Genomic DNA, 68,850 nt, shown 5'->3' with positions numbered 1-68,850 from the left:
ACAGACCTTCACGCTGGGTGATCCTGACTCAACACTGAGCTGCTGTGGAGCGTGGCTGTCAGCCTGGTACCTCTGATGTGCTTCCCAAGGCTCCTCAGATTTTCTTATTTTTTTATGGCCGAGTAGTATTCCATGATATAAATGTACCACAGACTTTTTTATCCACTCATCTTGGGCACTTGGGCTGCTTCCAAGTCTTGGCTATGCTTCCAAGTAGAGCTGCTATGAACATAGGGGTGCATATATTCTTCCAGGTCTTTTTGGGTATATTCTCAGAAGTGGAATTTTGGGGCCATACTGCAGTTCAATTTTTAACTTTTTAAGGAAACTCCATATCTTCCACAATCTGCATTCCCACCAACAGTGCATCGGGATTCCCTTTTCTCTCCTAACTCTTGTCATTTGTGGATTTATTGATGATAGCCATTCTGACTGGTGTGAGGTGATATCTCATTGTGGTTTTATTTGCATCTCTCTGATGATTAGTGATGTTGAACATCTTTTCATATGTCTATTGGCCTCTTTGGAGAAGTATCTATTTAAGTTCTTTGCCAATTTTTAAATTGGATTGTTTTTTGGTGTTGAGTTTTTTTAAGTTATTTATTAATTTTTGGATATAAAACCTTTATCAGGTGTATCAGCAACTATATTCTCCTATTCAGTGGGTTGTCTTTATTTTGGTGATAGTTTCCTTTGCTGTATAAAAACTAGTTTGATGTAGTTCCATTTGTTTATTTTTTTCTTTTGTTTCCTTTGATGAAAGCAATATGTCTGAAAAGAATATTGCTATGAGAAAGGTCTGAGATTTTACTGCCTATGTTTTCTTCAAGGATTTTTATGGCTTTGATCTTACATTTAAGTCTTTAATCCATTTTGCATTTATTCTTGTGTATGGTGTAGGAAGGTGGTCCAGTTTCATTTTTTTACATGTTATTTATCCAATTTCCCCAGCACTGTCTTTACTCTTTTATATGTTCTTGATCCTTTGTCAAAGGTTAATTGACTAAACAGATGTGGGTTTATTTCTGGGTTCTCTATTCTGCTCCATTGAATCTATGTGTCAGTTTTCATGCCAGTATCATTGCTGTTTTGTTTACTCAGGCCTTGTAGTATAGTTTGATTTGAGGTAGGGTGATACATCCAATTTTGTTCTCTTTCTTAAGATTGCTGTGGCTACTTGTTGTCTTTTGTGGTTCCGTATAAATTTTTGGAATATTTGTCTAGTTCTATGAACTAGACCACATGTGTCAAACACAAGGCCCGCGGGCCAAATCCAGCCCGCCAGGCCTTGCAATGTGGCCCGAACCGCACTGTCATCACTGCACTCCGCTGTCAGTTTATGACATTGTCAGTTTATGACTGTTCAGTAAACCATTCGGCCCACGATGTAGGCTGGATTTTAGATTTTGGCCCCTTCCCTGATTGAGTTCGACACCCCTAACATTGGTATTTTGATAGGAATTGTGTTGAATCTATAGCTTTGGGTAGTAAGGATATTTTAATGATGCTAATTCTTCCTATCCATGAGCATGGTATTTGCTTACACTTATTTGTGTCTTCCTCAATTTATTTCTTTAGTATCTTATAATTTTCCAAGTATAGGTCTTTTACCTCCTTGGTTAAATTTATTTGTAGGTACATTATTATTATTATTATTATTATTATTATTTTGACATGCAAGATCTTAATGAGGAAAGTTAAAAATGTTGAAAGGCATTGCCAAAGTGGGGAGATATCTGAGAATCACGGTTAGGAAACATTAATATTACAAAAATGTTAGTGTTCCCCAATGTGATATATAGGTTCAATACAATTCCTAGAACAATATCTACCAGGTATTTATGGAATTTAGACAAACTCGTTCTAACATGAAATTAAATAATACAAGGTTGAAAAGAGGCAAGATACAACTGAAGACAAAGAGGATGTTGGGGGCTTCCCAAAAATATAAGAAGAAAATAAATGCCACTGTAGGTAAGACTGTGCACTATTGATGGTGGTTGGAAGTGTGGAAGCTGGACCAATAGAATGGAAGGCAAAACAGCAGCAGGTCCCCTGTACATGACGAGTGGACATAACAGGCCGGTGGGTAAAAGATGTACTTCTCAATAAATGACATTGGAATAATACTATAAGTTCCAAGTAAACTTAGGACTAAAATGTTGAAGACAAAACATTAAGACTTCAAATGAAAATGTAAAAAATAACTATGACTTCCAGAAAGGAAATACTGATTAAACAAGATACAAACTTAAAATGAAACATTAAAAATAAAAGAATTCTCACCACATTAATATTGGAAACTGGGAATTCACAAATCAGGCTTATTTGCATCACACATACTTCATAGATGAGTAGCTCCACAGTATTTAAGAATAATCTAGGAGAGAGATGATCAAAAGATGTGAGTAGGCATTTCACAAAAAAGGAAATGTAAATGACCAGTGAATATATATTAAAAATTATGCACATCCCCATAGTTACCCAAGAATTGTGAGTTAGAACTGCCTTTGAAATCTCACACATTTTAAAATCACTGGACAAATTTTAAAATATGTGAGATTTTATCGCTTGGCATTCTCAAGGTTACTTGGCAAGGGGCCCCTGGTGCTAACGTGGGAGAAGCACAGGAACAGTGCTATCAAGTTGGAGAATAAACAGTAAGGAGAGAAATGCTGTGGGACTTTTGGCCGTAGAGAGAGGCCTGGAGTCGCTTGAGTCACAGGGGAGCAGCGACTGCATTGTTAAGATGCCAGGATTTCCAGCAGTTTGCCAGGACCTCTGACCAGTGAGGGAGGAGCCGCGTGCCTCTCCCGGAACTGGCACTCGTTACAGTCACAGAAAATGAAGTAAGGCCCAGCTTGGGGGGCAGGGATGAGCAGCAAGGGTCACGCCAGGGTCTGATAGAACACATGAGGCTTGAACTGCGCGCAGCCCTGGCAGTTCCCGAGGAAGACATATCTGAGGCGCATTGGAAGCCTGGCACAGGGGCTGAATCTGGCCCCACTTCTGTGGGTCGCTGCAAGATGGGACAGGCGGTTCCCAGAACCAAACCTGGCTTCTAGGGAAAAGCAGGCAGGTCACAGGCGAGGTCATCCGGCGCTTACAGCCCTGCCAGAGCAGAGCCGGGCCCGCTGGGGCTGGCACAGGGTGAAAGGAATGGCAAGACCTCTGGACAGAGGCCCCTGAGCAGTCTGGTCAGACGGGGGGCAGGGTAGGTGAGGGTGCTGCAGCCCTCAGGGTTGCCGCTCCGTCCGATACGGATTCCGCCTTTAATCCCGGGAAGATTCAGGGAGAGGACTGGGTGCTGATCTGAGCACATTGCTACATTGCACGCCACCGTAGGAAAGAGTGCGCTGTACACTGGTTTATTACCAGCTTGTGTGTCTGCTCTCAGGTTCCTAGCATTTGACCACAGCGGGCACGGATCGCTCAGTTCCAAGAAGGGGCACACACCTCAGGCCGGGTCACCGGAGCACAGATTGTGGGAGAACAGAACCAGAAAGGCACTGCCCAGGAGAGCACACTGCGTGACACCTGGCACTCAGGAAAGACTGGACCTTGGACTGCGCTGGTTCACAAATATTTGCAACTACAAGTGAGCTATGGAGTTGGCTCCTCAGCTCAGTGAGAATTTTCTCTGCCCTTCAGGTTCAGACTGGTGCTGATTATGATTCTTATCACCCAGCGGAAATGCATTCATTGTTTTTTGTTTTTGTTTTTAAAAAAATATATTTTATTGATTTTTTTACAGAGAGGAAGGGAGAGGGATAGAAAGCTAGAAACATCGACGAGAGAAACATCATCCAGCTGCCTCCTGCACATCCCTCACCAGGGATGTGCCCGAAACCAATGTACATGCCCTTGACCGGAATCGAACCTGGGACCTTTCAGTCTGCAGGCCAACACTCTATCCACTGAGCCAAACTGGTTTCGGCCATTCATTGTTTTTAAAAGTCCTATCTATCTCTTATCATTAAACTAACTCCACATAAACACCCAAATTTATTCTTGTTATAAAGGTTGGAGCGATTAGAAGAGTGTAGGGGAAAAGGTCTCCCTGGTCATCCCTCCCGCCCGCGCCTCCCTCTGCCCCCCCACTTCCCTCTACCCCCAGAGGACACTGCCAAGTCCTGGGAGGAGACCTCCCTACGGTTACCTGTTCAGATAAAAGGCGGCAGCTCTGAGGTTCCTGTGGAGGCTTGGCTTTCTAATGCAGAAGCAGATGCGCCATTTTCCCTTCCTGCCTGTGACCACAGCAAAAACAATGGTGATCAAAAGATTAAGCTCTTGAATTTAAAATTTACTTTTGAGAACCAGGTAGAGCCGGATGGAAGAAAGGCCTAGATGAGAAAAGACCTGCCACCAATAACAGATTTGGGAAGGGCTCCGGAAGCAGCCAGTTTTCCTGCCTGGGAGTGGGTGAGAGCCCTGGGCGGAGGAAGGAGAGTGGGGAGTGGGGCTTGCACTCGGGTTCATTACTCTGTTAAGGGGATCAGAGCCACCCCATCTCAGATCTTTTTGGCATAAAGGGCAGCGCAGAGGAGATGTAGTCTCTCATTACAAATTTGAACAAAATGAAGCTATTTCTGACAGTTTCTAAACTGTCTGCTTAATATTCCGTGGAACGGACTGTCCCCTGTGCTGGAGAAGGAACGGCCTTGGCCAGAAAAGAAGGGAAAGCAGGTTTTGGAGAGGCGGTGCTGGGGGCCAGGCACCCCGACAGTCAGGGCTGTTCCTCTGGGGCAACGGTGAGAGCCGGTGACCGGCATGCTCTGAGGCCAGTAGAAAGCCAGCCAGGGCCTCCGTTTAGTCTCGTCCGGAAGCAGTTCTGGGACAAGCACGAGGGAAGCAGTTTATCTTGGAGGCGCAGGAAATGGCAGGATCAGGCGGGGGAAGGAGGGAAGGAGGGAAGGAGGGCAGCTAACACAGGGCACATGACCAGAGCTAGATCCCATGGGAACCCCTGGGGATCAGTGTGGCGCTCTCCCAGCTGAGGGTGAGAGAGCTGCATCCTGGCGTGTGACCCCTCTCCCCCATCCCATCTAGGCTGTGGCGGGGGAAGGGGTTTTGGGGTAGCTCTGTGCTCTTGAGAAGCCTTAGTGGCCTGCGGGGGATGACCGGGGACATGGGCAGCCCTGGGCGGTGGCCCCGCTGTGGCTTCAGGGGAAAAGCCCTGGATGGGCTGGGCCGTAGTCCCTAAGGTCCATGCTGTTTGCCATCAAAGGCGAAGGGTTTTCTGTGGTCACTTTCTCCAGTTGTGTCCACACCTTCAGTCGTTACTGACTGTCCCAGGCTTACCTGGCAGTAAAGGAGCAGGCCTGGCGCACGCACAGGAGGCAGGAGGGTTCGCCAGGCTGCTCACACAGGACTCTGTGTGACTGGCTCTGTGTGGCGGTCGTAGCCGGCAGATGGACGTCTGGCTGAGGTCCGGGTGCCAGCAGGCCTGGTGGTCCCTCTTCTTGGCATGGAGATGCCATCAGCGCCCCGTGATCACATGGTCTCCCCTGCGTGTGCCTGTGTCCCACCCCGTCACGTTGGGTTAGGGCCCATCCTCACTTTAACTTAATTACCTCTTTGAAGCCAGGACCTCTCAGTAACTGGGTACCAGGACCTCAACATGTGCATGTGGGGGGGGGGGCCACAAGGCATTGCACAGCCAGGAACAGGAGGACAAAGAGAAGCCTTCCCCAGCTCCATTTCTTTCCTCCCAACAGCCAAGGGAGAAAGAGCAAACTGAACCCAGGTTTAGGCGTAACTGAGACTACCTGGGAGCTCCAGGATTCCATAGGAACAGTGAGCAATAGCAGAACTGGGACCTGCTTAGAACTGAGCCACAGAGACCACTACACGGAACCAGCACATGGAGCTCGACACACGGAGCCCGTCACACGGAGCCCGTCACACAGAGCCCTCCACATAGAGCCCGTCACACGGAGCCCGTCACACAGAGCCCGTCACACAGAGCCCTCCACACGGAGCCCGTCACACAGAGCCCGTCACACAGAGCCCTCCACACAGAGCCCTCCACACGGAGCCCGTCACACAGAGCCCTCCACACAGAGCCCGTCACACAGAGCCCGTCACACAGAGCCCTCCACACAGAGCCCGTCACACAGAGCCCGTCACACAGAGCCCGTCACACGGAGCCCTCCACACGGAGCCCTCCACACGGAGCCCGTCACACAGAGCCCGTCACACAGAGCCCTCCACACAGAGCCCTACACACAGAGCCCTACACACGGAGCCCTCCACACGGAGCCCGTCACACAGAGCCCTCCACACAGAGCCCGTCACACAGAGCCCTCCACACAGAGCCCGTCACACAGAGCCCGTCACACAGAGCCCTCCACACAGAGCCCTCCACACAGAGCCCGTCACACAGAGCCCTCCACACGGAGCCCTCCACACAGAGCCCGTCACACAGAGCCCTCCACACAGAGCCCTCCACACGGAGCCCTCCACACAGAGCCCGTCACACAGAGCCCTCCACACAGAGCCCTCCACACAGAGCCCGTCACACAGAGCCCTCCACACAGAGCCCGTCACACAGAGCCCATCACACAGAGCCCTCCACACGGAGCCCGTCACACAGAGCTGTCACAGAGCCCGTCACACGGATTTGGTCTTACTTTACCAAGGCTTATTTGCAACCAGAATTCTGGATATAATTTTGGTTTACTTTCTTTTTTTGAAAGTGTTTTGGAAAAGTATAAACAGCTTCATACACGTTTTGAAAATTAACCCCTGTCTTTGGAGGTGGCTGAGAATTCACCTCAGCTGTGAGAAGGAATGTGGACAGGACCCTTTACCGGCCGTTCCCCCACAGCAGCATCTTGAGGGTGGAAGAGCCACAGCCAGGGTTTTGAACTGCGGCCGCCCAGGTGCACGTTTCCTTCTGTCCATCCGTGCACCCGTCCGTCCATCCCCTCCATCCCCACCTTCCTCCCGCTCCCACCACCTGCCTCACAGCAGCAGCACCTTTGTCATCTCATGTCTTTATGTGAATGGACTCCCAGTATGTATGGCTCCTGCAGCCACCGCTCCGACAGGGGAGGCAGTGAGCTTCCTTATTCCAGAGCCCGGCTTCCCCTCTCAGCCCCCGGTTCCCCAGAGGGGCTATTGGAGCGGGAGCTCTGCCCCCTCACCAGCTGGTCCCTGGGAGCGCCCTGCTGGTTGGGGCAGGAGTGCCTCTCACACCGGAGCAGAACTCCGAGATGGGGCGGGGTCACGGGTGGGGGTTGCCGGATTAGCTGTGGGTGGTGGTAACAGTATCTGGGACACTGGGCACTGAGTGACACCCGGGGTGGGGGGATTGGGTGTTTCCATGTGGGGGAGTCTAGGTCTCCACCCACATGTGGGCGGCGTGGGGAGGAGGGTCACCCCCCTGGGAAGGATGAGCATTCTGGCTCCCTACTCCCTTTCTCTGACAGCACGATGGGTGCATGTGCGTGCGTGCGTGTGTGTGTGTGTGTGTGTGTGTGCGTGTGTGTGTGTACACACGAGCACTGCGGGGCTCCGTGGTCTTTTCTGCCTGCTGAGGGTGGAAGTCTAGGCTCCTCAGTGGGCCTTTGCTGGTGAGGGTGGAGTTTGATTTTTGTGGGGTTTGGCTAAAGTAGAGCAGTTCTCCAAAGCTGTTTGTCGGTCTGTCTGGCGAGGCTGTCCGCCTTTCTCCCCCTTTATTCCACGCAGCTGCTGGCGCTGCTGGGTCGCTGGCTTCTTGAGCTCCCAGTCCGAGGCGTATGAGGGAGGGACACCTGGCTCTTTGGGGCCTGAGCCCCAGCCAGGCTGCCGCCTGCCGCCTTTGGACTCTGCATCGTTCTGCTGTGCGTTCGGGAGCGGGAGCTGCGCGCGGCATGGACTCTGTGTTGGAAGCAGAAGTCTGCCCTCCACACATTTTGATGTTGACAAGATTCTTATTGCAAGTTTAAATATAAGCAAGTTTCTGGTCAATACGGCATTTAAACAATAAAACTGCCACATCATCTAAAAAAATATATCCAAGCTTTTATCCATGCCACCATCTGTTACATAATACAAACACGTAGACATTTCGCATTGTTTCTCTTTTTCCCAATTTCATTCTCAACTTGCCCACCAGAACTTTATCCTAAATTTAAACTCCCAGGTTTTCTTGGTTAATCACCATATTATACTTCTGTGCAACAACAAAGTCCATCAATATAGAATTTCGATGGCCATAAGCTCTAAGAATTAAACGATTTTGTTTGTTTGACTTATTGTAGTTAGGTACTGTGTACACAATAGTTAAAAACAGTATAAATTTATTACACATTTTATAAGTAATTGTCAACAATAAAAGTAGGCTTTTCTTGGCAATGAGTCTCTTAATGGAATAGATGGGGATTTTCCAATTTAATGTATCTGGGTGAATAATACTTATTTCTAGAATGAGATAAAATGTAGCATCAGTTGTATTTTGAATTCTCCTTTTATATACATACCAGAGGCTCCGTGCATGAAATAAGTGAACTGGGGGTTGGGGAAGAGTGTATGTGTGTGTGTCCCTCAGCCCAGCCTGCACCCTCTCCAGTCTGGGACATCCCTCTCACAATCCAGGATTGCTGGCTCAATACTGCTCACTTGCCAACCTGCCTGATTGCCCTTAACCGCTTCTGCCTGCCAGCCTTATCACCTCCTAACTACTCCCCTGCCAGCCTGATCAATGCTTAACTGCTCCTCTGCTGGCCCAATCGCCCCCAACTGCCCTCCCCTGCCAGCCCGGTTGCCCCCAACTTCCCTCCCAACTGCCCTCCCCTGCTGGCATGGTCACCCCTAACTGCCTGCCCCTGCCAGCCTGGTTGCCCCCAACTACCCTCCCCTGCAGGCCTGATCCCCCAACTACCTTCTATCCCTGCAGGCCTGGTCCCCCCCCAACTGCTCTCCCTCCCCTGCAGACCCAGTTGCCCCCAACTGCCCTTCCCTGACAGCCTGATCACCTCCAAGTGCCCTCCCCTGCTGGCCTGGTTGCCCCTAACAGCCCATCTCATCTTGTGACCACATGGGGTGGCCATCTTGTTCGAGGGTGTGATGGTCAATTTGCATATTGCCTCTTCATTATATAGGAAACTGTGCACATAAGTAGATAGATGGCAACAGGTGAAATTTTGCCATAACAATTTTGCTTAACTGTTTGAATTGCTGCAGAATTATATTTCCTAAATCATCAAAAATCACCTTAAATCTGCGGTTCTCAACCCTTCGGGGGGGTTGAACGACCCTTTCACAGGGGTCGCCTAAGACCATTGGAAAGCACAGATATTTACCGTATGATTCATAACAGTAGCAAAATTACAGTTATGAAGTAGCAACAAGAATAATTTTATGGTTGGGGGTCACCACAACATGAGGAACTGTATTAAAGTGTTATAGCATTAGGAAGATTGAGAACCACTGTTGTAACTATATGCTCATTTCCGTGTGTTTGAAACATACATGTAGCCGAAACTGGTTTGGCTCAGAGGATAGAGCATCGGTCTGCGGACTGAAGGGTCCCAGGTTCGATTCCGGTCAAGGGCATGTACATTGGTTGAGGGCACATCCCCAGTGGGGGGTGTGCAGGAGGCAGCTGTTCGATGTTTCTCTCTCATCTATGTTTCTAGCTCTCTATCTCTCTCTCTTCCTCTCTGTAAAAAATCAATAAAATATATTTAAAAAACATACATGTAATAATGAATTAAAATTAAGAAGCACAAAAAGAGAGGATGTGTAGTTCATGATTGGGCTTGGAGTAGCCGTTGTACTCTTAAAACGAGGTAAAAAAGGGTTCCCCTTTTAGTGTAATCGGCCCAGCTGAGATTTCTGTTCTGATCAGAATTCTTTCACTCCCATCCTGATGACTGCATGCTGATGTTGTCATACTCTTAAACCAGTTTTGAAACAGATCACAAAATCCCGTTGCTTCTGAGACCTAAAACTTCTTATGATGATTATATTGCTCTCTTTATATTTATTTTAAAAAGCGTTGTCACTCTGGTTATTGGGAGCAAAAGCTGTAGCCATTGCTCCCTCTCAGGTGCCTGGCACTGGCGTTAATTAACACATTGCACCAGTGGTCTTATCGCCAGCTTTACCCCCTTGTTCTGCATTGCACGAGCACAAAACACGTTTTACAAAGCCTCATACTTTAAAAAGATATTAGCTTGTGAGAACGTGTAATAAGTAACTTCAAATGCAATGGGTATTTAATTTAACATGTATATAAAGCACTGTGTAATATGAAAACACAAGAACGCTTGTGATCCTCCAGCCATGTATTAAGTGACCAGTTTCTTCTGAAGGTTATTTTTTATTCTTTCCTGAAACCCAGACCCTGAGTTGAAAATATTAAACCCTCATGCTACCGTTATCGCTAAGAAAAGTAGTTTTTTCCCCACTAGGTAGTCGATTCCCACCTGACCACTAGATGGCACCAAAGGCTAGATCTTTCACCCTGTGAGGCAAAGCCGGGCCCTCTGAGGGAGCTGGAGCTGCCATCCCAGAGGCGCTGCCTGGCATGTCTTATGCCTCGGGAATGCTAAAACCCGGCAAAAGAACCTTTGCCCTGCGCTGAAGCAGCCTTTTTGCAAAGATAACCAGGAAGCAAGGATTGTGACCAGACTGAGGACCGTGGACTGAACATTTAAAATATCGCTCAGAATAACAGCACCCTTAGAAATGCCTTCCTTCTGTGGATGTAATTGTCCCCCTTTCCTTAGTAAATACCGCCGCCGTTGTCCCGAATCGGAACATGTTTGGGCTTCAGCCTGAGTCCCAGCATCACGAATAGCTTCTCACTGATCTCACCTGCATGCTGTTGCCTCTCACTTTGAAGGCCTTTATTTCTTTATTTTCAGGCTAGCCTTATTAAGTGAAGGCGGCCAGAAGTAATTAGGTGCATTCGGCATGCTTTATACATCTTAAATTAGCCCTGACCGGTTTGGCTCAGTGGATAGAGGGTCGGCCTATGGACTGAAAGGTCCCAGGTTCAATTCCTGTCAAGGGCATGTACCTTGGTTGCGTGTGGGCACATCCTCAGTGGGGGGTGTGCAGGAGGCAACTGATCAATGTTTCTTCTCTCATTTGATGTTTCTAACTCTCTATCCTGCTCCCTTCCTCTCTGTAAAAAAGCAATAAAATATATTTTAAAAAATTTAACCTGCGTCTGACAAGTAAAACACACACGCTTTCCTTTCTTAATTTTGTGCAGGTAAAAATATGTTTCAAGAAATGAAAAAGCCTGCTCCTGTTCACATTCCGAGCTGGACATTAACGCACTCAAGAAGGAGATTTTGTCTCGGGGTTAAGATACCCGGAAGCGGGGGAGCTGGGAGGAATCCCAGTCACGCTTCACAGGCTGGTTGGCCTGGGCAGCTGTCCGTGCCCTCACCGTCTGCCACGTGTGTCTGCCTTCCGCGTAACGACTGGTAAGTCTGCGAAAGTGTGGTACACGGGAGACCCCACTCCTCTCTCCGATGCCGCTGTGACTGCGACTGGCGCCACAGAGCCATCCAACCTTTTCCAGGCAGACGCTTTCTGCCTTGCTCACACGCCCGCCTGAAGGCCTTGCTGCGAGCTGCCATCCACTCGGGGCTCCTGAGGGAAAGAGCGGAAAAGGGCCCCCTCGGAAGCCTGGGAAGACTGCCTGGTCATTGCAGCGCGTGGACCCCTGAGAACAGACTTCCCCGGCAAAGCTCTGGGACCTCAGGGCTTCAGGGCAGAGGCAGATGGACCCACTGGCATCTGTCAGCGGAACAAGAAATAAGACCGGGTGAAACTGCCATCCAATGCTTCCTCATGACAATTTGTTCTGGAATATTGTTTTAAATGTTCTGTTTTCTGATGAATGTACGAGAAAACTAATTTTCTTCTTGACTTGTCTACCTATACCCCTCAACTTTAGCCTATGCTTGTGGAAATAGAAACCAAATGTTCTTTTCCAATGGGAATAAAGAATTCAAGAAAAAAAATACCCTACAATAAACCTTAATATAGATTACAAAGTATAAATACGAGGAGAAATTGCAGACGATGATGACCCTGTTAACTGGAATTCTGAGAAACGCTTCTGCAGTTTTTAAGCCTAGAAAATCTGTTATCCCTTATTAAAAGACACCAAGTGAAATGTTGCTTTTTAGAACTACCACACATCTACAATCAATCACAGCTTTGCAGATGGTGTCACTGGTGGGAGGGATGATGATTCTATAGAAAAGCTGACGTATAGCTTTCCTGCGAATACTCCGCAAGGCGCTTTGGCAGGTTGCTGTGTGTCCTATGGCGATGTGCTGGTGTGCAAGGGTTCAGCAGTCCCATCTCCAAACCGGGGCCATGGTCATGCCAGGAAGGTCACCTTTAAAGCAAACTCTCATTCGATTGGGTATGAGACGTCAGTGTCTAAGAGAAAGGACTGAGTTCATACATGGGAACAAGACCTACAGAGTTCTCGCCCGCTAGCTCGGGGTGCGGCCCCACAGGACGGGTGGGGAAGGGTGCCCCTGAGCAGCCGGGGCCACTGGGCAGCTGGGGCTTCACACAGGCAGAGCGCTGCAAGCAGGCTGCAGAGGTGAGCTGAGGCAGCGCTCGCAGAACAGTGAGCGGGTGAGTGGCAATAGAAGTCTTTCTGGTTATGACAGAAGTGATTAAGACTAGGACCATGGAAAGGGTGGGATGTCACCATTTGCAACAGTGGGTGGACCCTGAGAACATTATGCTGGTGAAATAAGCCTGTCAGGGAGAGTGAGAGCTACGTGATTCTCTCAGGCGGGCTGTAAATCTGAAGCTCCTGAACACAAATGGCAGCGTAGTGTTCTCCAGAGGGAGGGGGTGGGGCTGAAGGGAATCCTGATATATGGTGAGGGGAGAAGGCCTGACCTGTGACAGAGAAGCCCACCCCGACACTTATGTGACATATTCCTCAATGTCATCCCAATACATTTAATAAGAAAAGGGGAAAAAGAAAACTTTTATAATAAAAATTGGAAAAAATGAAATTATGACCTATGGGCTAAATCCTTCCAGACAGATGTGAACTCTCCAGCCTTAATGTCAGAAGACCTTCGTTTCGATAACCACACAACGTGTTTACGTCTCAATCCTAAAATAGCCAAGAAAAAGAGACTATGCAAGTAATGGTACTGAATTAGAGCATTTCTGAAACAGTCTTAATTGGTCAGTTCTGTACGTTAGGGGCGGGAACTGTGTAGGGACAATGTTCCTAGAATTATCAATAAGGCAGAGCTGTGCTTGCTTGAAAGTTTCATGCCACACGTGAACGTTTTCTCATTATCCTGCCTGATCGAAGTCTGGGTGTCCAGGGATGGCGCAGATTGGCTGGCCGGCTCCACGCGGGGCTGGCTGGCTTCCAGAGAGCCGATAAGGGGCTGGCAGCAAAGGCGGTAACGCCAAGGCCAAGGCCGTGCTTTTATGACCCTGGAGTGAGCAAACATGTTGAATCTCTAAGGCAGCACACTGTATTGCAAATACTCTGTGCTGAAGTCTCTTGTGTTCTTCCTGGGTAGTCGGTTTTGACACTTTGAAAACAAGTAAATCCCTCTCAGAATTAGGCTTTCAGGGTGGAAATGCTGCAGCTCATCAGGAACCGATCGGGGCCTGATAGAGCCACGCTGCCCAGCTGTTCCCCTCTGTCAGGACGGGGCTTCTGGGTAACCAGCCCCCACGGCTCCCAAGCCACTTCTGCTCTGGGAACTTCACCTTTTCGACCGCTGCTTCCCCAAAAGCCGGTTGCTTCTTGGTTACGTTGGTGGCCAGTGATTGCAGAAGGAGCTGCTTCCTCCCGTCACGGGGTTTTGGGCTGACTCTCAGGTGGATGGATCTGATGGTGTTTGTGCGCTCGCTTCAACAGGGCGAGGGAAAGGGAGTTCCCCCCACAACACACACACACACACACACACACACACGCACCGTGGGAGGCAAGGCCTGTGAGGTAGGGCGTTTGCAGTATTCTGAAGATACACAGGTCTGACAGGCAGCCAGGCAGCCGGGGTCCGTCCAGGGTGTGCGAGCCGCCCTGAATACAGCGTGGCTCACGGGCCGCGTCAGTGTGCCTAGAGCCCAGTTAGTCCAGACTCACCAGAAAGAACAAAATGACTGTCTTTGTGTTAAGCCACAAAGTTTAGGGTGGTTTGCTGCACAGCAATAGGTAACTGAAACGTATATGGCGCATTTTTGTGTGTATCTGGCATCTTCCCTCAACATTATTTCTGTAAGTTTTGTCCATGCTGTTGTATCATCACCCGTTGGTTAAAATGGATTGCTAATATCGTATTCAATCGCATGAATATTCTACACTTTATTTATCCACTTACTGTTGTGAAGGAAAAGAGCCACATGCTGACCTGACAAGCTCAGGGGAGGCCTGCGTGGCAGTCTTGCAAACTCAGAGACCTAAAATCACAAAAGATGGTTTTAAAATTAAATATCTAACTATAAACAGGTAATAGTGGGTAGTCATGCCCTTGACTGATATTTCACCTGACAAAGTATATTTTATTGATATTTTACAGAGAGGAAGAGAGAGAGATAGGGAGCTAGAAACATCGATGAGAGAGAAACATCTACCAGTTGCCTCCTGCACACCCCCTACCGGAGATGTGCCCGCAACCAAACAGGAATCGAACCGGGGCCTTTCAGTCCGCAGGCCGACGTTCTACCACTGAGCCAAACCAGTTTTGGTGACAAAGATCAACTTAGATCTTCTTTACTGAGCCCATTTGCCTTCCTGACTCTAAGATAACACATCTATGAGATGTCTGGGTAACTTGTAACTTCCCTTTTTCTGGAGCCCATGGTGGGCGCAGGGACAGATGCCTCAAATTCCTTCGTTATCATGTTAATTCTTCCTGCATTCACCTAAGTACGCTTCCGTCATTTTACTTTTTATCCAACCCCAGGGGTTTCCCACTGCTATGCTTTCTTCCGCCTCCTTAATCCATCACCAATGAATTTCATGTAACCCACCTATGTCCCTCCTTTGAGTGCAGTGTATAAATAGAAATGTAATCAGCCATTCTTCAGAGCATCATCTCAATCCATTGAGGTTCTGCTTCCCGGCATATGTCAACAGTTTGGCTCAAATAAACTCACAAAAATTCTCTACAGGTTTCAATGGATTTTCGTTAACACTGTTGAGGAATTATTTTGTTAAACCATTTGACAGTAGTTTTGGACACTATGCCATTGCACCCCTAAATAGTTTGCCAGGTGTGTTTTAAGAGCAGGGACCTTTCTCCTATATAACCACAATACCACAATCATCCCTACGATACTTAAAATTGATTCAATATGATAAAATATAGACATCATATTCCTACTTTCCTGATTGTCCCAATAATGCCTAATTGTACATGTTTGTTTTCTAAGCTGCTAAATTTTGGCGTCATTTGCTGCACAGCAGCCGCTAGCTAGAGCTCTGGGCCTGCTTCTCCATGAAAGGGGTTCGGGGACGTGGTGGTTCACAGCTTCTGTCTCTCTTCATTTGTCTCCACTTCATATCTCAGGCTCCAGGTCCCCCCCCCCCGCCGGAGGCCTTGCCTGCGCCTAAGAGGTTACTATTTCTACAACTTCCCAACTTCATCCTCAGACCCCTTGTCTGTATCTTGCTGGGAAAAAGGTGTCCTTTAGAATTGCTATCGTGGCTTTTGAAAGTTTTTCACTTTTATCTTGAGTTTGGATGGGAAGCTTTTGCTGTAGTCTTTCTCTTGGGGGATGCTCTCTAGCGCCGTCGGAAGCAGCCAGCCTGTGGCGGCCTGGCAGAAACCTCAGCAGACTCCCCCAGCCGTGGTCTGGCCCCCATCCTGAAAGCTTGTAGCATGTGGCCTTGCACGTGAGGTCACTCCGACTGCAGTGATGGGCCCGCTGTCCGCTCTGGTCCGCGCGGAGCCCCTGTCTTTCCTCAGCACCCCTGACACGGTGGTCCTGTTTCACCGAGAGCCATGGGCTGGCTGGTTTGGGGTCAGCTTGGCACTGGATGCTTTGGGTACTGGTCTCCATGTTGCTGTGAAGGTCTTTTTCGGATGAGATTAATATTCAAATCACTAGAATTGAGTAAGGTGGCTTCCCCCCTGCAATGTGGGCGGTCCTAAAGAGAAAAAGAGAGAGGTGCCCGCGGAGGGGGATCGGCCTCCAGACTGCCTTCCCACTCCACTGCAGCACCAGCTCCCCTCTGGCCTCCAGCCTGCACAGCTGAACTTGCCAGCCTCGCACTGCACAAGCCATGTCCTTAAAGCTCTTTTATTTTTAAAAAATAAATCTTTATTGTTCAAATTATTACAATTGTTCATCCTTCCCCCCCGCCCCCGCCCCCATAGCTCCCCTCCACCCGGTTCCCACCTCACCCCATGCCCTTACTACCCTTCCCCACGGTCCTCATCCATAGGTGTATGAGTTTTGTCCAGTCTCTTCCTGCACCCCCACACTCCTTCCCCCCCAAGGATTACCAGTCCACCCCTTTCTATGCCCCTGATTCTATTATACTCACCAGTTTATTTTGTTCCTCAGATTTTTTATTCACTTAATTTTTAGATTTACTTGTTGATAGGTATGTATTTGTTGTTCATAATTTTTATCTTTACCTTTTTCTTTTTCTTCCTCTTCCTAAAGAATACCTTTCAGCATTTCATATAATCCTGGTTTGGTGGTGATGAGCTCCTTGATGGGTTGCCTCCTGCATGCGCCCGGGCCAGGGCTGGGGATCAAGCCTACAACCAAGGTGCATGCCCTGTCTGGAATCACACCTGGGAGTCTTCAGTCCCCAGTGCTCCAGCCACTGAGCAAAACCAGCTAGGGCATTTTCTATGAATTTTTAACTGGCTTAGTCAGTAAATACTTTAATAATATTTTTCCAGCTATTATAAACTATTTCTAATTTTTTTGTCTTTTTTAAAAATATGTATTTTTATTGATTTCAGAGAGGAAGGGAAAGGGAGAGAGAGAGATAGAAATATCAGTGATGAGAGTGAATCATTGACCAGTTGTCTCCTGCTTGCCCCCTACTGGGGATCGAGTCCACAACCCCGGGTATGTGCCCTTTACCGGAATCGAACCTGAGACCCTTCAGTCTGCAAGGCCGATGCACTGAGCCAAACAGGCTAGGGCAAATTTTTATTGTATTTCTTATTGGTTATTCTGGTGTAGAGAAATGTTATTGATTTTTGTAAGTTGTCTAAAGACCTTGGTTAATTTTTTTGTTATTTTGATGGTTTACTGCTTCTGTTGTTTTTTATTTTTAAGTAGATGATCACTCAATCTTCAAGTAACAATAGTTTTATTCAGTCCTCTTATTTCTCTTCCCTTAATGCATTAGGCTGAACTCTGTGCTATGTTTAACTAGTAACTACAGTGAGCATTCTTTTTTTTTTTTTTTAATATATTTTATTGATTTTTACAGGGAGGAAGAGAGATAAAGAATTAGAAACATCGATGAGAGAGTCATCGATCAGCTGCCTCTTGCACACCCCTTACTGAGGATATGCCCGCAACCAAGGTACATGCCCTTGACCGGAATCGAACCTGGGACCTTTCAGTCCCCAAGCCGACGCTCTATCCACTGAGCCAAACTGGTTTCGGCAACAATGAGCGTTTTTGTCTTGGGCCCTAAGATGTTTCCATTATGCAAACTGCTTGTTGTTGTTTGAATAACAACCTTTACCAAGAGAAGAAACTTTTATTTGATTCCCGGTTCCTTAACTGTTTTTCACAAATCATAAATGGATATTTAACTTTATGAAATATCTTCATTAACTTATTGAGAAAAGCAGATGAGTTTTCTTTTTTAGTCTATGAATACTGTATGGTGAATTATAATAATACTAGTGGCCTGGTGCTATGGTGGGGGGTGTCCGTCAGCCTGGCCTGCACCCTCTCCAATCTGGGACTCCTTGGGGATGTCCAACTGCTGCTTAAGGCCTGATCTCAGAGTTCCTCACAATCCTGGACTGCTGGCTCCTAACTGCTCACCTGCCTGCCTGCTCGATCACCCTAACCACTCTGCCTGCTGGCCTGCTCATCCCCAGCTGTCCCCCACCGGCTTTCCTGCCCCCAACTGCCCATCCCCCCACCAGCCTGCTCACCCCCAACTGCCTCCCTGTCAGCTTGATTGCCCCCAACTGTTGCCCTTGTCAGCCTGCTTGCCCCCAAATACCCCCCCCCCCCTTCCCCCCACTGGCCTGATCACCCCGAACTGCCTTCCCCTCCTGGCCTGATCGCCCCTAACCACCTCTGCCTTGGCCCTGACACCATGGCTTTGTTCCTTTGTCCGGGAGGATGTCTGGAAGGTCACCCAGTCTAATTAGCATATTACCCTTTCATTAGTATAGATATTTTATTGCATTAAAGTATCTTTGCATTCTAAGGACTTTTTACTTGATTGTGATATATTATTATATTTAACACTGTTGATTCAGTTAATAAATTATTATTTATTCTTCCCACCTATGTTCAAAGTGAAACAGCCTATTTTCTGTCCTTGACTTTCCCATACCTCAATTTGGAATCAAGATTGTACTAGCCTCATAACATGAGCTGAGCAGCTTTTGATCTTTTTTCTATCTTCTGATAAAAAACAACAACATAAGACAGGAGTTGCATGTTACTTGAATGTTTGATGTATCCCACCTATTAAACCATCTAGGCATTTAAAAAAAGGCTTACTTTAGACATTTTCATTGATTTTTGTTTTTAGAGGGAGGAGGGGGAAAGAGGAAGGGAAAGAGAGAGAGAAAGAGAGAGAGAGAGAAACGGACATGAGAGAGAAACATTGATCAGTTGGCTTCTGCACATACCGCCTATTGGCCTGGGGATTGAGCTGAAACCTAGGTATGTGTCGTGTCCAGGAAGGGAATCTTTCGGTGTACCATATGATGCTCTAACCAACTGAATCACACCAGCCAGGGCTGAGCATTTTTTTAAAAACATTATTTTTATTAGAGGCTTTGGCAACATTTTCTATTTCTTCAATATTTATTGGCATAGTCAAATTTTGTATTTCTTCTTGCTAATTTTTGTAGCTTAAACTTTTCTAGGAATTTATTCATAGAGATTTTCAAATTTATTAGCATATACTTATTCATAAAACCTTTATGTTTCATATCTCGGGTATAGCTATAGCTATTCTGTATTTTGTTTATTTATTCTTTACACCCCTTTGTTCATGATCAGTCTGCTTCTGAGTCTGAATATCTCAAATATTTTTTTTAAGAAGCAGCTTTGAGTTTTGTGAATCTTTATTACAGTTTTGTTTTCTAGTAAATTGCTTTCTATTCTTATGTTTATAATTTCCTTCGTATTTCTTTAGGTTTGCTCAATTGCTCTTTATCCAGACCTATTAGGAGAATTTCTAGGTTATATATTGGGTCGGCAAGTAAGTAATTGCGGATTTTTAAAAGAAAATCAAAGACAATTTTTTCATGGAACTAAATAACTTTATTCTGTAATGTATTGCCCATTTTGATCAATGACCTTTTGCCATCTTTCAGGCAGCATCATAATCCCACGTTCAAAAAACTTCTGGTTTTTATTAGCAAAAAACTGAATCAGATACGATTTGACATCATCATCATTATTGAAATTTTTACCATTCAAGGAGTTTTGTAAAGATCGAAACAAAAAGTAATCAGATGGTGCAAGGTCAGGACTATATGGTGGATGTGGCAAAACATCCCAACCAAGCTCCATTAATTTTTGCCGAGTGACCAAAGATGTGTGTGGCCTTGCATTGTCATGATGGAATACAACACCTTTTCGATTTGTCAATTCGGGCCGCTTTTCTTCAACTGCATTGTTTAATTTCGTTAGTTGTTCAATGTAGACATCAGAATTGATCGTTCGGTTGGGTGGTAAGAGTTCAAAGTAGACAATTCCTTTGTAATCCCACCAAACTGATAACAAAACCTTCTTTTGATGAATATCAGCTTTTGATGTTGTTTGAGTTGGTTCACCTGGCCTGCTCCACGATCTTTTCCGCTTGATATTGTTGTAAACAACCCATTTTTCATCGCCAGTTATCAGTCGTTTTAAAAATGGATCATTTTCATTACGTTTCTTTAGCAAATCGCAGCTGCTAATGCGTTGCGTTAACTGTGATTCTTTCAGTTCGTGAGGAACCCATGTATCAAGTTTTTGAACATAGCTAAGTTGTTTTAAGTGATTTTCAATGCATGTATGTGATACATGAAGCTTCTCTGCAATCTCACGTGTTGTACTGTGACAGTCTGAATTGATTATTGCTTTGATTAGGGCGTCATCAACTTCAACTGGATGACCAGAGCGTTTTTCATCTTTGAGTGAAAAATCACCAGAACGAAATTTGGCAAACCAATTTTGACACTGCCGTTCTTTTAAGGCTTCGTCACCATAAACAGCACATAACTTTTTATGAGCTTGCGATGCGTTTTCCCTTTGCGGAAATAAAAAAGCAAAATATGACAAAAATGTTCCTTTTGATTTTCCATTTTTCAACGAACGCCAAACGAAAACTACAAAACAGATCAAAAACTTTTTTTACTGATTAACAGCTGAATAGCCAACTATCAAATAACAAAATGTGTTTTACATTTGTACTACGTCTGCAAACTAAAAATTCAACTGAAGCCATATATGTGTGAAACCCGCAATTACTTAGCTGCCGACCCAATATTTTTAACTTTTCTTGTTCTAATAAATGTATTTGAAGCTATATAATTCTTTCTGAGTACTGTTTTAACTGTGTTTAACTAATACTCTGGAATTTAGTGGTTTTTCTCTATGGCACAGTGCATGTTCTATTTCAGTAAATGTTCTGTGATTTGAAACTTTTTAAAATTTTTTATGACTTCATTTCTTAACAAATCTTGTACCAAATTTCACTTCCTTCTTTGCTTTCACTGCCCTGTAGCTCAGCCAGTTGGTTCCTATTGACATGTGCTCGGTAGACCCGTCCCCTGGGGAAAGCTCTGTCCTGGAGCGGTGCTGGCTTCTGGGCATAAATGCTTCCCCATGGCCAGGGTCCGGCTGCCACTGCTTAACAGCTGCCTTTCAAAACCCCCCGTACTTCGCATCTGCCCTCTAGCCAGGGTAAGGCAGTCCGCTTTTTCTTAACACATTGCGCACGGATCACGAGAATTCTCGCTTCATATGACACAGTGTTTTACAAAGTATCATACTTTAAAAAGATATTAGCTTGTAAGAACATGTAACAAATAACTTCAAATGCAATGGGTATTTATTTTTTAAAATTATTATTATTTTAAAATATATTTTATTGATTTTTTACAGAGAGGAAGGGAGAGAGATAGAGAGTTAGAAACGTCAATGAGAGAGAAACATTGGCCAGCTACCTCTTGCATACCTCCTACTGGGGATGTGCCCGCAACCAACGTACATGCCCCTGACCGGAATTGAACCTGGGACCTTTCAGTCTGCAGACCGAAGCTCTACCACTGAGCCAAACCGGTTTTGGCGGGTATTTAATTTTAAAGCATGCCTTTAACATTTATGTAAAATGTTTTTTGTACTTGTTCAATAGAAACTTATCTGGCCATGGGGTAAAGCTAGCAATAAAAGTACTGGCCCACAATGTGTTAAGATATTTATGTTGTATATTAGTCTTACGCTGGGCTTCACTTAGTGTTATTAATACTTATATTAATAACATTAACTCCTTAATAGCACATTTAGTCCATCGACCCTCCTCTCCTGGTGTCTGCCTTTTGTGCAGTACTACGCTGACGCCACTGTCCATGGTCCCTTTTGCTTCACTTATTTCTAAACTTTATTTTCTCTTTGCTCCAATTTCTTCTTTCTTCGTTTTAAATTGTGCCTGGCCCTGTGAGCTGCTCTAAGCCCTTTTAGGAATAAGGCACATGACACAATTGCTGGCTAATAAAGAAAAGGAGAGCTTTCTCCTTTAAGAGGTTAAATCTCTGTGGGGATCCAGGGGGGCCGAAGGCTGGGAGGCTCAGCCCAAACCAGTGCCCGGAGGCTCATGCCTAGAATGAGCAAGTCCCCCTCTCCTGCTCTCGGCTCTGGCTCTGGCTCTCAGTTCCCTTCTCTCCCCCACCCACAGGGTCTCTTTCCTCGCTTCCTCTGGCCACAGCAGGGGTGTCTCCTGGCTCTGCCCTGCAGCTCTCACGGAGGGCAAAGCGGGAGGAAAGGAAAACCAATGACAGCCGGAGGCTGCCTCCCAGAGGCGAGTCCTCTCCATCAGTCCTGTAGTGCTTGCTTTTTGCCTACTCCCCAGTTTCTAGTGGCGATCAGCAGGCGAGGTAGGCCTTCAGCTATTATTTTAAATTTTGAAATAAATTAAATGTCCTGGCTGGGAAGGACTCCAGCTCTAGTGGACGTAGATCCTCCCTCAAGGGCATGGGGCTGCTTTTAGGGTGCTTTGAATTTGTATGTTTGGCCTGAGGTCCAGGAAGCAAAGCAGACAGAAGCTTCCAGAGGGGCCTGCTAGGGTTTCCGTGAACAGCTGTTCACTGCTCACTCCACAGCAAACTGGCATGGAACGCCGAGCTGTGAACTCCGTGGAAGTCACCCAGCACCTTCACTTGGCAGAAGAGGAAAGAGGCTCCCAGCGGACGAATCGGTCCTGTCACTCAGGAAGCGCACGGCAAAGGCCACTCAGGCCCAGAACGCGGCTCCTGAGCACAGTTACTCGGGCTTCTGGTAGCGGGTTCCTGAGTGGCAGCTAACGGGCCTGGCTAATTACCGCGGAGCTTCAGGAGGAGAGGCCACAGGGAGCGCGAGGGGATGGGAAGCTTGGTGTGGCGGTGGAGGAAGGCCCCCTGTGAAATGTCTTGTTTTTAAGGTAAGCATTCATCACGCATGGACCTTTGGAGTAAATGGACGCATTGTGAAAGAATGCTTTTCAGTGCGGTTGCTGGTGCTCTTAGCAAACTCTCATGTGTGCCACTGTCTCATCTCCTCAGTCTTAGCCAGCGATTCCCACCTTCTCCCTCATGAACACATACACTAACTACTGAAACCCTGAGCCACACCGAGGGATAGAGTACATGTTTTCCAATCTGGCAAAAAAAAAAAAAAAAAAAAAAAAAAGGTACAATTTGATTCATTCACACTGGGCGGCTATCATTGTGTTGGCTGCTGTCATTTTTTAATTTGACAATCTAAAGGAAATGAGGCCAGGCATTGCATGTTTTAAAGGTTCTGTGGCACACCGTTGTGCCGCCTCACACCTGCTGAGGATCGCTGGTCTTTTCCCTAAAGCAGTGGTTCTCAACCTTCCTAATGCCGCCGCCCTTTAATTCAGTTCCTCGTGTTGTGGTGACCCCCAACCACAAAACTATTTTCGTTGGTACTTCATAACTGTAATTTTGCTACTGTTAGAAGTTGTAATGTATATACCTGTGTTTTCTGATGGTCTTAGGCGACCCCTGTGAAAGGAAGGGGCCGTGACCCACAGGTTGAGAGCCGCTAGCAGGGTCGCCTAAGACCATTGGAAAACACAGCTATTTACGTTATGATTTATAACAGTAGCAACATTGCAGTTATGAAGTAGCAACGAAAATAGTTTTGTGGTTGGGGGTCACCACAACACGAGGAACTGTCTTAAAGGGCCGCAGCACTAGGAAGGCCCAGAGCCACTGCAAAGGAATGAGTCCCACCTCCTCAGCTTCCACCCTCATCCGCGGCGTCAGAATGAATCGTGTATCTGACATTTAAAACCACCAGACGTGACGGCCTGTGCTGTGGAGGGCTCTTTCTACTTCACCCGCCCTCCTCCTGGGAAAGAGGTTTCAGACCTCGGCGCTAAAGAATGAAAAGGGAGGAGAGAGGGGAGGAGCCCCTCCCCTAAGCTTCACCTCTCTCAGCACCCCCTGCCCACGGACCACGCCCGATCTGACTTCAGAAAGTTTATTACAAAATGAGGAGAGATGTGCGAGGAAGATTCACTCGTCATAGAATTTCGGCAGCTCGTTGCCCAAGATCACGCGATGGTCCACGCCGGCAGCTGTGATGGTGACCAGGTAGATGACACCCCCACTGGAGCCGTCCCTGTTCATGGCCAGAGTGATAGCTGCAGAGGGTTCAAGTGGGGGAGAGAGAGAGAGAGAGAGAAAGGCTTACCTTCAAAAACCACTTCCTTCCCTTCCATCCACAAGCCTACGCCCCCTTCCAACTCCAGGCCCATGTCTAGAGAGGCGAGTTAGTGGTGTGCTAAAACCATCTTAGAACTAAAAAAATAAACAGACACGCCCTTTGCAGTCACCTCCTAATGTCCATGGTCTCACTACTCCTACCAAGATTCATGTCCAGTTGTAAACAGCTTAACAGCAGCTCCCAAATCCTTGACTATTGACAGTGGGCTCTCGTGGGCTGGTCTGAGCCAGCCCCAGCTCGCCCCAGCCCCAGCCCCAGCCCCAGCCCCAGCCCCAGTCCCAGCCCCAGCCCGCCACTGCCCCAGCCCCAGCCCCAGCCCCAGCTCGCCACTGCTTCCTACGCGCCATGTTTCTTAGTTCGCTCTTCTCAGAACAGTCCTGGTTCAGGCCCTTTGTCCTGAAGTCCCGTCTGGCTCAGCATGTGTCCTGCCCCCTTTCACCCTGCAGTGTCCCAGTTTGGATGTTAAGTTAAATGGCCACCGCGTCCTCCGCTTCCTGTTCCCCCGGCCACTCCCTTCCCCTCGGGAAGCCCTGGCGCCTCGCCCTCGCCCGTTACCCTCCGTGGTGAAGCGCCGGCACTCCTCAGGGGACATGCCGCGCTTGTACGCTGCGTCCACATAACCGTAGATGTAGGTGCTGCCGGAGCCACCGATGGCAAAGGGCTGTCGAGTCAGCATTCCTCCCAGGGTTCCATACACCTGGGGGGCGGGGGGGAGGGACACGACCCTCAAGTCAGACCAGAGAAGCATCAATTCTGTTCTTGCCACCAGGACAAGCAGGTGGCCTCCAGGCTCTGCAGCGGAGGCCCGGCATCTCCGATCCCCGTTGGAGGAGACTGGCCTGTGCTTTTGGGCAGTGTCTTGGGAAGTCACTGCTAGAAGGACACGGCCACCAGCTTCCTCTCCAGGGGACTGGGGGACCCCAAGGGAGGGTGTGCTTGGGAGAGACCCACCTGGCCCCCTTCACGTTGGTCCCAGCCGGCTACCATGAGGTGAGCAGACAGTTCCTCCCGGTATTTGTAGCTAATGTTTCTCACCACGTTTGCAGCAGCCAGAACGAGGGGAGGTGCTTCCAGTTCCATCCTGAAGGGGTCAGTGCACTCTCCTGAAGTCCCACCCTCCTGTGCCATCACCACCATCCCTGCCGATGGCCTCCTGAAACCCAGCGCTGCTGCAGGGCAAACTCCACTCCCCGCCCCAGCCTCACACCTCCATGCCCCTCCTCTGCTCGCACCGCCACTCCCCAGTGATCAGCCTGCCCTTGTGGGTGAAGCAGATAAGCCTCGCCTCTGCCCAGTGACCTTGGCTCCCCATGGGTGACCGGATCCACAGGCCACTCATCGTTTTCTTCCTTAGTGTTTACATTAGGACAGGGGCTACAGTTGGCAAACTGCCTTCACAGGTGTGATTCGATTCTCAAAATAACCCTACGGGCGGGCGTGGACACCAGTGTGGAGGGCCCAGGCCGGGCGAAAGCTAATAAAAGCAGCGGCAGTGCTCCCGGAGCAGGGCACTGCAGGGGGCTCGGGGGCAAAGTGTGAGGACCCCAAAGCGTCATACCCATGGAGCTCCAGCTGGTAGGCAGCCATGTCGGCCACGGCCTGGGCGTCGGCGGCCGAGCCGGAGAGAGCGCAGTAGATGCGCTGGTGCAAGGGGGACAGCTTGTCGAACACCCGGTTCACCACGGCCTCCCTGCGGGGAAGGAGGCAGCGGTCAGCAGCGCAGAGGGGCGGGGGTTTTTGAGGTGAATCAGCCGGCGTTTCTCACATTCATTTGACAAGAGGACAGCTACGGACTGCATGAAATTCAATGGTTAGATTAAAGCAGGAAGCAAGAATAATCTCAGCCAGATGAAACACTGCAAGTAATCAAAATCACTTATTTCAGGCTTAGATTTTACAACACAATAAAAATAGTAAGCTAAGAATGATGATACTTTTACAAATTTTTCTTTGCTATTAACCATGTGTTCTATGGAACATAAACTAATGTGGATCTAATCCCATATGTCCATTTTGCATCTGAGGGAACTGGCCAGGAGGGAGAAAGACAAAACTAGTCAGCACGCGATAGGTGAGAAACCAAGATACCTGTGTTTCAGACCCATCTTTTCCATCTCAAATCTCTATCCCTTCCCCCTTCTCAGTCCCTGCTTCCAGGGACAGGCTGGGGCATTCAGGACCCATGAATTCAGAGACCCAAGCACCCACCCAATATCTTATAGCCACCTTCTGAGAGGCAACTCCATTTCTCTGAAGCTCAGTTCACCGGGTTCTTTATGAATGGGTAAAAAACATGTGTATTTGGGGCCATTCGCTTCCTTCCAAAGCATATACCTTCACTGGTACTTACCCTGCGGACACCCGGGAGTCAGAACCCACCACCACGCCCCCATCAAACTCTACCGCCATGATGGTTGTCTGCAGAGAGAGAGGAGGGACTGTCAGAGCAAGAGGAGAGGGAGGGCATGGCTCAGGGGCACCCAGAAATGCAGGCCGGAGCCCACTCCACCCCTCCATTGTGTCTCCTGGCTGATGGGAATGCCACGGTCTGGCCGTGGGCCCGCACAGGCGGGACAGGTGCCGCGGCATCAGCCCTCCTTCTGTGTGGGTTCTTTTCACTGTGAGGAGAGGTGGGGGCGAAGCTCCTAGAGGCAGGAGTTTGGCTCCAGGGAATTGCAGCCTCCATCACAGGTGCTTGGGTGTGCAGGTGCGGGAGACCTGACAGGGCAAGCTCAGGTCTTATTGGGCCAGAATCCTCCACAGGACACTTAGCCAGAAGCCAGCTCTTACGCGGGGAAACATGGGGGGAGGGGTGGTCAGCAAGGCCACGTTTCAAGGAAGGAGGAAAGCAGCAAGGAGCACGAGGTGGTGAGAACAGGTTTCTTTTAGGGATTTCTGAGCAAGAGGTGCAGAGGCATCTGGGACTCGGGGAGAGACCTGCTCCGAGAGGATCTGACCGGAGCGTGCGAGCTGACTTTCCAGCTCCGGAACAGAAACGAAGGAAGAGTGAAGGAGTGAACACGTGGACACGTTTTCTACTTCTGTTGAGTCTGAAAAAGCCTTATAGGTCCCTGGCTCAGATGAGAAACTGAGTCATCGAACAGGCGAGTGACGTGTCCAAGGTCACACAGTGAGTGGCAGACCCCGGACTGAAGCCCAGGCCCAGCTGCCACCCCGTGTGGCTTCTGCTTCCTACTTTCTGGCTGGTCTGGCAGCGAGATTTCTAACCTAGAAGTGGTCTCCGGCTCTTTCTCACCCACTGGCCTGGGGGACCCACCGTGGCTGGCTCCCCCAGGAAGATGGGGCCAGGGCCCAGGGGCAGCACCCCTCCGGGCTTACTCCTCCCAAGCAACGTACCCCCAGCCGCTGGTGGCGCAGTCTGGGACCAGAAGCCAGCCAGTCTTGGGCTGCCACCCTCCACCCCCTACCCCGACCTCGGGCAAAGTCCCCCAGCCCATGCGTGGGAGTGGGCGCGGAGGGGGCTGCGCAGCCCGGGCCACGCAGGAGCCCTCCAGGGGAAGGCTAGGGAGGGGCCCGGGGACCTCGCAGTCAGGGCTGGGACCGTGATTGCCCAGGTGCCAGCCCACCAGAGCCTGAGTGATGAGCTGGCCCTTCTTGATCAGTGCATTCCCCTAGCCCAGGTGCTGTCCACCAGGGCACGTCTCCTCAGCCGCTGCACCCTCTCCAGCCCCTTCCCTGGGTTTAACCAGCCCCCCGCTCCAGCCAGAGTGAAAGCGAAAGCGCCAGAGCAGCTTCCCCTGAACGCTCCCAGCTAGGAGCCAAGCACCCCCTCTCCTCCAGCCTCGCGGCGCAGTCCCTTCGCGGCCCCGCGATCCCTTCGGAGTAGAAACGCTGCGTGTTCCTTGCGGGGACTGGGCGCCGGGACTACGCGCTGCCCTCTCACCCGGTTGGTCTCCGCTCATTCCTTGGTGTTCCAAAGCTCCCAAGCCCCTTCCCCTTTCCCTCCCCGCTAACCCTCCAGCCCAGGCGCCTTACCCCGGTGTGGACTTCCCCGGCCCGGAGGAGGCCCCCGGCAGGTGGTCCTGCCCGCAGCATCCCTGCTTCTGTCGCTCGCCGCCTGCGGCGCCAAATCCCGACTTCAGACTGCGCGCAGCGCGCAGCCCCGCCCCTTCGCCCCGCCCGCCAGGGGGCGCCCGCGTCCACCCCGCGAGGCCGCGCACCCGGCGCTGCGCTAACCTGCGTGGGGCAGATCTGCCCGGAGACAAGTGACCGGAGAGCCCGCCCTGAGCCCGGGGCAGGGAAGTCGCCAGAAATGGGTCCCGCAAGAGGAGGCAGGGGAGGGGAGGGGGCCGGGGTGCGTGATGGAGAAGCGGAGCACGAAGGCTGCGCCCCGCGGCCTCGGATGAGATTCCCACGCCCTCTCCCCAAATAGTCTGGGCTCGCGTGCTGCAAGTGGGCGGACCTAGGCGGCCGCCGCGCTTTCGTTTTCTCTTTCCCCTAAATGGCCCGCTTCTAGGCAAGACCGGGCGGCTCGGCGGGTTCCGGGACTTTCCGGGAGCCCCGCCCGCCCGTCCGCCCTCCGCAGCCGGCGGTCCCGGCGCTCGGGCGCAGACGGGGACGGCACCGGAGCCTCTGCCCGGCCGGGATGGCGGAGAGTCCCAGGCCCGGAGGCAGCGCCCGCGCGGGGGGCCCCGCCTGGCTGGGCGCCGCGCTGCTGCTGCTCGCCGACTGGGCGCTGCTGCGGCCGGCGCTGCCCGGCGTGGCGTCCCTGCTGGTGCCCCCGGCGCTGCCGCTGCTCCGGGTCTGGGTGGGGGGCCTGGCCCGCTGGGCGGCTCTGGGGCTCGGGGCGCGGGGGGTCCTCAGGGCGACCGTCGGCCCCACGCGTGAAGGCGGCGCCCTGGGAGGCCTGGCCGCTCTGCAGCCGCTGGCGGCGGCGCTGGGCTTGGCTCTGCCGGGACTCGCCTTGTTCCGAGCGCTGGTCTCCTGGGGCGCCCCCGGCGGCGCGGACGGCGCGCGGCTGCTGCACTGGGGGAGTCGCCTCGACGCCTTCGCCCTCAGCTACGCGGCGGCTCTGCCCGCGGCCGCCCTGTGGCTCAAGCTCTGGAGCCTTTGGGCGCGAGGAGGCCCCGCGGGCTCTGCGGACCCGGTCCGCCGGCTCCTGTGCTGCCTGGGCGCAGAGGTGCGCCGCCTCCCGCTGGTTCTGGGCCTGCTGGTCCTCTCCTGTTTCGGTAAGGGGCTCCGTAAGGGGTTCGGGGAGAGGGACTGACCCGAGGGGACTGGGTGGGAATCAGGAGGCACGGGCTGTGCGGTGGGTGAGTGGGTTCCGGGGAATGTGGGCCAGGGGAAGGCGACCCAGCTCCGGTCTTCTCCGAGGAGACCACCCCGGACTGGGTGGGAGCCCGGAGTCAGGACAAGAGTGCCCCCCAGGCACTGTTCCCGCCCCCCGCCCGGGGCACCTTCCTCCATCACCGTGGCTGCCTCCTCATCCGGCTCATAAGAGCCTGGCGGCGGGGGGAGGGGGGGGAAAGGGGGAGGGTCGGGCTGAGTCGGGGCAGTTCCAAGGGCTACCGGCTTGGACTAGATACTGTGACCGACCCCCCCCCCCCTCCCTCTTTCCCTCCCTCCCTCCCAGGTGAGATGGCCATTCCGTTCTTCACCGGCCGCCTCACCGACTGGATCCTACAAGACGGACCTGCCTCTGCCTTCATTCGAAACATCGCGCTCATGTCCATCCTCACCATAGCCAGGTCTGGGCCCCAGGAGGGAGGCTGGGAAGGGGGGAGGGGGGCCGAAAAAGAGGGGTTGGGAGTTGGGGCTGCGCTCTGAGGTGCACAACTGCGGGCCCTCCTCTCTGAGCCTGCACACTCCGCTTGTTCTCTAGTGCGACGCTGGAGTTCCTGGGCGACGGCCTGTACAACAGCACCATGGGCCGCGTGCACAGCCGCCTGCAGGGCCAGGTGCTCCGCGCCGTCCTGCGCCAGGAGACGGAGTTTTTCCAACAGAACCAAACAGGTTTCTCATGGAACGCCTTCACTGTAACCACCTGCCAGTGTGCTCCCACCCCTTACCTATCGCCGTGGCCCTCTCGCACACAGACATGGTCATTTCGTATTCTTGGTGTACCCCCAGAGCTGAATATTGCTTTCATACCTTCAGAAAAAAGCCGAGTTTCCCACCCCAGGTTTAACACAAAGTTACCCCTACATGTGTATTTAGAGAGAATTGCAAACCTGGATATTCTGAGACCACAGAGTTTAAGTGTCTCATTTCACAGAGAAGGAACGTGAGGCCTAGGCTCTACATGCTGACACACGCATGGTCACATGTAGAGAGTGATGAACTTGGGCAGAGCCCACCTCCTGATTTCCAATCCAGTGCTCAGTGGGAATCGAACGGGGTGCAGAGAACCAGAACCCTTAGCACGAAGGAGAAATAACACCAGGAGGCTCAGTAAGTAGCAAGGAGACTGAAGCACAGAGACCCATGGAGTCTCACTCGGTTCACATCAACATCACAATCTCCGGGACCGCGTCCAGCAGGACCCTGCGTTTTTCTCATCTCCGTTACGTGCCCAGCGTGAGCCATTCCTGCCCATGTGTGCAGCATGGGGGGTACAAGTTCTCTGTAGTTAAAATGAAGGTTTTGGCCAGACTTTGCTGCTCTAACACATTTTCCCTGCAGTGAGGTCCCAGAACTTCCCTCTATCCCTCCCCTCATTTCCCCCAGCATCCTTAGAACACCACGGTTGACACCTCTCCCTCTGGCACCCGGGCCACTGCTAGACCCTCCCTCCCTCTGAGACCCTCCCTCCCCGCTCTCTTCCCCAACCTCCGGCAGGTGCCATCACATCCCGGGTGACAGAGGACACGGCCACCGTGAGTGAGTCTCTGAGTGAGCAGCTGAGCCTGTTGCTGTGGTACCTGGTGCGGGGGCTGTGTCTCCTGGGGCTCATGCTCTGGGGGTCACCGTTCCTCACCCTGGTCACACTGGCCGCCCTGCCTCTGCTTTTCCTTCTGCCTAAGAAGCTGGGGAAATGGCACCAGGTATGTCCAGGGAGTTGCCTCAACCTACACCGACCCTCCTCTCCTATCTTGGTGGTCTCAGTTTCTCTCGGCTTTCCTCCTGGCCCCTCCATGGTTCTCCATCTTCATGGACTCCCTGCCCATGTAGTCCGGTTCCCAGATTAAGTGGGAGTGCTGATCTTCACCTTCTCTGTATCTTCTCTCCTAACCCCTATCCACAACCTGTCTTTAAAGTTATGATCACCAATCTCGAGAATATGATCCCTACCACCCTCCCAAGTCATTCTCTTCTCTGGATCTCTGCAGTATCCAGAGGGTACATCTGTGTCTCTTTCTCTTCTCTCTTGACCCTCTGCCTCTTCTCACCTTTAATCTCCAACTGGGTCACTTAGGTACAACTGTTCCTACGGTTTCCAACCCTGTGTGACATCTCTTGTCTATGTCTCCACAGATGCTGGCAGCACAGGTGCAGGAATCTCTGGCAAAGTCCAGCCAGGTGGCCATTGAGGTTTTGTCAGCCATGCCTACAGTCAGGAGCTTTGCCAACGAGGAGGGTGAGGCCCAGAAGTTCAGGCAAAAACAGCAGGAAATGAATATACTCAACCAGAAGGATGCCGTGGCCTATGCAGTCGACCTCTGGACCTCCACGGTGAGCACCTGGAGATGAATGCCCATTCCCAGATGCCTTGGCTCCATCCCCTTCCCCTGAACCCTGCTGCACACTCCTCCTTCCCAGACAATGCTTGGTTCAGCGTTCTCATCCTAGCAATCCGAGGCTCAGTCACCCTCCTCGGTGCTCCCTCTTTTTAGGCTAGACGGCTTCCTTTCACTGTGATACACAAAACCTGCCTAATCCTCCTTTTGGGAAGATGCCAGGTCTTCCGGTCCCAGGTCCTTCCTTCACTTCTCAGGACGTGTGTAGGGAGCCCGATTCATGCTGGGACGGTGTGGGTGTGCTAGTGAGAGCCATGAGAGTGCAGAAACCCAGTATAGGGGACAGGGCATCTATGATGTACTTGAAAGAGAACTCGACCAGCAATCGCAAGTTCCTGGCTTGGTGATGCCATTTACTAGCTCTGTGACCATGGCCTAGTACACCTTCTCTGACATGGTTTCCTCGTTTTAAAAAATGAGAGTGATATAATCTTGCTCACAGGGCTCTTGATATGAATGTTAGATTATGTACATTCATGAAAGCCTTTTGTGAAGAGCAAAATGCTCCCCAACAAGGTGATAATGGTGATGGCGATGCGATGACCTCTGGCATGTGTCTGAATAAGACTCCATGTGTCTACATGGTTCATTCTTTCTTTCTACTTACTGAGCCTCCTGCTGTTACAGCGGGGAAGGGACTCTATCTCCTCAATTCCAAGGATTCTGGTTCTTTGCACCCTGTTAGATTTCTCCATGATTCCTTTCTCTGGGGTCCCTCCACAGATCTCGGGGATGCTGCTGAAGGTGGGAATCCTATATGTCGGCGGGCAGCTGGTGACAAGTGGGGCTGTGAGCAGTGGGAATCTTGTCACATTTGTTCTCTACCAGATCCAGTTCACCACGGCTGTTCAGGTGAGGTCCTGGGAGTTTCACTCCCCCTTCTCCCATCCGGTCACCATCCCTGTCATGTTCCTTCCATTCGTTACCTTTCTCACACCACATGACCTGGCAAGCAGATTGGGTGCCCATCCCCCACTCACTGTCCATACCTCCCTTCCAGGTACTACTCTCCACCTACCCCAGGGTGCAGAAGGCTGTGGGCTCCTCAGAGAAAATATTTGAGTACCTGGATCGGATCCCTTGCTGCCCAGCCAGTGGTGTGTTGACTCCTTCGGACCTGGAGGGCCTTGTTCAGTTCCAAGATGTCTCCTTCGCCTACCCCAACCATCCAGATGCCCCAGTGCTGCAGGTGCACCTCCCAGTCCACCACCGTGCTCCCAGCTCTTCCACCCTCTCTCCCTCATTCAACCTGCTTAACCCAGGCACAGGCGGCTCCTTCCTGACCCCCAAAGGCAAGATGTGCATCATCTGTCCCATAAAACCGCCCCCAATCGAAGAGCCAATTTGGGTTTCCAAGGAGAGTGAGAGGGGGCTCTCAGGGAGGAAGAGCTCGCACCCAAAGGAGCTGCTAAAGGAAGATCTGTGCCTCCAGCCTCCGTTTCTCCTCTTCCCCCTTTGTGATTTTGAACGTGGTTGTTGTTTTCTCCTGGCAGCTGACACCACAGTGTGGCATAGTGGTGCTGAGTCTTTGTTCCTGTCTTTGCCTCATCTTCCAGCTCTACTCCTCTGGGACTTACGTCCCTAGTCTGTGCAGTGGGAGGGTAGGGTGACTCTATTTCCCCATTTTCCTCATTTCTTCCCCGGGGTCAGACATCCTGCTGTGTAACAAGCCATGACAGTCTCAAGGTTAGGGTCCCAGCCGCCTCTTATTGTGTGATTGATTCTCTGGCCTCCAGGGGCTGACGTTCACCCTGTGTCCTGGTGAGGTGACGGCGCTGGTGGGGCCCAACGGGTCTGGGAAGAGCACGGTGGCGGCGCTGCTGCAGAACCTGTACCAGCCCACGGCGGGGGCGCTGCTGCTGGACAGGAAGCCCCTTCCCCAGTATGAACACCGCTACCTGCACCAGCAGGTGAGCAAGAAGTGGTCTGGGGGAGGGTGGGGAGCACCAGGTAAGAATATTCTCACTAAGCGTCACTGAGTTCTCGGAAGAAGGATTAGGTTCTAACGGTGAAGGGATGATGGGAGACCCTGCGTGGGTGGAGATGGGGGTGTGGTCAGGAGAGAGGGCATGTAATTTTGCTGTATGATATCAGTGCAGAATTTGAGTCTTTAATAGCTATATGACCATTCCAGTATTCCTTATCCCATGACTCTTCCTCGTATTTTGTCCCAGGTGGCCGCAGTGGGACAGGAGCCACAGTTATTTGGAAGAAGTTTCCGAGAAAATATTGCCTATGGCCTGACCCAGAAGCCAACCCTGGAGGAGGTCACAGCTGCGGCAATGGAGTCTGGAGCCCATGCCTTCATCTCTGAACTCCCTCAGGGCTATGACACAGGTGCTCCATCCACGCGTGTCACCCCAGAAACCCCAATAGTCTTGCCTTTGTTCATCAGTTCTCCCTGCCCCCGACAGCAGTTGAGGTTTTACATGTAGTTCCTATGGCTCCTTCATCCTCACATCCTCAGAGCTCCTTCACCTTCCCAGAACCTTCCCTGTCCAGCTGCGCCCATTATCCCTTGCTCCATGACTCTGTCATATTTTGTACCGGATGGCTGTAGTCCTTGGTGTGTGTGTGTGCATGTGTGTGTATGTGTGTGTGCACATGGGTCCACATGTGGTTATCCAACTGTTACCTTGGCTTCTGTCTCTGCAGAGGTAGGCGAGGCTGGGGGCCAGCTATCAGGGGGTCAGCGACAGGCAGTGGCCTTGGCTCGAGCATTGATCAGGAAACCACGCGTACTCATCCTGGACGATGCTACCAGCGCCCTGGATGCAAACAGCCAATTACGGGTGAGACTATCATCTTCTTCATGCCTGTATCCCACCAATCTCCCTTCCTTCACTCATCCTGTGTTAGTTATACTAACATCATAATCATGCAAACCAGTCCTTGCAATTCTCATCTCCTACTAGCTTCTCCCTAAGATACCTAGAACCAGTTATAAGAGGATCTTCATTCTCTGAAGCCAGACATAAAGAAAAGACTACCCCAATGTCAATATCAATGTTAATTGAGCTCATTCTATTGCCAGGCCTGCTATTAGACCCTTTGCATGTACTGTCTTACTCCTTTTTTCTTTGTGAGTGCTAGTGAGCTGGCCATTGCTAGCCTCTCTGCAGATGATGAAATGGAGGCCCAGAGAGGTCGAAGAGTCTGCTCAATGGCAGTCGTCTGTTGAGCAGCAGAGACTGGACCCAAATTCAAGTCCATCTGACTCGAATTCTCATGTATTTACCATTAAGTTGTACTTCTTTCAAACAGAGCATAAAAATTCCCAGTCCAGAGGGAGAGAGACCAGTGAATACCCTTAGCTCCTCTCTTACTGGCTTCACCATAGGACTGTGGCTTTTATTCCTCTGTTGCTCCTGCACGTGAACGGCCCTGAGCAGGTGAAAGGCTTTAGAGAGAAGCGCCCAGGTGGCCGCGGCCTGGCGAGGTCTGTGGGCTCTGGAGCACAGGCCTCCCTGAGCTGACAGAGTCCCCTCGTTCCAGGTGGAGCAGCTCCTGTACGAGAGTCCCGAGCGACACTCCCGCTCTGTGCTTCTCATCACTCAGCGCCTCAGCTCCGTGGAGCAGGCTGACCACATCCTCTTTCTGGAAGGGGGCACCATCTGCGAGGCGGGGACCCACCAGCAGCTCATGCAGAAGAGGGGACGCTATTGGGCCATGGTGCAGGCTCCTGGCGGGTCAGGTGACCCGGAATGAAAGACTTCTCATGGTTCCCCCCGCCCCCCTTTCCTGCTTGCCATGGGGGAGAATTTGGGAACAGAGAGCTCACAGAGCTGCAGAGTAGACAGGAGTGACTCCTTAAAATGTAACCCCTAGGTGATACTTGAAATTCTGCCATGCGTGATAGCCTCTCTCCTAGCTCCTCTTGAGAAATGCAGATTTCCAGGAAGAAAACCTGGCTTATCACTCGGCTGTGACTGGGTGTACAGCCGGAGTCTGTGTCTCACACTGAAAATGAGAAGTATTTAGAATCTACGTAAAGGAAAGATCAGCTACTTTCCAAAGACAAGCAAAGGCATATATATATATATATATATATGACTTATGAATACCCTGTGGATTGCTTGATATTTAATAATAAAATCGGTGTTTTGTACTGCGTTTCCTCGCATCAAATGGCTCTCCGACTTTTGCAGCGCACTTTTCAGGAGCCGGGTGACTTCTCTAGGACCCTCGTGGTTCACAGCCACAGCGAGCATCCTCTCTCCTAAGTGTTCCACTCCCTCTGGTTGCCCCACGACCTCCCCACGTCCCCATGCCCGCCCCCAAGGATGGACCAGAGTCACTAGCCGCAGCTCTGGGAGCCCGGGCCTCTCTGAGATGGAAGACGGAGGGCGAGCGGCTGCAGGAAGCGCCAGGGCGCGAGCGGAGGAATTCACCGGTCACCACCTCGCAGCCCTGCCCCTGTCCTGTAGGGCTCCGCCGGCACCCAAGTGGCCCTTGGCTGGGAAATCTCAGTGTAGTGGTGAATATCTCCCAATCAGGGAGGGATATGGCCCATTACGTCACCAGTTGCTGGGCAGATTAGGCCAACACAGGTTGCAGAGAGAGGAGGGGTTTAGAGGAGTTGAACTCAGCACTGCCCAGTCAGGCAACAATCACGCGAGGAGGTGCGGGCAGAAGGGCAGTGCTTGTGGGTGGCTGCGGGTTGGGGACCGTTGAACCGGGAGGGGCCCCAGGAAGGACCACGTGGGCAGGTTCAGAGACTGCGCCCTCTCCTTGGTGCTCCTCCCCCACGCGCTGCGCGTTTGTTCTGTTGCCCCAAGACCTGTCCTCAAGACCCAGAGCCCCGCTGCCCCTGTGCCTCCCGCTTCTATAAAATGATGCTCTGTGGACATCCCTCCCCACCCGACGTGACCCCGCTCCGGCCTCTCGCGGAGCTCCAGTGTTCTCGAGGCCACACGAGGCGACTCCCGCCCGCTGCGTATGAGTCCACAGAGGATGCCCGAGCCGCCGTGCCTCCCGGGAGCCCAAGGGTGTCTCCCGGAACCCGTGGCCGAGGGGCTTTCGAAGCCGCTGGTCTTCCCTCCCTCTCTTCCGACAGCCTCGCCCCGTGGCTGCCGCCGTCCTGGCAGCAGGAGCGGAGGAGCCTGTCCCGGCACACACCTGACCCCCATCTTCACCTCCCCACCCCCCTGCCTTCTTCTCGGAAAGGGCCGGGGGATGTGGAAGACATTCTGGTTCCCTCCCCTTCGGGCTGCAGCTTTCGCTTTCACTTCCTCCTGCGCCAGCGGCCGATCCCCGGTGCTGGCCGTCATGGCGCTGCTGGAGGTGTGCGGAGCCCCCGGAGCGCGGCCCGGCGCCTGGGCGCTCCCCCTCTCGGGAGGCCGGCCCGGCTCGGACCCGGGACACTACATTTTCTCCGCGCGGTCTCCGGAGCTCGCCGTCCCGCGGGGAATGCAGGTCAGGGCGGGCGGAGAGCCGGAGGCGGGGCGGGCGGAGGGAGCGGGTCCTCCCGGAGCCGGCCCCGGCCCTGGCGGGGCAACGCGGAGGGGCCCCCGGAGCCGCGGGAGCCGCGGTGGGCCGAGGCCGGGGAGAGGCCACGTGGGCCCGCCGCGCGGGCCTCAGGGTTGGTTCTGAGGGTGAGGAAGAGCAGGTTGGGAGGAGACTGGAGGGGAGGAGGGGCGCCCCTCGAGGGCCAGGCTCCCATCACACAGCCCGAAGCCCCCCTCCCGGCTGCCCGACGGCACAGGCCCTGAGGCGGCTTCGGAAAATCCATGCACCGGACATCAGCCCTCACTGGGTGTGTCCTGGATCAAGGGCACGCAGGCTGGATTTGGGGCCTCCCGTAAAGTGGGGACACCAGTGATAACGTGTTTTGTGAGGGTGACGTGACCTAATAGTGAAAAACCATCGACGCCACCCTTCAGCGCGTGGCTGTGGTCACCTTCTCTTCTTGCTGTTCTTTGTGCTGAGCCACGGGGCGGGCGGTGCGGGCCGCCTCCTTCCTTCCCGGCCGTTTCCTGGTGGAGTCCGCTGTGGACGATCCGGTCACTCGTGGTTGGGGAATCTCTGTACCTCTGGCCTGAAGGCCCTCCAGCCCCCCGCCCCCCAGGGAGCCTCCTGCAGGAGCTTTACGGCCCTCTCCCTGCCTTTCCTCCCGCCCAGCCCCCCGAGTTCCTGCAGGCCCTGCGCGGGGACCGGGAGAATGGCGTTCAGATTGAGATGGCGCACGGCACCACCACGCTGGCCTTCAAGTTCCAGCACGGAGTGATCGTGGCCGTGGATTCCCGGGCCTCGGCGGGGAGTTACATCGGTGAGTGGCCCACCCCCCCAGGCCAGCTCCCGGCCCTGGGCCCTCCTCCCAGCAGGGCCCAGCCTCTGCACCCAAATGGAGGCCGGTGCTGACGTGGGACACCCAGGCATTGCTGTGGGCCATTCCTCCTCTCTCAAACCCGTCTCCTTCCAGCCACCTTAAAGGTGAACAAGGTGATTGAGATCAACCCTTACCTGCTTGGCACCATGTCGGGCTGTGCGGCCGACTGTCAGTACTGGGAGCGTCTGCTGGCCAAGGAGTGCAGGTAGGCGGCCCCTCGTCTGCCCCCTGAGGCTCCCGGTCAGTTCTGGATCCTGGGCCCTGAGATCAGTGCTCCTCACCCTCACCCTGCCCTCTAAGCTCGCTCACCGCCCCCCCCCCCCCCCCAGACTGTACTACCTGCGGAACGGGGAGCGCATCTCCGTCTCAGCAGCCTCCAAACTGCTCTCCAACATGATGTGCCAGTACCGGGGCATGGGCCTCTCCATGGGCAGCATGATCTGCGGCTGGGACAAGAAGGTGGGTGCGCTCATCCTCCATACCCCCCGCTGGTGACGAGAGATCGGTCCCCGCTGGCCCTCCCACTGCCTCCCCTGCAAGGTCCGCGGTCACAGGGCTCTCGCTGCATGTCCACGGCCATTTCTGGGCCCAGGTGGGGACCATGGGTCCGTCCGCCTGTCCCTTTCGCTAGAAGAGCTGATGTCACGTTTGCTCCTCCCCCTCCAAGGTGCTGTGATTGTTACTTAAGTGCTCCCCCGGTAAATTCTTACTCTTTTGTCCACTCTTTACGGGTCGCATTTGAAACCGCGTGTGACCAGCGACTCCCTCTCCGTCTCCAACCCGGGCCCTTGTCGCATCCATTAGGGCCCTGGACTCTACTATGTGGATGAGAATGGGACCCGGCTCTCAGGAAGCATGTTCTCCACGGGCAGCGGGAACTCCTACGCCTACGGGGTCATGGACAGTGGCTACCGGCCGGACCTCAGCCCGGAAGAGGCCTATGACCTGGGCCGCAGGGCTATTGTTCACGCCACCCACCGAGACAGCTATTCTGGAGGCGTCGTCAATAGTAAGGGACCAGCGCTCCCAGCCCTGGGCCGGGAGGGGGTTGACATTGGGGGTGGGGGGGGGGAGGTTTCCAGAGCCAGATGAGGGGTCCTGCAGTCCAGTAGCAAGGGCTGTGGTGTGTGCTGTTGTCACGGCCTTCAGCATACCATCATTACGGGGACTTGCCGGAGCGGAGGGTGACCCCCGGTTCTTTCCCGTGCCCGCAGTGTACCACATGAAGGAAGACGGCTGGGTGAAAGTGGAGAGCACAGACGTCAGCGATCTGATGCACCAGTACCAGGAGGCCAAGCAGTGACGGAGGCGGCGGCTGGGCAGGCCCCCGGAGAGCCCACCTCCTGGGCCTGCGGCAGCTCACCCTCCCGGAGAAAGAGGGCCTGGCCCGAGCCCAGGAGCGGGAGCGGCAGGGGTGGGGCGGGCTGTCCTTTGTGTGCTCTGTGTCGCGCACCCCTCCCCCCCTTCAGCCATCTGGGTGCCCCACTAAGTACAATAAAGGAGACGGTTATAAAGCCTCTGTGTTGTGGCTGTGAGGTGGGGGCGGGGACAGGAAAGAAAGAAAAGCATTTCCTGAGAAGACAGACTCAACCCCCCACTTAAGCAATGGGCCTCGCCCAGTGTTTCTCCCGGCTTTGCTGCCACGTGCGGCTCTCCGGACCCAGGACCCCGCTCATCGTCACCGGTGGACCCGGGGCTGCAGTTTAATTCAGGGTAGGGCCCTAGAACAACCGTTTCTGAACTGACAGCGTGGGATGACAAAGTCCCCCCTCGCGGGGGTGTGGTGGCTGGAAACACGGCGCCACCGACTGAAACAGCACGTGGGCGGGCGATGCTGGGCTGGACTGTAGCGATGGGCCTTGGGGCTCAGCGTCATGGCGGCTGTGCTCCATCGCGGGATGACCGGACCGGGGTTGAAGGGGAAGAGATGAGGAGGACGCCCTCAAGTGGGGGCTATAGGAAAGGTCAGGAGGTTAGAAAAGTGAGAGGCACTGTGATTTCCTGGTCACGCTGGGGCAGCAGGGAGGAATGTGGCCTGTGGCCCGCCACCTCCCAGGGGAGAGCTGTTAAAGGGACACGTTGAAAGTAGGTCGAAGTTGAGCACCAAGCTTTTTCATGAGGGAGAGATCCTTGAAATCCCACACGGACAGGGGTGGAGAAATTGTAGTGATCCCCACTTTAAGTTCCTCCCTCCCCAGGGTTTCCAGTTTGAAGTGACTCACTGGTACTCAGACCAACAAGGTTTCAAAAGGGTCATTGGGGCCGAAACCGGTTTGGCTCAGTGTATAGAGCAGGGGTCCTCAAACTTTTTAAAGTGGGGGCCAGATCACGGTCCCTCAGAGAGCTGGAGGGCCGGACTATATGAACTACTAATTCCTACTGTAACACCTCGGCTGTGCTCACTGCCCAAAAAACCTGGCGGGCCGGATCAGACTCCTCTGCAGGCCACATGTGGCCCGCGGGCCGTAGTTTGAAGACCCCTGGTATAGAGCGTCGGTCTGCGGACTGAAAGGTCCCAGGTTCGATTCCGGTCAAGGGCATGTACATTGGTTGCGGGCACATCCCCGGTGCGGGGTGTGCAGGAGGCAGCTGATGGATGTTTTTAACTCTCTATCCTTCTCCCTTCCTCTCTGTAAAAAATCAATAAAATATATATTTAAGAATAGGGTCATTGGGAATCCCAGCCTCACCTCTAGGACAGCTTGTGTTTGGGAGGTAGCTTCAACCCGAAGAGTCATTTCTGGAATCAGCCAGTGCGCATGCCCATAGATAGGCTCTGGGTCAGGCAGGACCTGCAGGGCCCTGGCCACTGGGTTCTCAGTGAAACCAAGTCCGTCCCTCACGCGCGGAAGCTGAGAGGCTGCTGCCTTCTGTGTGGGAGGCCCTGTGTGCTTCTCGCTCCGGACTTGCTGTTTTTACCCCAAGACCCTCAAACTGGAGCTTGGGCGAAGGAGGAGGGCACTTCTCAAAACGGCTTCAGTTTGGGGGTAGTAAGACATGGAGGCAAGACAATCCGGTGGTTCTCCAAGTATAGGGCTTTTTTTTTTTGAAACTTCGTGACAATTTTAAAAAATTGCAACGGTTCTCTGTTAGAGTAACAGTCGCTAAGGGCGAGAGGCTCCCAGGCCAGCAGGTGCGGCCTGAAGGGGGCCCTGGCGCGGCGTCTGCGGTGTCGCGCGCCCCCCGGTGGCCGCGAGGCGCAGAGCAGTGCCGGGCCAGGAAGTGAAAGCGAAAGGAAAAGCGCGGGGACATCCTGGGGGCTGGGGCTGGGGCTGGAGGCGGGGAGGGCGGACCGAAGGGAAGCCAGGCTGAGGTGCGGGAGCGGGTTTCCGAGCTTAGCCTTCAGCATCTCACCTGGAGACCTCCGGAGCTGCAGGCCGGTGAGTCCGAGCGGGGGGCGCCCGCAGCGCTCCCAGGGACGCTGCCCAGCCTGCTGGCCCCCTGCGCCCCTGCTTCCTGCGCCCCTGGACCCGAGGGTGCCGGGGCGGGCAGGGGTCGCGGGGTTTTTAAGGACGAAGGCCCCGGCCAGGCTCCCAGCTCCCTGGCAGGCTGCTGCCTTTGGTCCGGGGAGGATGCACCGACGGGCGCGCGCACCCGGGAGCTTTCGGGGTCGGTGGGCGGAGTGGGGGTAGGGAGGGGCGGGCTGAGCGGGGACTCCAGCTCCCTAATTCTCGCCCTCCGTCGCGCAGGCACACCATGCTGTTCCCCGACCCGAGGCCCTGGGCCTCCCTGCTGCTGGCGGACTGGGCTGTGCTCCGGCTGCTCCAGGGCACCCTGGACGCTCTGCTCCCCCGGGGGCTGCCGGGGCTGTGGCTGGAGGGGACCCTGCGGCTTGGGGGTCTGTGGTGTCTGCTGAAGCTGGGGGGGCTGCTGGGCCCGGCAGGGACACTGCTGCCCGCGCTCTGCCTGGCGCCCCCTCTGTTCCTCTCCCTGCGGGCGCTGAGCCCGGGGGCCTTGAGTGCGCCCCCAGCCAGCGTGGCTGCAGCCCCCTGGAGCTGGCTGCTGGCGGGGTACGGCGCCGCGGCGCTCAGCGGGGCGGCGTGGGCCGTGCTCAGCCCCCCCGGATTCCCGGGCGGGGAGCAGGGCCCGGAGAAGAGCCACGCCCTCATGTGGCGGCTGCTGAGGCTCTCCAGGCCGGACCTGCCCTTGCTCGCCGCCGCCTTCTTCTTCCTCGTGGTCGCCGTGCTGGGTGAGCCAGGGGGAGGCGCTGGGGACGCGGCGGGAAAGGCCCTGGCACCTGCCCGCCCTGACTCACCCTCCTGGCTGCAGGGGAGATGCTGATCCCCTATTACTCTGGCCGGGTGATCGACATCCTGGGAGGCGATTTTGACCCCGAAGCCTTCGCCAGCGCCATCTTCTTCATGTGTCTCTTCTCCCTGGGGAGGTAGGTGGTGGGCGGTGGGCCCCTGCGCAGTCGCAGCTGGCACTGAAACCGAGGCCTGGGCGCGCTTACGGAGCCGCCTTTCTGCTTCCTGCGTCCGCTCACCCCTCCACTCGCCATTCCTGCCCACCATCCTCAAAGTTCATACATGATACATGATCACAGCGCAGAGAGCGCAGGCGGAGGCTCAGTGCCTCAGCGTTTTCATCTCCACGGAATTCTCCTTCTGCTTAGTCTTCTCCCGCCGCCTCAGGCTTGTCTCCAAAGTCACCCTCTTGTCAGGGCGGGTGTTTCTCCCTCTGACTCTGAAGAGCTTACCCTGCCCCTGTCGCTCTTCTGTCCCCACCTTACTGTCCCCGTCTCATTGCTTTTCCCTCTCAGACACACCCAGGAACCAGCTGCCAGCACCCACTGCCCGCTGAGGGCGGGGGCGAGGACCAGGTGGGCGAGGCACACAGGTGAAGGAGTTGCTCACTCTCCTCACCCTCGCACCCAGCAGCCCCAGAAACCATTATGTCTTCATTCCATTTTTGCTGAAACCGATTTCTCAAAAGTGGTTTTTATTTTTAAACAAACGTAAAAAAAAAACAACCGGTCACCAATTTTCTTAGCTTCTGAAGCACGTGGGCCTGGAACCATCTCTCACTGTGGATCTCTTTCTCCAGTTAGCTTTCATGACCCCCTTTCCTCTTCCCAGGTCACTCTGGAGACTTCCTCCTCTGACCTTACACAGGGGCTCCCCTCCTCACTCAGGCCTTCCATCTTGAAGGACATTCTTCCCCCTGAGCTGACTCAGTTCCTCTCTGTAGGTGACTCCAAGATCCACACCTCCGTGCCCAGCTCCAGCCTTGTAACCCAGGTGCCCCCTTGACCTTTGGCCCGGATAGCCCAGTCTCACCTCCCACTCCACATACCCGGCCGGGGCTCCGGGTGCTTCACCCTCCCTCCTGGGCTTGTTCCCCTTCCTGAGAGCATCAGTCCCCTGGGCTCCAGCATCTGCGTCAGGGATGCCTTCATCATGCTCAGAACCAGCCATGTCGTTTTCTGCTTTCACAGTGTTTCTCTGTGGCTCTCTTCTCTCTGTCCTCACTGTGGTCAAAGTCCAAACCCTCATCATTTTGTGATTGACTATATCCCAACAGCCTCCCAAACCTGGTACTAGATTTGTATGAGAAACCCATATTTTGTAAAACTCATTTCCATGCTTTCACATTTCCCCTCCACATTTTATTGTAAACTAGAGGCTTGGTGCATTAAATTCGCGCACAGGTAGGGTCCCTAGGCCTGGGCAGTGAGCAGAACTGATGGGGATGGGGGGAGGTTTCTGGCTGCTGGCCAGGGCCTCCTTTCATTCTTTGCCACCCCCTGGTGGTCAACATGCATCATAGCGAACAGTCAAACCAGTGGGTGGAACTCCTGGAGAACAAATTGCATTTTTTCCTTTTATTATTTAGGATATCTGGTTGGTCCAAGAGGAGTTGTCCAACTCCAGGGCCTGTAGAGTGGGGAACAACAAGATAGGGCCAGGGGCTTGGGAGGGCGGTTCCCTCAGAGAAGTCAGAACCAGGGCGAGGAGGAAGGACTTTGGGTGGGGGGAAAGGAGACTGAGCCAGAGGGGAAGCCTGGAGGGATAGCCGGGGGAGGCCAGGCAGTCACAGCTGATCTCTATTTACAACATCTCCTCACTTCTGTTGTGTTCTTCCCTTGCTTGTGGCATCAATACTGGTGAATTTGTAGGAGTTAGGATTTGGTTCTGCAGTATTGCTCACTATGCCTTTTTTTTTCTTTTTCTTTTTTTTCCTTCCTGTCCTCTGCTTATTTCTGCCCCTCTTGCCACTGTCCTTGTCTGGTTCATTTCCCTCCTGCCTGTCCTGGTATACTTCCCCCAACTTTGCATTTCTTGTCATTCTGTGCTTTCTCCTTTGTTTCCCTCACTCATTTCCTCCCTCCTTCTCGGTCCCCTTCCCCGTCCCATCCCTCCTGACCCCACAGCTCGCTGTCCGCTGGCTGCCGAGGAGGCTGCTTCCTCTTCACCATGTCCAGGATCAACTTGCGGGTCCGAGAGCAGCTCTTCTCCTCCCTTCTGCACCAGGACCTGAGTTTCTTCCAGGAGACTAAGACAGGTGGGGCCTGGAGTCCAGGAGACTAAGACCACTGGGGCCTGGAGGGCTTTCCCTCCACTGCACACAGCCTGCCCCCTGGCCTGCACGTGGAGGAGGGGCTCAGAGGAGGGGCTGTGTCAGGGGGAGGGGCAGGGGCAGTTGCTGGGTCTACATTGCACGGGGCTCCCTCACCTGCTCTGTCCTACCAGGGGAGCTGAACTCACGGCTGAACTCGGATACCAAACTGATGAGCTCCTGGCTTCCTCTTAATGCCAACGTGCTCCTGCGGAGCCTGGTGAAAGTGCTGGGACTGTACAGCTTCATGCTCAACCTGTCGCCTCGACTCACCCTCCTGTCTCTGTTCGAGATGCCTCTCACAATGGCGGCTGAAAAGGTGTACAATGGCCGCCATCAGGTATGAGTGGCGGTTAGGGAAGAGCCAGTCCTAGAGGTCTCTCCTCAGCCCTCAGGGCAGCAGTTCTGACAGCTTCAGAAGGTCCACGACCCCTGGGACTATATGTGCGTGTGTGTGCTTGTGTGTGTGTGTGTGGGGGGGGAAGAGAGAGAGAGAGAGAGAGAGAGAGAGTGAGTGTGTGTGGGGGGAGGTGGAGGAGAGAGAGCAGGATGGAGGGAAGGCACATTTTTCTGAGGAGAGGGTAATTTCCATCAGGTTCTCAGCGGAGTGTGCACGAAACTTCCCCACAAAAGATTAAAACTGCCGCCTTGAGGGTTTAGGCAGAGCTTTCCCCTTGTAATCAGCAGGAGTGTGGAGCAGGTAGAGTGTGTGGTCATGTTAGCCCCATCTCTCTCTTCTACAAAAATTGTGGGAAATGTGTGTAACATAGAAAATTACCCTTTCTCACCATTTTAAAATGCCATTTCAGCCCTAGCCAGTTTGGCTCAGTGGATAGAGCGTGAGCCTGCAGACTGAAGGGTCCCAAGTTCGATTCGATTCTGGCCAAGGGCACATGCCTGGGTTGTGGGCTCGATCCCCAGTAGGGAGTGTGCAGGAGGCAGCTGGTCAATGATTCTCTCTCATCATTGATGTTTCTATCTCTCTCTCCTTCTCCCTTCCTCTCTGAAACCAATATAGAAATATGTTTTTTAAAAATGCCATTTCGGTGGCATTAAACACATTCACACTGTTGTACCACCGTTACCAGAAAGGGGACCTGGCCCCGAGCAGGTCTGCTCGAGACTGGCCAGCAGTGTATGGGTTCTTGACTTCATGCAGGAAACGTTTTACAATGTGAGTCCAGGTCGCTGTGAGGGAACGTCTATTAGAGCTGCGGGCATAAAACACGAAGGGCCTAGCCTAGAAGAAGCTACAGGAGAGCCCCGGCTGGGCCGCCCTAGCTCTCAGGGAGTCAGAGACAAGGGGGCCTTAGGGGCAGTTCAGGGTTAGCTGCCCATTGCTCCCTGGTTGCAAGCCTTGTGGGGTCCTTTAGGGTTTAGGAGATGCACGCCTGTGGGGGCTGGGAGAGGGGAGAAGTGGGGGAAGAAGAGAGAAAGGTTATGGCCGGCTGCTCCCCAGAGGGAGAGCCCACCTGGGTCCTTTGTCTTGAGGCTTTATCTTCTCACAGGAAGGAATCTTAGGGGAGGTCTCCGGTTTTTGGGGGGTGTGTTCAACAGAATACTCATCAGTTTTCTAGGTGGGCTCCCTCAGGGCCATGGTCTCCACCAACTGGTCAGTGTCAGGGCAGGGAGTCATCAGGCATCGCAGCTGGTCCTGGCTTTGCCCACCTGGTGCTGTCTTTGTGAGCCTGAGGCTGAAACACAGCTGAGGCCTAGATGCTGTCTCTAGGGAGGAGACCTTCTGCATCTGCTGTACATTGCTCTGCAGTGTGTCCAGCTCCCTGCCTCAGTTTCCCCATCCCACTTGACCTGGCTTACTGGTCTGTCTCACAACCATCACCACTGTGCTCTGCAGAGCTCTTTTCAAGTGAAAACTCCAGCCCATTAAACAATAAATCCCCATCCTCCCTCCCCCTGGCCCTGGCAGCCACCATGTGCTTTCTGTCTGTGGGTTTGATTATGTAAGTATCCTATCAGTGGGTTCATACAGTGTTTGTCTTTTTGTGACTGGCTTACTTCACTTAGCACAATGTCCTCAGGGTTCATCCATGTGGTAGCATGTGTCAGAATTTTTCTCCTTTTTTTAAAAAAAATATTTTTATTGATTTCAGAAAAGAAGGAAGAGGGAGAGAGAGAAACATCAACGATGCGAGAGAATCATGGATCTGGCTGCCTGTCGCACACCCCACATGGGGATTAAGTCTGCAACCCGGGCATGTGCCCTGACCAGGAATGGAATAGTGATCTCCCGGTTCATAGGTCAGTGCTCAACCACTGAGCCAAGCTGGCCGGGAGGTCTTTCTCCTTTAAGGCTCAGTAATATTCCATCGGTGCAGACAGCAGTCTGTTTATCCAGCCATCTGTCGATGGACACTGGGGTTGTTTCCACCCTTTGGCTATTGTGAATAGTGTTGCTAGGAACACAAGTGTATAAATGTCTGTTTGCATCCTTGCTTCCAGTTCTCCTGGGCGTATACTCAGAGGTAGAATGTGGATTGCATGGTAACCTTATGTTTAATGTTTTGAAGAGCCCAGCCACTGCACTATGTTACGTTCTCACCAGCAATGCACGGGGGTTCAGTTTCTCCACATCCTGGCCAACACTTGTTATCTTCTGTGTTTTATAAAATTACATTCCTTGCACTTATTTATCTTATTATTGGAATTTTGACCACTTTCATCCAATTTTTCTGCCCTCTACACCAGCCTTTGGTAACCACAAATCTGATCTTTTTTCTTTGAACTTGGTGGGTTTTTTTTTAGATTCCATTTATAAATGAGCTCATACAGTTTTTGTCTTTGCCCTCTCTGACATCTCACCTAGCATAATGTTGCCAAGGCCCATGTTATGACAAAAAGGTAGATTTCCTTTTTTAATGGTAGAATAACATGCATTTATATATTTACTTAAAAAGTAATAACTATCAATGGCTGTGAGGTGATTTTTCACTGGTTTTGATTTGCATTTTCCTAATGATTAGTGTCATTGAGCACATGCTTATTGGCCATTTTTATATCTTTTTTTGAGAAATGTCTATTGAAGTCCTTTGTTCATTTTAAAAGTGGGTTGTTTTTAAGTTGTTGAGTTGTAGGAGTTCTCTGTATATTCTGTGTTCTATCCTTTCATGAGCGATAAGCAAATGTTCTCTCCAGTTCTGTGCATTTCTTTCCCACTCTATTGATAGCGTCCTTCGTTGCACAAAAGTTTTTCATCTTGATGAAGTCCAATTTTTCTATTTTTTATTTTGTTATCTGTGCATCTGGTGTCATATCCAAGAAACCATTGCCAGATCCTGTGTCCTGAGCTTTCCCTGTGTTTTCTTCTAAGAGTTTTATAATTTTAGCTCTTAGGTATTGGTCTTTGGTCCATTAAAAAATAAAGTTTTTTAAAAAAATTGATTTCAGAGGAGAAGGGAGAGAGAGAGAGAAAGAGAGAGAGAAAAAACATAAACGATGAGAGAGAATCATTGGTTGGCAGCCTCCTGCAGGCTCCCTACTGAGGATGGAGCCTGCAATCAGGCATGTGCCCTGACCTGTATTGAACATGACCTCCTGGTTCATAGATCAGCAGTCAGCCACTGAGCCACGCCAGGGCACCAGGGGTCGGTCTTCGGTCTGTGGTCCATGTTAAGTTACATCTCCACCTTCTGTGAAGTAGCCGTGGCTCCTAGGGAAACGACCCCACCTCTCTTGTTCAGACGTGTGTGTGTGTGTGTGTGTGTGTGTGCTCAAGTGAAGGGAAATAGTGTGCCCTACACTCACCAGCGCGAGAGTGGGTGCTCCCTTGTCCCCTCCCTCCTCACGCATTTCCTCCGGGAAATGTAAGGGAGAGGGAAGAAGAGGGCTGTGCTCCTAGGTAGACGGGGAAGTCGGGGCTGGGATGCTGCCTTCTGCCTGCGAACTCCTGCATGTCCTCCGCGTTCCCAGGCGGTGCTTCTGGAGATCCAGGACGCGGTGGCCCAGGCGGGGCAGGTGGTGCGGGAGGCAGTTGGAGGGCTGAAGACCGTGCGCAGCTTTGGGGCTGAGGAGCACGAGGCCTGTCGCTACGAGGAGGCCCTGGAACGGTGCCGGAAGCTGTGGTGGCAGCGAGACCTGGAGAGGGCCCTCTACCTGCTCTTCCGGAGGGTGAGCGGGGGTGCCTGGGGGCGGGGCTGGGTGTGGTGGTGGTAGGGAGGGGGCGCCCAGGGCGGGGCTGGGTGGGAGGGAATGGGAGGGGTCTCTCAGCGCCGCCTCTCTCCTCCCTCCAGATGCTGCACTTGGCCATGCAGGTGCTGATGCTGAGCTGCGGGCTGCGGCAGATCCTGGCGGGGGACCTCACGCGGGGCGGGCTGCTCTCCTTCCTGCTGTTCCAGGAGGACGTGGGCCACCACGTGCAGGTGCGTCAGCAGCGCGCATGCTCTCTCCGTCCCTCTGTGTTCTCTCTGGCCTCTGGGCCTTGGGATTTATTGGTTCTCCTTAAAAATACAAAACAAAATCCCAGCTCATTGTGATATGAAGAATTTAAAACATACCCTCCCCTCCCCACGGACAGACTTTAATGACCCGCATGTACCCATCACACGCTTCAGCAAGGGTCAGTTCATGCCCACCTTGTTCTCTCTCTCTCTCTCTCTCTCTCTCTCTCTCTCTCTCTCTCTCTTCTCTCTGAAATATATATATATATATATATATATATATATATATATATATATAATCTCCACAAAGCCATTATCACACCTGAAAAATTAACAATGATTCCTAAAATTCACCAAATACGGTAGTCAGTGCTCAGTCTGCACTTGTGTCATACATGTAGTGGGTGTACCCGTACATTCTCTCTCTCTCTCTCTCTCTCTCTCTCTCTCTCTCTCTCTCTCTCTCTCTCGGAGCTGTGGTGCATCAGCCCCGGGCTGCAAAGCAGTGACTCTGCCATCCCATCACGTCCCCACTGCTTGGTGCCCAGCCGTGTGGTGTGACTAGAAAAGGCAGAAGGAGCGTTTAGCTCTTTGCCTGGACTGAGCGGGTTTCAGAAACAGCTCGTCACTTCATCCTGGCTTCATTTTGTGAATTCCCCAGACGTTGGTTGAGCATTCTGTGTGGAGGCCTGCGGAGGCGGGTGGGCACAGGGCCCCTCTAAGCACGCCCTGCCTCCGGGGCTGGTCTGGGCACCAGCACACCCACAGCGGGACTGGGAGCGGCCGGGCGGGAGCGGGGGCATTGGCGCGGCTTGTAGATCACCTTTCAAGGTGGACACTTGCCTGGATGAGGGGAGTGTGGCTGGGGGTGTGGGGCTTGGCAGAGCGGGTGCGCAGCGGAGGCTGGTTTTGGGGGGCTGACCCTCCCTCCTGTCTCCCAGACCCTGGTGTACATGTGCGGGGACATGCTGAGCAACGTGGGCGCCGCCGAGAAGGTGTTCCGCTACCTGGACCGGCGGCCGAACCTGCCTCCGCCCGGCACGCTGGAGCCGCCCGCGCTGCGCGGCCTGGTGGAATTCCGGGATGTGAGCTTCGCCTACCCGCACCGCCCCGACCAGCTGGTGCTCAAGGTGCGGCTGCCCGGGCCGCCAGGCCTCGGGCGGGACCGCAGGTGCGGGGAGGTGGGGGGAGGAGGGGGGCGGCCCGGCCTCTGAGGGGAAGAGGCCCTCAGTCTCTCCTGCCTCCCCAGGGGCTGACGTTCACGCTGCGCCCCGGCCAGATGACGGCGCTGGTGGGGCCCAATGGCTCGGGGAAGAGCACGGTGGCGGCGCTGCTGCAGAACCTGTACCAGCCCACGGCGGGGGCGCTGCTGCTGGACGGGGCGCCCCTGGCCCAGTACGAGCACAGCTACCTGCACCGGCAGGTGCGTGGGAGGAAGGCGGGGTGGGGGCGGGGGCGGGGTGGGGCGGGGCGGGGGGGACGGAAGGGGGCGGGTACAGAGGGCACGGTCCTGGGGGCCCCCCGGGGGAGGAGACCCGCCAGGTGCCAGGCCGCCGCTCCCGCACAGGTGGCTGTGGTCGGGCAGGAGCCCGTGCTGTTCTCGGGCTCCGTGCGGGACAACATCGCCTACGGGCTGCAGCTCTGCAGCGACGAGGAGGTGCTGGAGGCGGCCCGCGCGGCCCGGGCGGATGAGTTCATCCGGGACTTGCCGCAGGGACTGCACTCAGGTACCGTCTGCCCAGCGGGCTGCTTTGTGGGTGAGGGCGGCGCCCCTGTAACTGTAACTGCGCCGGCTCTGCTCCTTGGCCTCCCCAGGCTCCCCCCCCCCCCCCAGCGCCCCCCTCTCCCAGGCACTCCGCGGTGCGGCCCGGCTTGCGGGAGGGTAGGGAGGGTCAGGGTACCTGTAAGTGAGGGCGGCGTTTCCGGGCCCTCAGACATAGGGGAGAAGGGCAGCCTGCTGGCCGTGGGGCAGAAGCAGCGCCTGGCCATTGCGCGGGCCCTCGTGCGGGACCCTCGCGTGCTCATCCTGGACGAAGCCACCAGCGCCCTGGACGTGGAGTGCGAACAGGCGGTGAGTGTGGGTGGGCCTGCGGGCAGGGCCCCGAGGACGGAGCACCGTGCTTCCTGGGGGGGATGTGAGGAGGGGGGGCATGAAGCTTGGTGCTGTGGGGCAGTCCCGCGGGGGCTGCTGCGGCTGAGGGGACAGTGCGGCCTTTGTGGGTCCCTCTCCTGCCCCTTGGCTTTCTCGCCTTCGGGACCCTAAACCGCAGGGGCGCGCTGGGGTGCGGCGCCCTCCTGAGGCTGGGACCCCTGCAGCTGCAGGACTGGCGCTGCCGCAAGGACCGCACGGTGCTGGTGATCGCGCACAGGCTGCAGACGGTGCAGCGCGCCGACCAGGTCCTGGTGCTGCGGCAGGGGCAGCTGCTGGAGCCCGAGCAGCTCCGGGCGGGCCAGGACCTCTACTCCCGCCTGGCGCAGCAGCTGGAGGGCTTGGAGGGCTTGGAGGACTGAGGCCCGCCACTGGCCCCCGCGGCCTTCTAAGGAGCAGCGCGGAGGAGCAGTGCGCTCTGAGCCTCCCGGGCTGCACCTCCCTGCAGCCCCATCGCTCCGTGAATACAGATTTGGACCCACACGTTCCTTTGTCTGCGGAGGGGGCTGTCTGCCCAGCGACCTTATTTCCTTGAAGAGCAGCGCAGTGCCTGCTGCAGCCGGGTACTGTGCAGAATCAATGTATTTTAAATACGTTCCTTGGGATCTGAGCAGCACACACTCACACAGAGAAGTAGGGCTGACCTGCTCCACCTCCCAGAGGTGACGGTTGCTGCGTTTCCGCCTCCTGCTGGTGCTGTGTCTGTTTGAGAGCTGTACAGCCACAGGGACAGCCATAGTCCCCAGTCCTTCCCCATTCCCACCAGCGCCCCAGGGGCAGAGCTCAGTGCCATAAATAACAACGTTAATAAAAAATGGATAGTAACTGCTGTTTATATGTTTAATGCGAATAGGAACTGTGCCAAGTGTTTTTCCTGTGTTACCATTTTGAGTTACCAATCCTATGAGGTGGGTATTATCCCCGTTTTATAGATGAAGAAACCGAGTCTCAAAGAGATTAAATAACTTCCCCGAGAGTACACAGTGGAGCCGGGGTTTGAATCCAGGCCTGACTCCCACACTAGGCCATGAATCACAATAAGCTCTTACCCCTGCCTGGCACAGGGCTCCATTCATTGCAGGCAAAACTACATGCCTGTTGGTATGTGAATACATCTCTTCTCCCACTGTCCTCATTCCCGGTCCTCCTCCGGCGACCAGCCAATGAAAGCAGAGCTGTACACATGTCCGGCTGCAGGGAGGGGCTGCCGGTGAAGGCTCTGATTCTAGGAAGCGGAAGCTTTCACATTCTCAGAAACGGCAGGTACTTTCCAGCCGGCAGTGGGCGGGCCAGGGCTGCTGCTGTGAGTTCTGTTCTGCCTGGAACTGGGCAGCGGCAGCGGGTGGAAGAGCTGCCAGCCCGCCCGCAGCGCCACAGCTGGGGCTTGCAGGTCACGAGGGTGAAACACGGCTTTGGAGAGACACAGGCCAGCCTCCTCCCCCCGCTCCCCCCCCCCCCAAAAAAGTTCTTCCTGCACTTACACATGGGAATCGTAATTCCCGGGCCTCCCAGCCTGTGGAAACCAGCGCTCATGAAGAAGATCTGTTAAAATTCTGTGGCATCCTCACTACAGCTGCACCCACAGACTCGATACTTTAAACCCAGAAAGGAAAGCCGCCTGAAACCAGGGCTCCGCAGTGACAGCCGGAGGAAGAGTCGGGCACCGATGCCAGTGCAGGGAGCTGCAGCAGACCGTGGGGGCCTAAGGTGTCCCCAATTATCTCAGGACAAACTCCCAGGCACACCTATGCGAGGGACACAGGAGAATGTTCCCCGGCAGTCAGGGCGGTCGGTCTTGACAGACAAACCCTACAGGTGTGGCCTGTTTAGCAACCACAGGGAGTCCTGCTTGTCCCAGAGTTCTATTCTCTTCATTCACCCTGCCCGCCCCAACACCATGTGATTTCCCTTCTTGTCGCTGACCTTCAGTATCCTTCCCACTCAGTCATGTTTCACTCGCTACAAAGGAAGATATAAAAGGAAAGAGGGAGCTTTCGGAGCCCAGAGCAGCGCTACCTCCCCGCTCTGGTCAGCATTGAACTTCAAGCCCTTGTGCCCCAGCTGAGTGGTGAATGCAGAGAAGCGTGGAGTTGTGGGATGGGAGGGAAAGGACTAGGGAATAAGGAAAACAAACATCTCCCCTGTTTTGGGTGTTCAGCAAGAGAAAGGAGTGCCCCTTTATTTGAGTCTGATGCCATCTAGTGGTTCTGGGAAAACCCTGAGTTTCCAACAGAGTTTTATGAACTCATGAATTATAAGTAATTCAATAACAATAATAATCATTTATCGAGTCCTTCCTGAATGCTACTGCTGTGCTGTGCCTGATATATATTCTTATTTTATCTTCAAGGTAATTCTAAATGGCAGGTATTGCAACCCCCAAATCCAAGAGGCTTGGACACATGTACTGACTTTCTGGCCACAGAGCTAGGAAGAGGTGGCCTCTGCTAGTTTTACAACAAACTCATCTAGAGCTGTTGCTTATACTTCTGCATCCACTTTCCCTCCCACTATTTTTTTTTTTTTTAAGATACAATGTATTGAATAGGCAATTTGTTGATGCGGTTTAAAATCAAAGGCACAAAACGGTGCACAGAGGAAAGCCCCACTCCCATTCCTCCCCATGGTTTGCCAGTCCCTGCTTGGAGCTCTATGCTTATCCTTACAGAGAAACTTAATGTTCACTTAAGCACATGTGAGTCTTTCTCCCTAGTTTTACCTATAACAACTCCTAAATTGCAAATACATTACAAATACAAGGTGGGACGAAAGTAGGTTTACAGTTGAGAGTACACAAAACACAAAGTATTCTTGTATTATTATTTATTAACTAGAGGCCTGTTGCACGGATTCATGCACTGATGGAGTCTTTTGGCCTGGCCTGTGCCCTCTCGAAATCTGGGACTCCTCAGGAGATGTCAGACTGACTGCTGGTTTTGACCCAATCCCTGCAGGCCAGGCTGAGGGACACCACCAGTGCACAAATCTGTGCACCTGGCCTCTACTATGCATATAAGACCTTTGGTTAATCTCTTCCCATTCTCCCCTTTCTCTACTTCCCTCTGAGATTCATCAGTCTGTTTCATGTTTCCATGAATGTGCATTGAGCGTCTGCCGCCTGGTGGTCAGTGCATGTCAGGGCTACCAGTTGAACTGTCACTTAGGCTTACATATATACTAGAAGCTGTTGCACAAAGATTCGTGCAAGAATAGGCCTTCCTTCCCTTGGCTTCACTCCCGGCCACCCCAAAGCCTTTGCAAGTCTTTGCTTCTGGCCAGAGCACCCTCCTGTAGCTCCCTCTGTCTCTTTCCTCCTCCCCTCCCTCCCTCATAGCAGGCATCCTGCCCCATCTGACCACCTTGTGCCTGCATATGCAAATTAAAACGCCATATTTGTTGGGTTAATTTGCATACTCAGTCCTGATTGGCGGGTGGGCATAGCAAAGTTACAGTCAATTTGCACATTTCTCTTTTATTAGTGTAGATAGATTACTAGTGATCCAATGAATGGATTCGTGCACATTGAAAGCAAATTAATTAGAAGGTGGCTGGCGGGGTGGGACTGGGTGAGACAGGCTGGACATGCCCTGAAGCCAACCTCTTGCAGTCCCTCCCCAGTGTCTGTGGAGTGAGTGGGGTCCCCTTCAGAAGGTGTGGTCTCTCAGTCTGGCATCATAGCAACCTGTCAGATGGGTGGAGGGACACTTAGCATAATATATATACATATACTGGGTGGCTAGATTATTATGACCACCGCATCAGTACTTCCTTGGGCCACCTTTTGCCTTCAATGCTGCAGAGATTCTTCTTGGCATTGACTCCAGGAGATGTTGAAAGGTGATGCGAGGAATCTGACACCGTGCCTGATGAATAGCACTGTCCAGTCTGTGAGATTGGATGGTTGTGGAACCAGCTGCCTGATGGCTCTTTAACTTCGTCCCGCAAATGCTCCATTGGATTGTGGTCTGGTGATTGTGGGGCCCACCTACAGATCAGTGGAATACCTTAATTCAAACTTAAAATTTTTCCCCTTAAGATAAATCTAATCATGAAAAACAGTAAAGATGTTGCAAGTAGAGAAAATGAGAAATGACAAAATTAATATAGGAACATAGGAAAAATATAAAAAGACCACTTTGTTCAATTTTATGGATTAAATGAATAATTATCTTGAAACATATAACATACCCAAAGAAATTTATATAAAATAATTTCCATAGAAGAAATAGAGAAGATTGTAAAAGAGTTATCCCTAGGAAAGCCTAAAGCCCAGACATTTAGGGGACTGTAATGAAGTCTTTAAAGAGGGGAAAAAAAGCATTGTTTTCATGAAGTAAGTATAATATAAAAGTTAAACTGTGATAATGCACAAAAAGGTTGCATATGAATTTACTTATTAATATTGATGCAAAAGTGCTAAAAATATTGCAAACAGAATCTAATACAGATTAAAAAAAACAAAAACAAAAAACAAAAAACAAAAACAAAAACATCAAGACCAAGTTGTGCTTGTTCTAGAAAACCTTTCTGAAGTTCAAAATATAATTTCAGTGGCTCTTTTCTAGGAACAACGAGTTCAAATGAACAAATTAGGACAATGATGGACCACAAACACTCACTTTCCCAGGATGCGGTGATAGACAAAGCCATCGTAGGAGAAAGGTGTCACTCAATCAGACAGGAACCACCCACCAGACAGCACAGCAAAGGAGTGATTGCTGATTGGAGCCCAGACCTTTAGTTCCTCAGCTATCAACTGATTCTCTGGGTGAGATCATGAGTTTGCTCTGGACACTCCAAATTCCACCAATTTCGATTGCTTTTTATATTCTTTCCTTCTTACCTTCCCCTCAGGTGACAGCCCCCTCTGGCTAGGGACTTCGATCACCACCGAGGGAGAGTTACATGTTTTGAGCTGGCAATGTCTTTAGCCTCGTATAACCCTTTCACATGGTGTTCTCTAAAAATATGTTTTAACTCGCTGTCTAGTATCTCAGAATACTTTTCTAACTTCTCCAAGTCAGCTTATATTTCTGGTGATAGGAGGGTGTAGAAAGAGGAACATGAATTTAAATGAACAGTATATTTCAAATTTAAAGTCATCTAAATAGCAATTGAAGGGGTGATTGGATTAGGTAATAGGGAGAATTATTTGTTGTCACCAACTTCTCTCACCCCCTAGAGAATGGGGCGAAAAAGAGAAAGAGATGCAAATTATGAGCTGGAGCAAAACTGCACAGGAAAGCCTGTCTATGTTAGGGAGGGCTCTTGGCTGAAGTCAGACAGGATGAGAAGATTGAAATTCTTTGTTTCCAAGCTTATACAAGGAGAACAGGAACACAAAAATGTGGGAGGAAGGAAGCAGGCCACAACCTCTCCCTTTGCTGGCTGCCTCCCAGAACTCTACAGTCTCTCTGATAAGCCTGGGAGCCCACATCCTCCCCTGTAGACATTGACACCAAGAATGGGAAATGACTCAACAAAGCTTCGAACTGGACCAATCAGATACATTTAATTTACTCAACATGTATCTGAGGCCGTTGGCAAGGGGCCTCCCAGGCTGGCATTGCTTTCTCATCTTAGTTCCTGCAGACAGCTCTGCCCCTTCCCGCTCCCCACGGGCTTCCTTCTGTGAGACAGGATGTGATGGAGCTCTGTCCTAACACCAAGGGTTATAATAACATTCTTGTTATTTCCCCCCTCGAGCACCTTATCATTGCCGAGACGCTCAGGTTTACAAATAGAGCTTCCCAAGTAAGAAATGCAGTGCGATGGAATGAGCATGGCCTCTGGACTTGCTAGGCATGTGACCTTTCGTTACTTCATCTGTACAATGGGGCTCTTCATCCTTTCGTTACTTCATCTGTAAAATGGGGCTCATAGTAGAGTCTACTGTGAATGGTTGTTGGAATGATTCCCTGTCTTCCTGTCTGTCTTTCATATAGTGTTTAGAAAACTGACCAATAATGAGCAAACAGCAAATATTAGTTATTATGATGTAGGCAGGTCCAAGCTTAGTGCTTATGAAGGAAGAAAGAGCAGGCCTCCTAACTTTCTGAGTCAACATCTATGTCCTCCAACTCCCCCTGACCCCCCACCCCCACCTGACATCTGATAACTCCTTCTCTCCTAATCCAAATACAAGCTTCCATTTGGTCTCAGTTCTCTGGCCCCATCCTTTCTCCTCTCCTCCTGTCTCTCTCATCTCTGAGAGCAGCTGCAGAAGCCCAGCCAGGGTACCACCTGCAGGGAGAGAAAAGGTGTAGACTTTATGCCTCACCTGCCCTCTCAGGCTTTTACTGCTTCTGATAACCTCATTCACGCAGCCCCAAGTCAAATGTTTCTCTCCACGGCCAAATGAGCTAAGATAACAGGAAAGGCTAAAGCAGGTGTGGGGAGGAAGAAGGGAGGAAGGTCAAACTCAGTGGCTTGAGATCCCCTGTCGCCCTTTCCCCAGCTTGGCTTCACACACGGCCTCCCAAATAGGGCAGCACACATCTACCCCTAGAAGCACCCACAGCCACCATCCTGCGCCTGCAGTGTCTACCTTTTTCTGTCCTGTGGTCAGACTTCATTCATGACCAATCAAATCTATCTGAGGGATATGGTAGGGGCAGTCAACATTCTTGTTCCTGTCCTTTATTAGGTCATGTTAGGCCAGGCTGTGGTAGCAAACAACCCCCAGCGCCTTAATTAAGCAAAAATTATCTCCCATTCATACAGCATCTGTTGTAGCTTTGGGTGATTCAGCCCACTATACCACTTTTATATTCTGACTAGAGGCCCGGTGCATGAAATTCATGTGTGTGTGTGTGGGGGAAGGGTTGGTGGTGGCCCTCAGCCCAGCCTGCACCCTTTCCAATCTGGGACCCTAGAGGGATCATCCCTCTCACAATTCAGGACTGCTGGCTCCCAACTGCTTGCCAGCCTGCCAGCCTGATCACCCCCTAACCACTCCCATGCCAGCCTGATTAATGTCTAACTGCTCCCTTGCCAGCCTGTTTGTCCCCAACTTCCCTCCTCTGCCGGCCTGGTCACCTCTAACTGCCCTCCCCTGCAAGGTTGATCACCTCCAACTGCCATTCCTTGCAGGCCTGGTCCCTCCCAACTGCCCTCCCCTGCTTGCCATCTTGTGGTGGCCATCTTGTATCCACATGGGGGCAGCCATCTTTGACTGCATGGGGGCAGCTATTATGTGTTGGAGTGATGGTTAATGTGCATATTACTGTTTTATTAGACAGGATAGGGGCCTGGTGCACCGGTGGGGGCCAGCTGGTTTGCCCTGAAGAGTGTCCTGGATCGGGGTGGGGATTCCCTTGGGGCATGGGGCAGCCTGGGGGGCCTGTGGTGGTTTTCAGGCAGGCCATGCTCTCTTGTGACCCAAGTGGAATTTTTTTTTACCTTCTACAATTGAAACTTTGTAGCCTAGAGCAGAGCCAAACCCCCTGCTCACTTTGTGACTGCAGCCATTTCTGTTTGGATTTGTTTACCTTCTATAATTGAATAACCTTCTATAATTGAAACTTTGTAGCCTTGAGTGAGGCTTACGTTGGCAAGGGCAGGTGGAAAGCTTGGCTTCCTCTGTTGCCTGGGAAACCCAAGCCTCCCTCCTGCTCTCTGTGGCTGTAGCCATCTTTGTTGGGTTTATTTGCATACTCGCTCTGATAGGCTGGTGGGCGTGGCTGGTGGGCATGGTTTGTTAGTGTAATGGAGTGATGGTTAATTTGCATATCACTCTTTTATTAGGTAGGATTCCACATTTCAATACAAGGCTGTCTTGGTTGACTTGGGATGGGAAGAGAAGAATCGTGCAATGGTAGTTAAATTTTTTGACCAAGAATCTTTTATCCACTAACCTTTGGCTAAAACTAGTCACAGAGTCCCAGGAGGCTAGGAGGTATAGTTCCCCATGTGCTGAAGAAGTAGAGGAAGCTGGTGAAAACTGGTGATGTTTTCCACACCTCCCCATCTTTTTCTTATCTGTCATGATCTTCAAGAGAAGAAATTATTCTGATTGGTAAGATTCCAGGGCAGGGCATGCTTAGTAAGAGTGTGTGTGGGGTGTGTGTCACAATACATTAAAAGGTTACATAGCTGCATTTTGCCTCTCTTTTCTGAATCCTATTTCTGTCATCTTGGACATAGTCTTTTTTTGACTCAATCATCTGCTTGGATGTTCTTTTTGTTTTTGTGTTAATTCTCACCTGAGAATATATTTTTCATTGCTTTTCAGAGAGAGTAGAAGAGAGAGAAAGAGAGAGAAACATGGATGAGAGAGAGAGAGACACATCCACTGGTTATCTCCCACATGTGCTGAGATAGAGGGCGAGGAGGGAAACTGAAATTCACGTACATGCCCTTGACTAGGAAGCAAACCTGTGACCCTTTGGTGCGTGGGATGATGCTCTAATGACTGAGCAATACTGGTAAGGGCTATTTGGACATTCTTAATCCTTCAGGCTAGTGGTACAGTGGGACTTAAAGGGAATATGAGACTTTGCTTGGGGTCTCATGCTTCAGAAAAGCGTACCATAAACTGTCTATTGGGTGTTGGGGATTTGACCGCTAATAATAGAGTGTACCTTTGATTTACAACTTGCTATTACTAGATTTAAGTACGCCTTTCCCAACAGCATCCCAGCATATGTAGTAAGGCATGACTCAGTTATTCCTGGGTCTCCTGGCTACCATCATAACCCCACCTTACATAACCATCAACGCCCGAGTCCTTTAGGGAAGTGAGGATAAATTCGATTGTATTTTCTCCCATTCAAGGAAGTAGTGTGCATATGTTTATTTATTGTGGATAATACAATAAGTAACTTTTACTTGGTATGATGAACACACAATACATAGATAATGCGTTATAGAACTGTACACCTGAAATCTATATAATTTTATTAGCCAATGCCACCTCAATAAATTCAATAAAAAGCTTAAAAAAAAAAAAGAAAAAATTTTAAGGGATTCCAGGTAATCTTTTTTGTTGTTGTTCTGTTTTATTTAATCTCTGTTGTCCACATGTACAGGGTATTTTGAATTATAAAATTCTGTTTGTTATGCCAATTGTATCAAATATCAACTTCATCATGACCACTTTCTAGACTAAGTTAGAATTACTGTCTGCGTGCTTAGACGTTACACAGTTAGTTTCTCTCTTCCTGACGTCACAGTGAGTTGTTTCCCTGTCACTGCCCCCAGGTTACCTGTTTCTGGAGGACAAGGAACTAGGCTGTGCCATCCCTGTGCAGCCCATAACACGGAGCACAGGTGGCTCTGTGCTGACTATGTGATAATGCACTGAGCACATGAAGCTCTGTGCTGACTATGTGATAATGCACTGAGCACATGAAGCTCTGTGCTGACTATGTGATAATGCACTGAGCACATGAAGCTCTGTGCTATGTGATAATGCACAGAGGCCACTTGGTGGAAAGGGAGCCTTGCTCTCCTTTGTTATCAGATGTATTTTCTTGCAGCTCCTTTCAGCAGAATACCTGCCTTATTGTAAACTGAGTTCATTGAAGTCATAGGACTGGGCATGTGCTTTGCTGGGGAATCAAACCATGACCTCCTGGTTCATAGATCAATACTCAACTACTGAGCCAAGACAGTGGGGCTGTATACTTTCTTCTTAATTAACAATGTCAATCACCCAATAGGAAGGGAGACCCACAGGCCAGGCTAGACCCAGGACAGTGCTAAACGAGGACACCAGGATACATAAAAACAACCTCCCAGTCCTAGGACCACCGACTATGTAGAATGCTTTTTCTTTTTCTCCCAGCCCATTTCCCACACACCTAAACTGCCGCCAGTGATTTTGTAGGGATACAATTCTTGATTGGTACAACACAGCTTCATGAAAGTATTCCACCCGGCACCTAATAATGCAAAACTTCTGTCTTGATTGGTTATCATTGTGGGGAGTACCCAATCCTGGGGAACTTGTATTTTAAGGGTCATGGAGGCACCTTGTCACACACTTAATGAATGCTTTTGGGGCAAACCCCACCTGAAGAGGTCGATGCTTTACCTGTCTCATTTTTTCCTTCCAGAATGTGTTCTGGGTGGGCTCCTCAGGTGGTGGCTTTGCCAAGCCAAACCCGGCCTGCTCAGAGGGCGCCCTCCGACGGCCAGGTCACAGCTTGCAAGCCTGTTCGCCCAGCGTGGGGGCCTGGACATGAGCCTCGTTGTCTTTTGCGTCTCTTAGACCCGACAGGGTTCTCCTCCACCCCTTTCTTTCCTAATGACGAATGTGCTGGAAAGCTCGAGCTGAGCCACCCACCCGCAGTTCCCCACAGTCTGGGTGCTGTTGGTCGCAGACATCAGCCTTTGTGTCCGGCCCTGCGTTTCCCGCGACCCGCCTCTGGGCAGGAGGCTGCGTGGCCTGAGTTTCGGCTCCCTGTGGTGTTGCACGGCTCCACTTTCCGATGCCTTTGTCGGGGCCTCGGGTTCGCTGGGGACTGCGCATGGGCGCTCTGGCTCAGCCCTTCACGCATGCGCTTTATCTCAGTATCTTAGCACTGGTTCACCTAACGGTGCTATTAGAAAGGCTGGCGATAATGCAATTAAGTCACCTTTTTGCTAGGATGCCCTGGTGATATTGTCTTTTTCTTTAATGTTCAGAAAATTGATTAGAATATATCTTGGTTTTGGCCGGGACGGGTTTGGCTCAGTGGATAGAGCGTCCGCCTGCGGACTGAAAGGTCCCGGTTCGATTCCGGGCAAGGGCATGTACCTTGGTTGGGGGCACATCCCCAGTAGGGGGTGTGCAAGAGGCAGCTGATCGGTGATTCTCTCTCATCGATGTTTCTAACTCTCTATCCCTCTCTCTTCCTCTCTGTGAAAAATCAATAAAATTAAAAAAAAAAAAAGAATATATCTTGGTTTTGGTAGTTTGAGTTGAGTTTCTCAAATAAGCCACATTCTCTTGTAATATGTTGTTCAATCTATTTTTTAAAATTTATTTTGGGAATGTTTTATTGAGTTATATTCCTTTAGTATTTCCTTTCAGTTTATTTATAGGAGTCATCATTTATATGTTGGGTATTTTTTTTTTTTTTTGCATATCTTCAATATTTGTCACTTTTTCTTGAATCTTTTAAATCTCTACTTTTTTTCCACTTAAAAAAGTGTCTTCCATTTCACCTTTTCTCATTCTACTGAGGCCTTCTTCATTGTGTTCATTTGTTCTTCTGTTTCTTCTAGTTTACTCTTCATTTCTGAAATGGATTTTAAAATTTTCTAATTATTTCCTGAGTACTGTCACCACATTTCTGAGATTTTCAGATTCTCTCACAAATTATTATTATTATTTTATAAATTTGATGTCACATTTTGTAATTTAGGGTGTACAGCGTGTTGCTGTGACACATTTTTTTTATAGTATGATGGTTAATGAGGCAATATGTATCACATTACATTATTGCATGCAATGGTATTGTCTAGGTTGAGATTTTCCGGTTCTGATTTGAGTTATTTCCTGTCTTCTAACACCTTCGTAATCTCTGGTTTGCTTTGGACTAGGTCGCAGGGCAGTTAGTGCTTTGGGTGGCGTGCTTTTCCCCGTGGGCCTTGGCTGTGAAGATTTTGTTCCGTCTTCCAGACTCCCCATCAGGAACACCAACTCCGTGAGACACCGCGCGCCCTTGCTGCGGCTCCGCCCAGCGACGCTCCTGGGCTGGGATGTTGGGGGAGGCCGGTTGGGGAGCGCTGCCCTGCTCAGCAACACCTGCCCCCCAGATCTCCAGACTCCGCCTCTCATCTGAACTTCTCCTCCATCTCCTCGCCCCTGTCTGGCTCAGTCTTGATTCTACCACTTCTAGATTTTCCCTCACGGAGGGCCCTGCCCTGGAGGGTGCCGGACTGTCAGCTTAGAGACGTTTGTGGGTGAGGCACCCCCGCCTGCTGACCTCCGGGCCTCTGTGTGCAGCCGCTCCCGCACCGCAGGCCCTCCGAGGCCCCCCTGCTGCCCTGGCCTCGCTCGGCTGAGGTTCGCCATGTGGCTGCTGGCTGGCTGGCGGCGGCCACACCCAGGCGCCCGGAGCCTCTGGCTTCCCCTGCGGCTGCAGGACCCGTGTGCCAGGCCTTCTTGTGACTCAGTGTTTGTCTCCAACAACTTTAAGGGTCATGGAGGCAAACGTTGTGAACGTTTTGTTGCAAACGTTGTGAACCTGCCTTCAAAAATTAGACTCTCAGCGAGCACACGTCGGAGATACCTCGGGCTTGGTGCCAGCTGACAATAAAGTGAGTCACACAATGGTTTAATTTCCCAACTTGAATACGAGTTACGATTCCTCTACACTGTAGCCCATGAAGTGTACAATAGCGTTACCTGTATGTCTAAAAACAAAAACAAAAACAAAAAAACCACACACAAAAAACAACAACGCCCGTACCTCGATTAAAGAATACTTCATTGCTAAAGAACACTCGCCGCCAGGGAGTCTTCAGTGAATTGTAACCTTCCTGCTGGGGGAGGTCTTGCCTCCGTGTTGATAAACACGAAGTATGTGGAGTCACCATGAAAGGAAGCCGGCTTTGGACACGATTGTAGACTCGCATGTACTTACAGAAATAATGCAGGGGCTCCCGGTTCCCGTCCCCGTTTCATCTTGTGAACTACGGAACACACCCCGAACCGCAGAGCCACACTGACCGAGCTGGGACAGAACTTTCCATCCCCACCAGGTCCCTCAGCTCACCCTCCTGTGGCCGCACCAATTCCCTCCTGTGCCCACTCCTCCCGTAACCAGGGCAACTTTTAATCCCTTTTCATTTCGGTGGGGCAGCACGGGACTGGGTAGGAATGTCTGTGAGGAGGATTCTCCGAAGGTCGGGGGCCTCTGGGAGGACCTTGCCGAAGGCGGCAGCCCCTGCCTTGACTTTTCCAAACAAGTCTGATCCCCCGCGGTGTTTTGCTTAGAACCTCTATGTTTAGTCTTTAAGACCCGACCTTGTAGAAGCACATGCTTTCTCAAGGAAGCTTGCCCTGCTGATTGTATCCAGAGGTTGATTTGAATTCAAGCTGTTGTGACAATAAAAAGCCAATGAGGCCGGCGAACAGGACTGCTTTTAGGACCGAAGCCCCTCTTCCACAGAAACGTGGGTCAGTGATCTGTTCACCCCCCGCTCAGGGTCTGCCGGTCAGCCCCGGCACCTAACTTTGTCTCTTTAAAAGTGTTCTATACATGGAACCGAACAGCATGCGACCTGGGACTGGCTCTTCTCACTCACCTAGCTCCTTGGAGATTCAGCCCGGGTGTTGTGTGTGCCTCCAGTTTGCTCATTTTTGCCACCGGGTAGAATTCTGGGCTATGTATGTAGCGGTTTGTTTCCAGTGTCTGGCTGTTAGAATAAGGCTGATATAAACATTCACATACAGGCTTCTGTGTGGTCACAACCTCTAGTCCTCTGGAGAAATGTCAGAAACGTAACTGGGGGTGGGGTGGGGTTGCACGTTTAGGCTTTAGGCCATTTGCAGAATGGCTGCACCAGGTCCCATTCCCACCTCATGTCTGTGAGGCCCAGGCGCTCCGCATTCTCACAGCATGTGGTGCTGTCTCTGCCTTCATTTGGTGAAATGTCACGTTATGTCTTTTGCCCATTTTCTAAAGGATTGTTTGCCTTTTACTGTTGTCTTTCGGAAGTTCTTTATACAGCCATCCCTTGGTATCCATAGAGGATCGGCTCTGGGACCCTCCAGACACCAAAACCCACTGATGCTCAAGCAGTGTACTTGCCTGTGACCTACCCACATCCTCCTCCATGCTCTAAACCAGTGGTTCTCAACCTTCCTAATGCCAAGGCCCTTTAACACAGCTCCTCATGTGGTGACCCCCAACCATAAAGTTCTTTTTTTTTTTTTTTAAATATATATTTTATTGATTTCTTACAGAGAGGAAGGGAGAGAGATAGAGAGCTAGAAACGTCAATGAGAGAGAAACATCGACCAGCTGCCTCATGCACACCCCCTACTGGGGATGTGCCCGCAACTCAGGTACATGCCCTTGACCGGAATCAAACCTGGGACCTTTCAGTCTGCAGACCGACGCTCTACCACTGAGCCAAACCGGTTTTGGCCATAAAGTTATTTTCATTGCTATTTCATAACTGTCATTTTGCCACTGTTATGGATTGTAATGTAAATATCCGTGTTTTCCGATGGTTCTAGGCGTCCCCTGACAGCGGTTCTCCACCTGTGGGTCGCGACCCCTTTCACAGGGGTCGCCTGGGCAGCTCAACTGACATTTTCAGTTGTTTGTGGTTGGTTGACTCTGTGGATGGGGAGCCCACAAATTTGGAGAACCGACTGTCTAGGTGCTAGCGCTTTGTCAGTGATTTGCAAAAATTTCCTCCCAGTCTTAATTTGTCTTTTCATTTTCTTTAAAAGGCATTTTTTTTTTTTTCAGAGAACAAAATTGATGAAACCCAATTTATGATTTTCCCTTTTATGAATCATGCTTCAGCCCTAGGACCCAAGGTTTTTATCCTAAAATTTTCCGGGTTTACATTTTACGTGTTGGCCGGTGACCCATTTTAGGTGAATTTTATGGAACGTGGGACATGTTTTTGCCTTTGGAGGCTAATGGCTCCTTTATCCAGTTGCCTTGCAGCTTTGTCACAACCAGCAGGGCATGCTGCCCTGCCTGTCCCCGCTCCCCATTCTGCTCCATCCCCTGTGTCTGCATCCCCTGTGTCTGCCACCACCTCTGCCTGGCTGCTCTAACTGAAGGCGTCTGGAAAGAGGGTTCCTCTCCCCCTCTTCCTCCACCCGGCCTCCTCCTCCTCCTTCTTCTTCTCCTTCTCCTTCTCCTTCTCCTTCTTCTTCTCCTTCTTCTTCTTCTAAATTGTTCTCTCCTGCTCGAGTTGTTTTGCCTTTCCACAGAAATGTTAGGATTGCAGAAAACACAGGGTTATTTCATACGCATATGAAATCTTGCTATTTTTTTTTTTTTAAAATAGAAGTTGAGTTCAACCTGTATGCCAATTAGGAAGAATCGGCATCTTTATTATGCCGAGTCTTCCAATCCATAAACACGATTGTCTCTCCATTTATTTAGAAAATTTTGATTTTTTCGGTCAGTATTGTGTATATACATTTTGGTATATACATTTTGCACTTCCTGTTAGAATGATCCTGCATTTTCATTTTTGAGTGATTTAAAAAATCCTAAAGGTGTTATCGGGTGGCGCCCACTCACCTTGATTCAGGGGCTTCACCGCTGCTTCCTCCCATGGGCTGACGGGGCCGCCCCGCAGAACTGCCGTCTGTGCTGACTAAAGACCGTGGCGATTGTACCATGTACACCCGCGCGTCTCACATCCACCTCCTGGGAACGGGGGCTGCACCTGGCGCCCTGCCTGTGCTTCCTCTTCATGGAGAGGGAGGGGCCTTAGTGCCAGGCTGTCACCCAGAATCTTGAGTGATTTCAAATGGCTCGGTGTTTTTAAATTTTGGCATTTGTGAGTTCCTAGTGTTTTTAAATTTTGGCATTTGCTAGTATGTAGAAATACAACTGATTTCTGTATGATTATCCTATATCCTGAACCCTAACTTAAACCCACTTTTAGGTCTAGTAGTTTAAACATATTTATATTTTCTATTGATTTCAGAGAGGAAGGAAGAGGGAGAGACACACAGAAACATCAATGATGAGAGAGAATCCTGCACAACCTCCCCCCCCCCCCACTAGAGACTGAGCCCAAAACCCAGGCGTGTGCTGTGACCAGGAATCGAACCTCCACCTCCTGGTTCACAGGTCAATGTTCAACCACTGAGCTACGCTGGCTGGGCAGGTCTAAGTAGTTTATACATAGATTCCTTGGAATTTCTATGCAGACAGTTTGAAAGTAGGAACAGTTCTATGTCTCCCTTTGCAATCGGTACGCTTTTCACTCCCTTTCCTTGGCTGTTGCACTGGTGAGCACGCCCAGGGCGGCTGGATGAGAGGGGAGAAGGGAAAGCCTTTTATCACCAAATATAATGTGAGCACTGTCCAGGCCGGCCATCTGGTCGACCCCCGCCTCTCACTGACCCGGCCACTGCCTCCGACGTTTCTGCAGAAGCTTTTAGCGTGAGGAAGCTCCCTCTATTCCTACTTTTCAGGGTTTGTCACGACTGGGCGTGGAGCTGTGTAACCAGCACCCTGTGCCCGGCACAAACTCGGCTCAGACCCTCTGGCGGCTGCCCTTTCTCAGGGCTGTCAGGGGGCTGCATCCTTCCACCTGCTGCCTGCGGGCACCTTAGCACACGGACTCTCAGACTCTGCTCCTCTCAGTACTGAGCACTGCTCTTGGTCTTTGCCTCATGCGGCTTAGCTCTGCTATGCGGCTGCACCTACATCTTATTTCTTTTTATACTCCCATATCCCTTTTATTCTTTAAATATGTTTTTATTGATTTGAGAGCGAGAGAGGAAGGGAGAGGGAGAGACAGAAACATCAATGATGAATCATTGACTGGTTGCCTCTTGCACGCCCCCTTGGGGGTCGAGCCCGCAGCCTGGGCATGTGCCCTGGCTGTGAATAGAACTGGCACCTCTTGGTTTGTTGGTTGACCCTCAATTACTGAGCCTTGCCAGCTGGGCACTCCTATATACTTTTCTTAAAGGAGCATCATGTGTGCTGGACTCACAGCATCGGCTGTGAGCCGGACCCCTCCCCAGGGCCATGGCTCCTGTCCCCGAGAGCCTGCCGTGTAATGTTCCCTCCAAGACAAACCGCGTGTCACTCAGGCCCATGTTGACATTTATGCTTATCCAGGCTTGTGTAACCTCCACTCATAAAGCACCCAAAAGCCATAACTGTTATATTTGAGGAATAAGTCACTGGCAGAATTATCCCAAATCTGTCAGAGTTTCTTCCTATTCCTGGGAAGTTCCTTTGCTGTCGGAACTCCCGGCTTTGCTTGTGTAGCTCACTGTGCAGCAGTGACTCGCTGCTGCCGTGGCCCAGTGTACCCCCCCCCTCCCAGCCTCCTCCTGGAGTGAGACCCCCCCAGCCTCCTCCTGGAGTGAGATCCCCCCCCCCAGCCTCCTCCTGGAGTGAGATCCCCCCCCCAGCCTCCTCCTGGAGTGAGACCCCCCCCCCAGCCTCCTCCTGGAGTGAGCCCCCCCACCCCCCAGCCTCCTCCTGGAGTGAGGCGGCTGCTCTCCGGGTCTCACCCTGCCAATGGCCCGACTGCCTGCGGCCTAAAGTGACGCCCTAACCCTGGTGATGGGGCCCTAGCTCGGACCCTCAGCTCCACCTCTCCTCTCCGTCTAGCAATCCCAAGCCACCACAGGCCCCCAAGAACCCCGCAAACCTACCGGGCCGTCCTGAGTGTATCTGAGCCGATGGCCCGCCATGGCGGGACCCGAACGGGTGAGATGCCGCGGAGAAGGGGGCTTTGCACCAAGTCCGGCTCCGCCCTGTGCCCGGCGGTGCACCCCCCTCCCTCCCCGGAGGGTGTGGGAGCGGAGCTGCCTGGCCTGGAAGGATGTGCAGCCGGCAGCCGGCAGGTGGAGGAGCCTCAGGGCAGGCCTGGCCCAGGCACGGCCCCCCGCAGGGCTGAGGTCCCTTCACCTTCAGGCTGCCCCCAGGGCTCCTGTGGCTCTGAGTTTGCAGG

At 51.9% G+C, this 68,850-nt stretch overlaps 4 protein-coding genes across 5 annotated transcripts; 3 read left to right on the top strand and 1 right to left on the bottom strand.

Moving 5' to 3' along the window:
• Positions 1-23,854: 23,854 nt before the first annotated feature.
• Positions 23,855-28,412, bottom strand: PSMB9 (proteasome 20S subunit beta 9). Of its 2 annotated transcripts, none has more exons than XM_084891268.1 (6): positions 28,312-28,412; positions 26,465-26,532; positions 25,673-25,804; positions 25,066-25,195; positions 24,670-24,811; positions 23,855-24,031 (listed from the first exon to the last, which is right to left on the bottom strand). In XM_084891268.1, the coding sequence occupies exons 2-6, from the start codon at positions 26,521-26,523 to the stop codon at positions 23,904-23,906; spliced, it is 591 nt and encodes a 196-aa protein (XP_084747394.1). In that variant the 5' UTR covers positions 26,524-26,532; positions 28,312-28,412; the 3' UTR covers positions 23,855-23,903. The 2 variants fall into 2 exon arrangements, with proteins under 2 accessions (XP_084747394.1, XP_084747393.1); XM_084891267.1 differs by having other exon boundaries at positions 28,111-28,315.
• A 308-nt stretch (positions 28,413-28,720) lies between these two features.
• Positions 28,721-35,924, top strand: TAP1 (transporter 1, ATP binding cassette subfamily B member; the record flags this gene model as incomplete). The annotated part of the gene is made up of 11 exons (XM_084891101.1): positions 28,721-29,303; positions 29,708-29,822; positions 29,957-30,087; positions 30,913-31,118; positions 31,549-31,746; positions 32,535-32,663; positions 32,812-33,000; positions 33,548-33,721; positions 33,986-34,148; positions 34,467-34,603; positions 35,307-35,924. The coding sequence occupies 11 exons, from the start codon at positions 28,721-28,723 to the stop codon at positions 35,517-35,519; spliced, it is 2,238 nt and encodes a 745-aa protein (XP_084747227.1). The 3' UTR covers positions 35,520-35,924.
• A 1,121-nt stretch (positions 35,925-37,045) lies between these two features.
• PSMB8 (proteasome 20S subunit beta 8) lies at positions 37,046-39,656 on the top strand. Its single transcript, XM_084891193.1, has 6 exons — positions 37,046-37,226; positions 37,932-38,079; positions 38,233-38,344; positions 38,469-38,598; positions 38,944-39,148; positions 39,354-39,656. The coding sequence occupies exons 1-6, from the start codon at positions 37,080-37,082 to the stop codon at positions 39,440-39,442; spliced, it is 831 nt and encodes a 276-aa protein (XP_084747319.1). The 5' UTR covers positions 37,046-37,079; the 3' UTR covers positions 39,443-39,656.
• Positions 39,657-41,366: 1,710 nt separating this feature from the next.
• TAP2 (transporter 2, ATP binding cassette subfamily B member) lies at positions 41,367-52,090 on the top strand. The gene is made up of 12 exons (XM_084891104.1): positions 41,367-41,519; positions 41,829-42,328; positions 42,409-42,523; positions 44,513-44,643; positions 44,832-45,037; positions 48,625-48,822; positions 48,945-49,073; positions 50,033-50,221; positions 50,341-50,514; positions 50,659-50,818; positions 51,026-51,162; positions 51,408-52,090. The coding sequence occupies exons 2-12, from the start codon at positions 41,836-41,838 to the stop codon at positions 51,600-51,602; spliced, it is 2,127 nt and encodes a 708-aa protein (XP_084747230.1). The 5' UTR covers positions 41,367-41,519; positions 41,829-41,835; the 3' UTR covers positions 51,603-52,090.
• Positions 52,091-68,850: the final 16,760 nt, after the last annotated feature.

This window comes from Pipistrellus hanaki, assembly GCF_964339955.1.
Source record: "Pipistrellus hanaki genome assembly, chromosome: 7".
In the NCBI taxonomy this organism is placed as follows: domain Eukaryota; kingdom Metazoa; phylum Chordata; class Mammalia; order Chiroptera; family Vespertilionidae; genus Pipistrellus; species Pipistrellus hanaki.
Note: the sequence above shows the minus strand (reverse complement) of the source record. Positions and strands in the feature narration are given on the sequence as shown.

Coding starts and splice junctions, on each gene's coding strand:
- PSMB9 (XM_084891267.1), bottom strand. CDS start 28,170: ATGCTGCGGGCAGGACCACCTGCCGGGGGCCTCCTCCGGGCCGGGGAA. Junction 26,533..28,110: donor CCGGGGAAGTCCACACCGGG/GTAAGGCGCCTG, acceptor CTCTCTCTGCAG/ACAACCATCATGGCGGTAGA. Junction 25,196..25,672: donor TACCAGCTGGAGCTCCATGG/GTATGACGCTTT, acceptor TGACCCCTTCAG/GATGGAACTGGAAGCACCTC.
- PSMB8 (XM_084891193.1), top strand. CDS start 37,080: ATGGCGCTGCTGGAGGTGTGCGGAGCCCCCGGAGCGCGGCCCGGCGCC. Junction 37,227..37,931: donor CCGTCCCGCGGGGAATGCAG/GTCAGGGCGGGC, acceptor CCTCCCGCCCAG/CCCCCCGAGTTCCTGCAGGC. Junction 39,149..39,353: donor TTCTGGAGGCGTCGTCAATA/GTAAGGGACCAG, acceptor CCGTGCCCGCAG/TGTACCACATGAAGGAAGAC.
- TAP2 (XM_084891104.1), top strand. CDS start 41,836: ATGCTGTTCCCCGACCCGAGGCCCTGGGCCTCCCTGCTGCTGGCGGAC. Junction 42,524..44,512: donor TGTCTCTTCTCCCTGGGGAG/GTAGGTGGTGGG, acceptor CTGACCCCACAG/CTCGCTGTCCGCTGGCTGCC. Junction 50,819..51,025: donor GCCGCAGGGACTGCACTCAG/GTACCGTCTGCC, acceptor CCGGGCCCTCAG/ACATAGGGGAGAAGGGCAGC.